The 66,563-nt window shown below is 38.4% G+C and overlaps 4 protein-coding genes across 4 annotated transcripts; all 4 read left to right on the top strand.

Moving 5' to 3' along the window:
• Positions 1–5,929: 5,929 nt before the first annotated feature.
• On the top strand, positions 5,930–6,874 carry LOC119254569 (olfactory receptor 10A3-like). The gene has a single exon (XM_037521679.1). The coding sequence runs from the start codon at positions 5,930–5,932 to the stop codon at positions 6,872–6,874; it is 945 nt and encodes a 314-aa protein (XP_037377576.1).
• A 15,903-nt stretch (positions 6,875–22,777) lies between these two features.
• Positions 22,778–23,722, top strand: LOC119254568 (olfactory receptor 10A3-like). Its single transcript, XM_037521678.1, has one exon. It carries the CDS (start codon positions 22,778–22,780, stop codon positions 23,720–23,722), a length of 945 nt encoding a protein of 314 aa, XP_037377575.1.
• Positions 23,723–28,827: 5,105 nt separating this feature from the next.
• Positions 28,828–29,772, top strand: LOC119254567 (olfactory receptor 10A3). Its single transcript, XM_037521677.1, has one exon. The coding sequence runs from the start codon at positions 28,828–28,830 to the stop codon at positions 29,770–29,772; it is 945 nt and encodes a 314-aa protein (XP_037377574.1).
• Positions 29,773–37,444: 7,672 nt separating this feature from the next.
• Positions 37,445–38,389, top strand: LOC119254566 (olfactory receptor 10A6). The gene has a single exon (XM_037521676.1). The coding sequence runs from the start codon at positions 37,445–37,447 to the stop codon at positions 38,387–38,389; it is 945 nt and encodes a 314-aa protein (XP_037377573.1).
• Positions 38,390–66,563: the final 28,174 nt, after the last annotated feature.

Raw genomic sequence — 66,563 nt, 5'->3', positions numbered from 1 at the left:
GTTCAGAAACAAGACAATGTTGCACACTCTCATCATTTCTATTTAACTTAGTATTATAGGTCTGAGACAGAATAATCAGACAAGAAGAAGAAATAAAAGGAATCCTGATTGGAAAAGAAGTAACACTTACATCGCTATTTGCAGATGACATGATAATACATGATAAACCTAGAGATTCCATTAAAAAACTATTCATAACCATAAATGAGTACAGTAAAATTGTAGGCTACAAAATCAATAAACAGGGGCTCCCTGGTGGCGCAGCGGTTGAGCACTGGGTTGCGAAGCTGCCCGCAGCCTCTGAGGCGCCGTTTCGATCCCCAGCTGCTCCCCAGCCACCGGAGGAGGGTCCCACATGGCGCGCAGACCTCTCCTGCCACCTGCTGCTCCCCTCAGCAGTGTACTTCGGTCCTTCTGCCTGCTCTGCTCCCCGCTCTGGCTCTGGTGAATTCTCTCACCCTCCTGCGCTTCTGACTGTACCCAGTGCATGTATAAACAAACAAACAAATAAATAAATAAAACATGCCTCTATTTAAAAAAAAATCAATACACAAAAATTATTTGTATTTCTATATATAAACAATGAGCTAGAAGAAAAGAAATTAAGAAAATAATAATAATTAAATCTTAGCAATAAACTTAACAGAGGACGCCAAAGTCTTGTACAATGAAAACATTGTTAAAAGAAATACAAATAGAGGACACAAGACACAAAGAAATGGAAAGATATTCTGTCTTCAGGGATGGGGAGAATTAATATTACCAAAATGGTCATCTTACCAAAAATAACATATAGGTTTAATATAATCACTATTAAAATTTCAATGACATTTTAAAGGAAAGGGAACAAAAAAATACTAAAATTTATATGGAACCACAAAAGACCCTAAATAGCAAAGTAATATTGAGAAAAAAGAAGAAAAATGGTGGCATCACATTTCTTGACCTCAAACTATATTAAAGGTGACAGTAATTTAAATAGTGTGATATTGAATGAGAAAACAAGTGGAATGGAATAGAATCAATAGTCCCAAAATTACCCTACACATATATCAACGGTTACTCTACAATAAAGGAGTCTGACCATACAGTGGAGAAAGGAAAATATTTTCAACAAATGGTATTGGGAAAATTGGACAGACAATGCAAAAAAATGAAACTGGACCACTCTGTAAGTCCACACACACACACACACACACACACACACACACAAATTCAAGGTGTGTTAAAGACTTGGACACAAGACCTAATACCATAATATACAGAACAAATCAAATGATACATTCCATGATATTAGCCTTAGAGATGTCTTTTGGGAGTCAATCCCAATGGCAAAGGAAATGGAAGCAGACAAAACAAATGTAACTACATCAAGTGAAAAACTTCTGCACAGCAGGAGAAAATATCAGCAGAACAAAAAGACATGTTACTGAGTGGAAGAAGATATTTGCACATAGTACATGCAATATGAGGTTAATATCCACAGTTTATAAAGAACTCATACAGATCAACAACAAAAAACTAGACAACTCAATAAAAAATGGGCAGATCTGAGTAGAAACATCTCCAAAGAAGCTATACAGATGACCAATGTAAACACAAAAAAAAGATGATCTTCACTTATTAGGGAAATGAGAATCAAAGCTACAAGTATTACCTCATACCTGGTAGAATGGATTACCTAAAAAAGGCAGTAATAATAAGTGTTGGTGAGGATATGGAGAAAGAAGGAGTCCATGTACACTGTTGGTGGGAATGTAAATTGAACCACCATTTTGGAAAAACAGTATGGAACTTCCTCAAAAAACTGAAAATAAAACTACCATATGATCTAGCAATACCCACTTCTGGATATATATATATCTGAATAAATATCTATGAAATCATGGCATAAGTTTGAGGGACTAGGACTTTGGTGGTGGGTGAATGAAGCCTGTGAACATGTCAGATTGTGAAGTTGTCCCCACCCAAAATACATAGACTTCTAAACAAATAGTTAATTAATGACTTTAAATTTAAAAAGAATAGAAAGTCATAATTCAAAGAACTTTATGCACCCCTATATTCATTGTAGCACTGTGTTTCACTGTGTTTATTGCGGCACTATTCACAGTAGTCCAGATATAAAAACAACTAAATGTCAGTTGATACATCTATTGTGTAAAGAAGATGTGTCTAAAAACAACTAAATGTCAATTGATACATCTATTGTGTAAAGAAGATGTGTCGATAGTACAATATATAAATACAATGGAATACTATACAGCCATAAAAAGATGAAATTTTGTGATCTGCAGAAAAATGGAAGGAACTTGAGGAAATTATGTTAAGTGAAATGAGTCAGAAGGAAAAACACAAATATAGGATGATTTTGCCTACATAAAGACTATAAGTAAACAAAGTAGATGAACTAATAAGACAAAATAAAAATAAATTAGTAGACTTTTACAAGAGAACTGAGGTTACCAGAGAAGAAGGTGAGAGGTGGAATAAAGCTGGGGGTGTTCTAATGGACACTTTTTTTTTTTAGTATTTAATAAAAATTTAAAAATTACTTGAGAATTCCAAAAATTCTATGAAACCAATTGTAATGGCACTTTTCTCAAAAATATTCAGTGGCTCTATATTTTAGAAATGATAAGTTCCTGCAAGGGTGTGTATGTATGTGTGTGTGTGTCCAGGCTTTCCACCAAGAGAGTTCAATCTACTTGCTTTAACTTGTTTCCCACCATATTACAAACTACTCTGCCCAAATATTCCTCAGCTCTAGCTCACCTGCATCTGCCTTTTCTCATGCTCTGACCATACTGTTGTATTCTTTCTCCATTTATAACCTTGTTTAATTTTTGCTTGTACCTCCTATTGGGAGAAGTAATGGGTAGAACTGAGTCTGTCATCTGAAGAGGTGTTAATTCCCTATAGGAATTTGAAGAAGTGAGGCACCAGATTTGTGCTCTTGAGCTTTCTCGCCTGAGGCCAGTTCAGGGCTCTTTAGCTATCATGGGAAAATACTAGAACATGTTTGTGAAGTGATTCCAAATTCTCCAGGGATGGATGCTCCAGGGCATATAATTCATGTGATTCGATGTTGTATGATACTCTAGAATCATTGCATTTAATTTTAGCTGTATTTATGAGAAGGTGGCTTTTGGTTAGAGGTGAAACTGATAAAGTCGTGTGACATTTAAGAGACAGTTGATAGGTAAGAAAGTGCAGTTTCTGTTGTGTGACCATTTGTGGGATCTTATTTACAGTTCTCCTCATTCATGGTTGGAGTTGCTGTTGCGGTGATGTCTGAGTGCTTAGGAATCATCAGACAAAGCTGAAACTCTTGAATTGGTAGGTTATTTAGTTTTGATGTTAGTGAATTTTTCACTGTAATTTTCAAAACAAGTTTGGGCAATTATGAGAGTTAGAAACACTTTGTATGCAGTAATCATAAAATCTTAGAAGTTTGCACCTGGAAGGGAAGTTGGGAAGTAAGTCTCATGCCTTACTTTTTTTTTTTTTTTAAATCTTAAATTTTATTTTTATATTCCCCCATACAATTGCAAACGCCCCATTCTGACCCCAATCCTTCCCCTCCCGCCCCCCACCCCCCAAAAAGTGTCTCTGGTTCATAGTTTTTTGTTGATTTTGATTTTCACTTTCTTATATTCATTTTCCTGGTCCCTTATTTAAGTTTTCTAGATTCCTGCTATGAGTGAGACCATCCGGTATTTTTCTTTTTCTTTTTGGCTTATTTCGCTGAGCATGATCCCTTCCAGCGCCATCCATGTTGCTGCAAATTGCATGTGTTTATCTTTTTTGAATGCTGAGTAATATTCCATGGTATATATGTACCATATCTTCTTGATCCAGACATCTACTTTTGGGCATTTGGGTTGTTTCCAAAGCTTAGCTATTGTAAACAGTTCATGCCTTACTTTTAAAATTAGAAAGAAAATACTAATAAAGGGAGTGACTGCCTAATTGTTTCATGTCAAGTGAGTCAAGACTGCATCAGGGGCTTCTAAGTGGTAAAAAAATTGTTTGCATTGCTATTTAGTTACTCTCGGTACAAGAATGCTTTTTTCCATAACATGCTTTTAATCAGTTCTTTAAAGATTTCCCATTGTGTTTATTATATGAAACATGCAATATTCTACTTTTGAAACCAATCCACTTTAAAACTTTTGTAATTGAATATATGTTGTTCAAAATTTTCCCTTTAGAAGTGAGTTTAAATATTTGATCCGGTAGTCTGTTGCTATTAATTTAGGGGATTTTTGATAACCAAAATACAATTATTATGGTCAAACGTAGACATTGATTTTAATAAATGGTTTCGGTCAAATATAGAAATGTGACGATTTACCTTCTACTGTCTGCTACTGTTCTACTGACTACACTTTGCAGATAGCAAGTGTTCCTTTTCCCGACTCAATTCACACACTGAGGTTTCACTGGTTTTCAAAACATCCCACAAAGACCAGAGGGCCTCATTTAGTGCTAAGTTGTCCCTAGTACCTTTGATGTGAGCAGGTCAGCCTTCCTCCTGTCTTCCTGTTGTTGTCTGGGACCTTTTACCCATGACTTTGTACCTCTAGTTTTTTGCCAACTCTCCCTACTCAGAAATAATTTTTCCTTCCTTAAAACTGTCATTTGTTATTTATTGCCCTTGCTTCCCAACAGTGTTGGTTTTCCTTTTTATTTAGAAAAGTTTTATTTCTTAAAGGTAGAGTCTACATTTTCCTAATTGTTTTCATTTACTTAAGAAACATTGGTCGAACATTTGCTGTGGGCCTGAGACTATTTATTGCAGGCCTTGTAAATGTAAGAAGGAAACATGGGACATTTTGTTATCCTGGACTTTATGTTTAATGAAGAAGTTAGTTAGGTATGGAAATTTAATTTCAGTTGGAGATAATGGAAAAATAAAATGAAGCAAGGTATTAAGAGTGAGATCCTCTTCCTTTTGTAGATAGCATGTAACTGCTGAGTTTTGGGGTCAATGTATGACTGATCTTGCAGAGACCAAAATATGGTAGGTGCTACAGCAAGTGTTTGTTGGATAATTGATGATTAAATAAACAACTTGATGAGAAATTTAATGATGGGAAAGAGAAAATGAGAGAGGGGAAGAACTTCTAAAATACAGGTTTATAATGACTTTCTTATTTTCATCATCCTATCAGAAAGATTGCCAAGAGAATTGGCCCCTAGAACTTCCCATCCATAATCTCAATAGATTAGGCCAAGTAGAGTTTGGGCAATAATCAATAAGTCTAAAGTCAACTCACATTATTTACAGATCACTTAAGATAGGAACATCTAAAATACAAACCCTTCTGTTTGTTTCATCTGAGCTCTATATTACTTAACCTGGTTACATACAGTTATTTTGAACTAGTGAATACTCATAATAGACATATATCATCTTTGTTGCACTTTTAATTATTAGATTTTGATCAATTTTTTGTGGGTGACTTATTCGATTTGTCACTTTTTGACATTTTATTTTTTGTGCTCCTAGGTTTGATATTATAAAACTGGGGAAATAGATGAAAATAGAGGAATAGAAAATAGATGCCTTTAACAAATACGTGTATAGCTCCTAAGCGATAAAATTTTTCTATTTCTTTACAGCTATGTTAATTCTCAAACGACATGGTGTATCAGTTGCAATAGAATTTTGACATAATTTTGTACTTTTCATATAAGATTTCCAAGCCAGAATTCTTCACTTCTCATTTTTTATATGAAAGATTAATCAAGAAATTGGCCATTTTCCAAATTTTCCAAGTAAATTTCTATGGGGATGGGCTTTTCTCTCACACTTCTGCCAAGACATTCTGGGGTGAATACTGAGGCTTTCTCTGAGTTATTGGATTGTGACTTCACATTTTTGTTACTATGTTCATAAAAACTACACATACTCAAAGCTGAAATGAAAAGGCAGAATCAGAGCTCTGTGGTTGAATTCATCCTCTTGGGCTTTTCTAACTATCCTGAACTTCAAGGGCAGATCTTCGGGGTTTTCTTGGTGATTTACCTGGTCACTCTGATGGGAAATGCCATCATTATAATTGTCATCTCTCTGGAAAAGAGTCTCCATGTCCCCTTGTACCTATTTCTCTTGAACTTATCTGTGTTAGAAGTGGGTTTCAGTGCAAGCACAGTACCTGAGATGCTGGTGGTCCTCTCCAGGGAAAGAACTACAATTACTTTTGCAGGCTGCTTTGCCCAGATGTATTTCCTTCTTCTTTTTGGTGGGACTGAATGTTTTCTCCTGGGGGCAATGGCTTATGACAGATATGCTGCCATCTGCCATCCTCTGAGCTACCCAGTGATTATGAACAAAAGTGTTTTCACAAAATTAGTAACATTCTCATGGGTTTCCTGGATCATGTTGGATACCGTGCACACCTCATGGGTTTTCAGTTTTCCCTTTTGTGGCCCCAATGAAATTAATCATCTCTTCTGTGAGACTCCCCCAGTGCTGGAGCTTGCATGTGCAGACACTTTCATTTTTGAAATCTATGCGTTCACTGGCACCGTTTTGGTTGTTATGGTTCCTTTTCTATTGATACTCTTGTCTTATACTCGAATTCTCTTCGCCATCCTGAAGATGCCATCTAACACTGGGAGGCAGAAGGCCTTTTCCACCTGTGCCTCCCATCTGACTTCTGTTACCCTTTTCTATGGCACGGCCATTATGACTTATTCACAGCCCAAGTCTGACTACTCCCCAGACACCAAGAAACTGATGTCATTGGCTTACACACTTCTTACTCCTCTGCTGAATCCGCTTATCTACAGCTTGCGTAACAGTGAGATGAAACGAGCTTTCATGAAATTGTGGCGAAGAAAATTTAATTTACAAACATTCTGACTATTCTAATAAGCCATGTGTTTGTTCACTATCTGACTGAAGGCTAATTTATTAAATGGCCTAATATTTTGCATTTCTTAATTTGTTTAGTTTTCCAAGTTTAATAATATCCCAGGGATCTTTTATTTTGCAGTGTTGTCTTCTTTTTTATTGACAAATGCTTTCATGATATACATTACAACAATTTATTCATTCCTTCCTATGTTCATTCATGTTATTGATTAACTATTGTTATTTTAACATATGAAGCTTTAATAAATACCTATGTTTAAGTGTACTGATGTTTCATTTTTTTTAAGAAGTATGTTATTTTGTTTTTTATTTTATTTTATTTTTTTTAAGATTTATTTATTTATTTATACAAGCACTGGGTACAGTCAGAAGCACGGGAGGGTGAGAGAATTCACCAGAGCCAGAGCGGGGAGCAGAGCAGGCAGAAGGACCGAAGTACACTGCTGAGGGGAGCAGCGGGCCTGGCAGGAGAGGTCTGCACGCCATATGGGACCCTCGCCAGGCCGCTGGGGATGGAACCGGCGCTTCGCAGCCCAGCGCTCAACCGCTGCGCTACCGGGGAGGCCCTGATGTTTCATTTTTATTATTGCTCAAGGCAAGGACGGGGCCAAAAATATTTGTTCTTATCAATTTTACTAGCTTCTGCAGCATTACATTTCAGAATCATTGGAATAATAACGGGATAAGTAGGGACCTTCAAGAGACCAGAGAGGATTTTAATAGGGGAAGTGAAAATCTGTGCCATGAATGGTGAAACAAAGTGCAATTATTTTGTGACAACCAACTAACTGGTGCAACTTCCTAGACTCCACAAACTATTTTTCTAACAGGATTTCTGCTGGTATTTCCCTAAGTTATTCACACAGTGCTGAGAATGGAGAGCTCCATGGGATCTTTGCTGACCTTGCTTGTAGTTTAGTATCTATTCCATTATTTTTATAGACCAATATTTTTATAGACTTTTGTTAAATTTCCCTCTGTTGGCGTAAAATGACCTAAGACATGTTCTTTATAAACATAAGATGATTAAACATAAAGGAGTTATTGGGAGCTAGCGGAGCAACATGGTGGCAAGGAGACGCTGCGAGTAAGATCTCCCATTAAAAAAAGTTAATAGGAGGAAAAGCGGCAGGTCCCAGTGAGAACCGGGACACGGAAGATAAACGGGTGACGCCAGCAAACTGCCCGAAGAAGAAAGTGGCCATAAAAGAGGACCAGAAGGGAGGGAAGCGCAGAACCCTGCTCCCCTCCCCCGCCCACAGAGGCGGCACTCTCCGACCGGCAGAGAGGAGGAAAACAACAAACTAAAACGACCAACAAGAACAAAGGACGCAGCAAGCGGGACTGTGAGTGGAAAGGAACTATTGCAGCCACCACACCCCGTGAACGGGAGCTGTAGAGAACCCTGCAGGATCCGCCGCAGAGGTGAGCTCCGGGCGCCATTGAAGAGAGACCCCGCCCAGGAGGAGACCAGCACCAGCACACAGCCCCGGCCGCCCGGTAAGCCTGCGCGGAAAGCGGCGCGCTGGAAAAACAGACGGATCGGGATTGCGCGGGAAAGCGGCGCGGATCGCGCTGAAAAGCAGTGCGGTTGAAAAGCAAACGCGGGTCTGGATCGGATCGCAGCTGCCCAGGTCCCTGCGCCTGCGACCTAGGCTTGCGGGGAGACGCGCGGAGGCCCTCCCGGAGTGAGCAGGAACCAGGCGCCCAGGCAGGGGAGCGGGATTCAAAAGGTGCCATTCCCGCGCCACTGATCTGGGCTACAGCCCGCGTCCTGGAACTGAGGGCTTTGGAACTGAGACCCGGGGCAAGAAATTAGGGGCGTGGGTTCCCCACGACGGTGGGGCACAAGGCAGACACAGCACCCCAAAGCCGTTGAGGTGTACCCTACCATCCCTGCTCTGCTCCCTGTCCCACGGGGTGGAAAATCAGCTCCCCAAGGGCTCTAGGAGAGATCTCTGGCGCCACCTAGCGACTTGAAGCCAGCACAGGCTCCTGAAGGAGCTAGTGGCCAGCTGGGGAGTTAGCCCACCCCACGCCGGGCCCCTTCCGAACAAGTAGTCTGAGCCCACAGGGAGAGCGAGCACCCACAGCTGGGGCAGACCAAGCGCGCAGAAGAGTGTGCCTGAGACCGGACGCGCAGGGAGTGTGTCCCACATCACCATTATAGAATAGGGACATTTCTTCAGTAAAGACTACCTGCAGAAGGCTTCCTCAGGAGCCAGAGGTGAGCGGGGGAAGTTCGCCCACGCCAGACCCCCTCTGGCCTGCAGTCCAAGCCCAGAGGGGGAGCAGGAACCCACCGCCGGGGCAGACCAGGCGCACAGGGGAGTGTGTCCCACATCGGCATTTTAGAACAGGGACCTTTCTCCAGTAAAGACTGCTTGAAACTGACAGATGACTCCTGGAGGAACCAGAGGAGAGCAGAGAAGCCCACCCAAGATGCCGGCCAGTCCCAACTACACAGTGTCCCAACGCATACGGCAAATTAGAAAACAGACAGTAGGGAGGAGAAGAACCACACGCAACCTAGCAACTCTCCAGAGAAAAAGCACACCACAAAAAGAAAACCAGCCCCCAGATGGCAACGACAGTAACTTGGAAGAACTTCTGAGCCTTCCAGAAAGAGAATTTAAAATTGCCGTGATTAAAAAACTGACAGAAGTCATAAAGGAAAACAATGATAAGGGAAAAATAATCAACGATCAGAAGAATGAAATTGAGTCCCTAAAGAGGGAAGTAAAACAAATGCAGGAGATCAAAGAATTAATGGAAGAACTAAAGAATTCTGGGAAAAGCAATGAAAGCAGAATTGATGAAATGGAAGAACGAATAAGTAATCTTGAAGACACAGAAATAAAAAGAACCAAAACAGAAAAGGAAAGAGAAGTACGAAGGAAAAAGAATGAAGAAAGACTTCGGGAACTATCTGACTCCATGAGGAAAGGAATATAAGAGTTATAGGAATACCAGAAGGAGAGGAGAGAGAAGTAGGAACAGAGAAAATATTCAAAGAGATAATTGAAGAGAACTTCCCAAATGTGAAGGAGGAGCTGAAAATTGATATACAAGAAGCAAGAAGAACACCAAACTTCCACGACGAAAGGAAAAATACAGCAAGACACATAATAGTAAAGCTCCCAAGAATCCAGGACAAGGAAAAATAATGAAGCTGGCAAGAGGGAAGAAACAGATAACATTCAAAGGAAAGCCAATCAGGCTGACATCAGACTTCTCCGAAGAAACACTACGGGCAAGGAGAGAGTGGAGGGACATAGTCAACAGACTCCAAGAAAACAGATGCCAACCAAGAATACTCTATCCCGCAAAGCTCTCCTTCCTCTTTGAAGAAAGAATATGGACTTTCCCAGACAAACAGAAACTCCGGAATTTCATTGCAACTAAACCCCCACTCCAAAAAATACTACAAGGAGTCCTAAAGCCAGAACCTCAGAGGGACGAATAACAATGAAAGAAGGCCAAAAAAAAAAAGTTATTAAAGAATAAATAAATAAAATCCAAGGAAAGACAAACACAATGGCAAATACAGATGTTAACATATCAATATTAACTCTAAATGTAAATGGACTAAACTCTTCAATAAAAAGACACAGAGTTGCAGCCTGGATTAAGAAACAAAACCCAACCTTTTGCTGTCTCCAGGAAACACATTTAGCTACAAAAGATAAAAATAGGCTCAAAGTTAAAGGATGGAAAACAATCCTACAAGCAAATGGACCAAAAAAGAAAGCAGGAACAGCTATACTTATATCAGATAAAACAGATTTCAAACTCAAAAAGATAAAAAGAGACCCCAATGGTCACTACATTATGATCAAGGGGACAATACTTCAAGAAGAAATAACACTCATTAACATATACTCACCAAACGAAGGAGCACCAAAATATATCAGACAACTGTTGTCCTCTCTGAAAACAGACATCAGAGAAAACACATACGTAGTGGGAGACTTCAACACACCACTATCAACAATGGATAGATCAACAAGACAAAAAATAAGTAAAGAAACCAAAGCTCTAAATAAGGACCTAGAGCAATTGGGCTTAACAGATATCTATAGAACACTAAACCCCAAAAAAACGGAGTACACTTTTTTCTCAAGCGCACACGGATCATTCTCCAGGATCGATCCCATACTGGGGCACAAGACACACATCAACAGATACACCAAGATTGAAATCATATCAACCATCTTTTCTGACCATGAAGGCATCAAACTAGAAATAAACCATAAAAAGAAGGCAAGGAACTTTCCTACCTCATGGAGATTAAAAACCACACTACTGGAAGACCACTGGACTAATGAGGAGATCAAAGAAGAAATTAAAACATTCTTTGAATTGAATGACAAGGAGGACACCAATATCCTAAATGTATGGGATGCAGCAAAAGCAGTAATTAGAGGAAAATATATAGCAATAGAAGCTCACATCAAGAAACAAGAAAGAACTCAAAGAAACAACCAAATCTCGAAGCTCAAAGATCTAGAAAAAGAACAACAAAAAAACCCCAAAACCAGTAGAAGAAAAGAAATAATAAAAACCAAAGCAGAAATAAATGAAATTGAAACTAAAAAAACAATCCAAAAGATCAATGAAACCAAGAGCTGGTTCTTTGAAAAAATCAATAAAATAGACAAACCCCTAGCCAGGCTCACAAAGGAAAAAAGGGAGAAAGCACAAATAAACAGGATCATCAATGAAAGAGGAGAAATCACAACGGACACAGCAGAAATCAAAAGAATAATCAGTAACTACTATGAACAGTTATATGGAAACAAGTTTAACAATCTAGAGGAGATTGTAGGACAAATTCCTACAACTCTGCAATCACCCAAAGCTAGATAAAGAAGAAATAGAACACCTAAACAGACCAATTACAATTAGCGAAATTGAAATGGTAATCAAAAACCTCCCCAAAAACAAAAGCCCAGGACCTGATGGATTTACAAATGAATTCTACCAAACATTCAGAGACGAATTAGTGCCTATCCTTCACAAACTCTTCCAAAAAATTGAGAAGGAAGGGACAATACCAAACACCTTCTATGAAGCCAACATTACACTAATACCAAAACCGAACAAGGACAACACAAAAAAGGAAAACTACAGGCCAATCTCCCTAATGAACACTGATGCAAAAATCCTCAATAAAATTTTAGCCATCAGAATCCAACAATGTATCCATAAGATAATTCACCACGACCAAGTAGGATTCATTCCAGGGACACAAGGATGGTTTAACATCCGAAAATCAATCAACGTTATCCAACACATCAACAAAAAGAAATATAAAAACCATATGATAATATCAATAGATGCTGAGAAAGCTTTCGACAAAGTGCAACACCCATTCATGATAAAAGCCCTTGAAATTCTTGGGATACAAGGAACATACCTTAACATCATAAAGGCCATCTATGACAAGCCAACAGCCAGTATCATTCTCAATGGTGAAAAGCTGAAAGCAATTCCATTAAGATCTGGAACAAGACAAGGATGTCCACTCTCACCACTGCTTTTCAATATAATACTGGAAGTCCTAGCCAGGGCAATAAGACAAGAGAAAGACATCCAAGGAATCCAAATAGGAAAAGAAGAAGTCAAACTATCACTATTTGCAGACGATATGATATTATACATAGAGAACCCCAAAAACTCCACAGAAAAGCTAATTCAACTCATCAATCAGTTCAGTAAAGTGGCAGGATACAAAATCAACATGCAAAAAGTCAGTAGCCTTCCTATACACAAACAATAAATCTGAAGAAGAAGAAATCAAAAAAACCATCCCTTTCGTTATTGAAACAAAAAAAATCAAATATTTGGGAATAAATCTAACAAAAGAGGTAAAGGACCTATACAAAGAAAACTATAAAACACTGTTAAAAGAAATAGAAGACACAAAGAAATGGAGAGATATCCCCTGCTCATGGATTGGAAGAATAAACATTATTAAAATGGCCATCCTTCCGAAAGCAATATACAGATTCAATGCTATTCCAATCAAAATTTCAATGTCATTCTTCAAAGAAATAGAACAATTATTGATGAAATTCATATGGAATCACAAAAAACCCGAATAGCCAAAGCTCTCCTGAAAAAAAAAGAAGGGAATGGAGGCATCACACTCCCAGACTTCAAACTATACTACAAAGCCATAATCATCAAAACTGCATGGTATTGGAACAAGAACAGACATACAGACCAATGGAATCGAATAGAAAATCCAGAAATAAACCCACAGATTTATGGTCAACTAATCTTTGACAAAGGAGCAAAGACTATGCATTGGAGAAAGAAAGTTTGTTCAATAAATGGTGCTGGGAAAACTGGGTCGCTACATGCAAAAGAATGAAGCTTGACCACTACCTCACACTATACACAAAAATCAACTCAAAATGGATTAAAGAATTAGACATAAGACCTGAAACCATAAAATATATAGAAGGAAATGTAGGCGAAACACTACGTGATTTGCACATCAAAGACATCTTTACAGACACATCACCCAAAGCAGTGATAGTGAAGGCAAAGATAAACAGCTGGGACTACATCAAATTAAAGAGCTTCTGCACAGCAAAAGAGACAATAACAAAAACAAAGAGAAACCCCACCAACTGGGAGAACATTTTTGCACCCAACACTAATGATAAAGGACTGATCACAAAAATCTGCAAAGAGCGGATGAGACTCAACAACAACAAAGAAAATAATCCAGTCAAAAAATGGGCAGAAGAGCTAAAAAGAAACTTCTCTGAAGAGGAAATGCAAATGGCCAACAGGCATATGAAAAAATGTTCAACATCACTTGTCATCAGGGAAATGCAAATCAAAACTACCATGAGATACCATCTTACACCAGTGAGAATGGCACATATTAAAAAAACTAGCAACAACAAATGTTGGCGAGGGTGTGGAGAAAAAGGAACTCTTCTGCACTGTTGGTGGGAGTGCAAACTGGTCCAACCACTGTGGAAAGCTGTGTGGAGATTTCTGGACCTACTAAACATAGAGCTTCCATATGATCCAGCAATTCCACTCCTAGGTATTTACCCAAAGGGCACAGAAACATCAATTCCAAAGAACACCTGCACCCCTATGTTTATAGCAGCACTGTTTACAATAGCTAAGCTTTGGAAACAACCCAAATGCCCAAAAATCGATGACTGGATCAAGAAGATGTGGTACATATATACCATGGAATATTACTCAGCATTCAAAAAAGATAAACACATGCAATTTGCAGCAACATGGTTGGCGCTGGAAAGGATCATGCTCAGCGAAATAAGCCAAAAAGAAAAAGAAAAATACCGGATGGTCTCACTCATAGCAGGAATCTAGAAAACTTAAATAAGGGACCAGGAAAATGAATAACTATAAGAAAGTGAAAATCAAAATCAACAAAAAACTATGAACCAGAGACACTTTTAGGGGGGCAGGGGCGGGAGGGGGGGGATTGGGGTTAGAATGGGGGCGCTGCAATTGTATGGGGAATATAACAATAAAATTTATTATCTAATAAAAAAAATTAAAAAAAAAGAATTAAAAAAAATAAATAAACATAAGATGATTCATTTTTTTAATCTAAGAGATTTATTATTTGTGTATATTTTCTAGTGTCCTAGACTCATGATCTTTCCTAGAATAATTTATCATTTTACCAAATTTAGAGCATTTAGCCCTTGCTCCCCATTTGATTCTTTGTTATTAGTGAATGTTGCTGGTAGTAAATAGAAAGGGTCTCCTTAATTTTTTTCCTTTTACCAATTTGTAATTTTTTTAAAAAATTGTTCACTTTGGTACAGTATTTGATTTCTCCCCGCAGGTGTAGTCCTCATAAATATCCCACCACCATGGTCCCTTGTGCTCTTCCTTCCCGTGTTTTGATTCCCCCTCCCCCCCTTTAAGTCTCAGGTTCTATAGTTTCCTACAAGTTTTATCTTTTGAATAGGCTCTCAGTAAAATGAACATTTTACAGCATTTATTTTCTGATTCAAGAATGGTAATAAAAGAGGGCCTCCCCTGGTGGCGCAGGCATTTGAGCGCAGCTCTGTGAAGCTGTCCACAGCCTCTGCAGCGCCGGTTCGATGCCTGGCTGCCGGCGAGGGTCCCACATGGCGCGACAGAGACAGACCTCTCCTGTCTCGCCTGCTGCTCCTCTCAGCAGTGTGCTTCGTCAGTCTGCCTGTTCTGCTCCCCGCTCTGTCTCTGGTGAATCCTCTCACCCTCCCGCACCTCTGGCCTGTACCCTGGTTCTTGTATAAATAAATAAATAAATCTTAAAAAAAAAAAAGAATGGTAATAAAAGAAAAAAAAAGCTACTACTGACATAATGAGAATTAGAAATATGAAAATGATTCCATTTTGACAAAAAGAAGTTTTGTCATCAAATGATTGAAACCAGTGTGAGTAATATGAATATGGCAAAAGCAACTTTTCGGTAGGGTATTTAACAGGCATTTGGAAATCCTTTCTCAGATCCTGGAGTCCTGGTGTTCTGCAATTTCCTTCTTATAGCCCTCAAAGTGACCATTATATAAACTCATTTAGGGGGGAGGAAATCTCTGAAAGCCTGAATTCCAATCCAAATAGTAAACTCCATTTTTCTTTTTTGTTCTTTGTTTTGCTTGTTCATTATTCATTGATTCAACAGGTTTTGTTGGGGGCGACCGCTAATGTGATTGTCCCTAGGGAATGCTGTCCCCACCAGTGAAGAATTCAGTTTATTGGAAGATCACTGACTTGGAGAGATCACAGAAACGATGCTGTGACTTCTTTTTTTTAATTGGGTAACATTGGTTTACGTTGTTGTTTGTGTATTAAAGGTGTACTGTTGTTACCACACCGTACCTACCAGCAAGACACCCATAATGCCCCACCATCGTCCATTGTGCTCTCTTCCCACTTTGCTCTGGCCTGCCACCTACTGCCCTTCACCCCACCTCTCTGGTAGCCTCAGTTCTAGTCTGCTTTCTAGGGTTATTTCCTGCCTTATCCTGGGAGGAACAGAAGATGAACAAGCAAGGTGCAAGGTTTGATTGCATACGTGATGGTTTCAGAGTCATACTGATTCTCCATTAAGTTAAAACCAACAAAACCATCCAGTCCAAAAGGACCCTGGTAACACCAACTTAATTTTACATTGGCTAGTAGGATGGATCGTTGAAGTCACGCTTTCCTGACATTGGAGGGTGACATTAGGATTTCCAACACAATCACTGTGGATAGAAAATAAAGTGAACTTTTAAAATGTGATCCTTATGCTGATTCTCTGTGCTTAAAATATTTCAATATTCTCTGTATTTAAGAAAAATGTTGTGTTTGTCCCTGAGGGAATGCTGTGCCCATCCTTGAAGAATTCACAGTTTATTGGAGGATCACTGGCTTGGCATGACCTGTGGAACCCTGTGTTATAAGTTCCTGTCTATACTTCCTCCTGCTTCATGCTACATCTGCCCACCCACTCACCTGTTCTCTGCCTTCAGATCTCCTAAAAATGTCATTTTTAAAAAGACGGCCTTCCTGATACTCCCTGGCCCAACATCCCTTCCCAAATGATTCTTCCTGGAAACACTCCCTCCTCTCTTTATTATTTAAAGTTTATTTTGTGCAGTGGTTTTTTTCCCTACTGGCAATTTGCATCCAGTTGTTAAGATAGCACAGGTGTTTGTAAAGTGATGCAGGTGGGGAAGTACAGAGATTCCTAGGATGTAGGAGAAAGTGGAAGAACATGCTTCTAAGAAGTTAATCTTGGGCCTCCCCGGTTGCGCAGCGGTTGAGCACTGGGCTGTGAAGCTGCCCGCAGCCTCTGCAGCACCGGTTTGATTCCTGGCCACATGTGGGTGAGGGTCCCACATGGCACGTAGACCTCTCCTGTCTCGCCTGCTGCTCCCCTCAGCAGTGTATTTTGTCAATCTGCCTGTTCCGTTCCCTGCTCTGGCTCTGGTGAATTCTCTTACCCTCCCGCACTTCTGACTGTACCCAGAGCTTGTATAAATAAATAAATAAATAAATAAATAAATAAATAAATAAATAAATAAATAAATCTTTAAAAAAAAAAAGAAGTTAATATTCACAGCATGAAATCTGATGCTCTTTTTTTTTTTTCATAATTCATTCTGAGACCATGCCCTCTTTCCTACACTTCACAATTCCACCTGCCCTATTGCCCTAAGAGTACCATCCAGAAGAGAACAGGGGAGAACAAAGAACAGCAGCCACACTGAGGCCACACCTTGCGAGAGACATTCCAGTGGGTCTCTGAGGCCAAAACAGAGTTGGTGATGAGGTCTCACCCAAGATTCTCAGCCCAACTCCACACACATGACTTAGAGATGTGAGAGGAGTTGCTGTTGAATCTTTCTCACGTGTTGCTTGTACATACTGAGATGTATAATATCATCCTGTAATATCAAACTGCTTTATATTCTTTCGAAACTGCATTTGTAGTTGCCTAGTTGACACTGAGTATATTTCGTAGATCACACAGTCTCTTGTTTCCATTATAAGTATCTTATTAAGTTGAACCCCTCATCTGTTTAAAAGTGTGATCTCTTTGTCACTCTTGATAATAAGGCTGATGAGGACAGGGAGTGCATGAATTTCTTCACCATTTTTTCTTAGATCAAGTCAACAAAGTGTTGATTGTCCAGTCTGATGTACAAGCCTCCTAATAACACCCCCAGAACCAGTGGAATGTCATGGTCTCTCTTGGTACAGCCCAGATAGATCTTGCAGTTGCTTCATGATACAGCCCCTTTTCCTCTTGCCCAGGGTCCATCTTTCTTCTTTCTTTTGACTCTCATGAGGCATGCCTCTGGATCTTGGGGTGATAATATCCTTTACACCCTATTTACCTCCCCTTCATTTATGAATGTTTCAAGCTTGATATCTAGAAATTTTGATGAGTACACTCCGAACTCAGTCATGGGTATTACAGGGTGCTACAATCAATAACCATTATTTTTATTTGTTTCCATATAAATGTCTCTTATTTTATATACCTGACTGCTTGGGCCAAAGATTTAAGCTCCCCTGTCTCATTAACTCCCGGAATAAGACAATTTATTGGGCATGAGGATGATTTTTGAACTAAGGTCTCTCTAGGCCCTGCAGTCTCACAAGAAATTTTACCACTCGTTTAACTACTTTAAAGAATGGAATTTGGGGGTGTTGCCCAGAATCATAGTTTTTTACTAAATAACCTTTTTATCAGAGAAACTTATCTGATGACAGAGCAAATATCTAACTATAGACACTAGGTCTTTGTCATGTTGTTAGGGGGAAAAGGATGTCCTAAAGCTAATTCCATACAGGCTTTGTGGACTCCACCCCCACCCCAGGCCAAAGCCAAAGATGCTGGGAACCCCAAATCCCATCACCACCAAAGGGAAGGTGGCTGGGACCTGAGGGTGGGGTTAAGCAGCCAAGTTGGTATAAAGCCAGACATGTGGGCTTTGGAGGGGTCCCCCATTTTGACTCTCCACCAGCCCGCAGCGTCCGGCCAGCTCGGAGAGTGCTTTTTGGGTTTCCAGGTCGGCAGATTGGGTAGGATGCATTAAAGACTTTATTTCCCTATTTTCTCCCTGAGTTGTACATTTTCCTTATTTCCTTTTCCCTTGTAAATAAACCTTTTATTAACCTTTTGTGTGTGCCTGTAGTGGAGTATTAATAAGTCCCTTGTAAGCCCGCGTGTGAGGACCCACAGTCAGGCAACCCGTTCAATATCGGGGCTGCCCTATAACAATATGAGTTATCTTCTCCATGTCCTGTGAGTCCCTGTAGACTCTTGTTGAAACCCCAGGTCTTATCCCATTACTTAGTATAGGGTATAAATCCCATTTTTCCTAACTGACCTTGGATCCATTTCTGGTGGATTCTCTGTATATACATAACAAAATCAGCTCTTTTCTCCTATTAATGTGTTTGTAGATTATTTGTCTAGCCTGAGAAAAACTGAGGAAAAGTGGGACTTTCCTTCCCTCCCCAACATGGCACACTTTTCATTGGAGTTCAAATGTATATAAGAAAGAAAACAACTTGTTATTGTGTCTTGATGACTTCCACAAAGAACACTTCACAGGTATTAGCATCACTGACATCACAAATCAGAGCACTACTACTGTATGACACAGCTCCTGTGGATTTTATGGGGCATGAATAAGAGAAAGTACCTACTGGCAGCATATCTCTTACCTTATATACTCAACTGGTTTATGCATGGGTGTTATCCCTTGATGGTGAATGATATGGGAGGGATCCTTGCATTGGATTCTGTGATGAAAATCCTTCTAAGGATAACTGAAATATTTTCCCGTGAACCTGGATTAGATGGAATGAGTCCCTATGTACTGTTGGCAGCCTTAATGCTGACAGGAGTGGGCAGCTTCTTTGAGAATGGAAACTTCTCTAGGATAGCAGTGGTAAGAAGCAGACAGGGTAACAAGCATTTGACCAAATCACCCAGTTCTGGAGAAAATCAAACTAGCATTTCATTCATTTCTTCACTTTGTTGAGACTGAGCCAATGGTTTTATTAACTGTTCAAGTCAGTTTAGATTGATCCCAGGCTCACTTGATTTTCTCATATACTTGATGGGATTAAAATGTTAATTTCATTTTCACAGTGAAAGTAATAGAATGAGGAAGCTCAGTGATTTGTTCAATTTACACTAGCTAGTTCAGAACTATTGATTCTTAGTTTAGAACTATCTCTATGAAAATGTTATCCAAAATTAGTCAGAAGGAAAAAGATAAATACCGGATGGTCTCACTTACATGTGGAGTATAAAGAAACCAAACGAAAGGTCAAGAAAAAGTCAAAACTAGCAGCTGACCTTAGAACTGAGGCAAATAGCAAAGGCAGACCTGGGAGGAGGGGGCAAAATAGGGGAGGGATGAACATAAGGGAATAAGGTGATGGTTCAAGGTGATATGGAGACTACAGCGATGTAAGAAAAAAAGTTTAATAAAAACTACTAGCAAAAAAAAGAAAAAAATTGCATTTATGAAATGTATCATGAAAAACTATTTTCAAACATATCAGGGGTTCTATTAAACTTCAACTCAAAAAATTCTTGAGAGTGGGCATCCAGGTTTTCTACATAGAGACTTCCATCTACTTGCCTGGGCTTGTTTGTTATGATGCATGAACTGGGCATTGCAGCCAGTCATCCTCACCTCTAGCTCACCTTCCTTTGCCCCCACCCTCACCCTCCAGCTCTCTTCTTTGCCCACTGACAGTCTCTAGACAGCCCCTGCTCATACCTCATACTGGGAGATGTCATGGTGAAATCAGGTTTTATGCAAAGAGACATTTATTCCATATGGGAATATGAAGAACTGGGGCCTTAGGTTTATTCTCTGGAGAATTTTCACCTAAGGGGTTGAGTTCTAATCTCTTTAGTTACCACAGAAAAATACTGGAAAGTATTCATGGAATGGTTCTGAGTACTCCAGGGAATGGAGTCTCTAGAGCATATGGAAGTTTCAAAGCTATATAATGTTCTAGATTAATTGAATGGACTCATTAAATTGTATTTGTGAACAGGTAACTTTTGGCTAAAAGTTAGATTTATGATAAAGTAGAGGGACACACAAGGGACAGAGCCAATAGGTAAGAATGTGCAGATTATGCTTGTGTGACTGTTCGTTGGAGATACTGTTGAAATGATGTCTCTGTTCTCAGATCACTAAATACAGCTGAAATATTTTTATCAGTAGAACACTTTCTTTATGCTAGTCAATTTCCTTTTCATTCCTTGCAGAAAAATGTTTAGGCAGTATAAAATGTATAAGAGCTTTGCATGCACCAATCACAAAATCTAGGAAGTTGTCATTTGGAAAGGAACTTGGTAAATAATTCCAGTTGTTATCTTTTTAATTGGAAGGTTGAAACTTGGAGAAAGGAGTGACCTATCTATGCTTCCAAGTCAGTGAGGTATCCACGATGATATTAGGATGGTCTAAGTTGCAAAAAGAGGGGTAGTATTTATGATCATACAATGCCTTTTGGTCATTCCATGACATGTTTCCAGTTGTGTTATATAGGGAACAATAAATTTTCTATTTTGAAATCTATCCAATTTTGAATATTTGTGCCTGACTACAAGTTTTTCTTTTGTTCCATTAGAAGTGAGTTTAAATATTTCATCTTGAAATATTTATTATTATTAATATGTGAGATTTTTGTCAACCAGAATATAAATATAGCTTATACAGATGTTCGATTTTGATAGGTGGCTATGGTCAAAATCAGACTTAAGTCAAGTTGCCTCTACAATATGATATTCTGCTGGTTTTCCTCCCACAACATTGTATTCCCTCAGTTTTGCTGTGTCTTTTTGTCTTCCTGGCTTTCTCATTTGCCACATAAACTTCCCTGATTTTGAAAACATTACTCAAAGATCGGTAGGCCTTCATTCTACTCCAGAGTTGTCATTAAATCCCTTTTGAATCGAACAAGTCAGCCTGCCTTCTTTATTCCCCTTCCTGTTTGCTAAAGACCCAAAACCCATGGCTTCTGGTGACTGTAGCGCTTCACCCCTCCTTGTCCCACATTCAGAAGTATCTTTCATTAAAATTTCTAAAGCATTTGCTATTATCTTGCTTCTCACCAGTGTGGTGGTTTTTCTTTTTGTTTAGACACTTCATTCCTTAAAGGTAGAGTTTGTGTTCTTCTAACTTGTGAGCATTTAAGAAGAAATAATTGTTTAGCATCTGTTATGGGTCAGAGACTACAGCATTGTGAATATAGCAAAGAACAAAGAAAATCTTTGTTGTGCTGAGTTTATGTGCTAGTGAAGCAGTTTGTTTAATTGCATCCAGGTATAAGAGCTGGGAGTTAGAAACACCATGTTAAGGAGTGAGGTCTTACTTCCCCTTTTAGGTAGCATGGTCAGCTATATGTTGAGCTGCGGAATGAAAGATGTGTGATCTTGCAGAGACTAAATGTGCGACAAGAAGTATTTGCTGAATAATTAATGATTAAATGAACATCTTGATGAAAAATTTCACAGAAATAAGTGCAGAGAAAAAAGGTTGAACTTTTGAATACAGGTTTACTATGATTTTAAAAAGTTTTTTTTTCTTCTTCCCACCATCATTATGGCCATGAAGAACTGCCATGAAGAATTGGTTCCTGGAATTTCTCAATTAGGTAATGCCAATATACTTGGCCAGGTATAGTCTGGCTGAAAATCTGTGAACCGAAAGTGAATTCACACAGTTTACAGATCACCAATATGGATACATCTAAAATATAAGCCCTTTGTTTCTGCAGAGTGCTGTCATATTAGCCAGTCATTTTTACTTAAAAAATATTTATAAGAGGTATGAATCATTTTGTTGCACTTCTAATTATCAGATCATCAGCCCTTTGGTGGTTGTCTTTTCCTTTTTGTCACTTTTTGACACTTTAATTTTTGTATTTCTTAGCTTGATATTTATACAAAAGTGGAAAGTAGATTACCACTTTGACAATGTAATCTGAATGAGACCTATAAAATATGGTTATAAAATGGGACCTATAAAATGAGGCTATAAAATATCATTTGCTTTAAGGCTAGGTTTAACTTTTAAGCTACGGAGCATATGAGTTGCAATTGAATTTTGATACTGTGATGTGATTTGTGGATAGAATTCTGAGACAGAAACCTTCTTTTCTCCCTTTTTATTTGAAAGATTCAATAATTCGAATAACTGGCAACTCTTCAAAATTGCCAGGTAAATTTCCATGTGGATAGGGTCTTATTTCACTCTTCTACCAAAACTGTTTGGGGTAAATGCAGAGGCTGGGTCTAAGTTACTGGATTGTGACTTCACACTTCTGTTACTATGTCCATAAAAACTACACACACTCAAAACTGAAATGAAAAGGCAGAATCAGAGCTCTGTGGTTGAATTCATCCTCTTGGGCTTTTCTAACTATCCTGAACTGCAAGGGCAGCTCTTTGGGGTTTTCTTGGTGATTTACCTGGCTACTTTCACTGGAAATGTCATCATTATAGTTGTCATCTCCCTGGAACAGAGCCTCCATGTCCCCTTGTACCTGTTTCTCCTGAACTTGTCTGTGTTAGAAGTGAGTTACACTGCAGCTATTGTACCTGAAATGCTGGTGACCCTTTCCACTGAAAGAGCGACGATTACTTTTGCAGGCTGTTATTCACAGATGTACTGTATTCTCTTCTTTGGTGGGACTGAATGTTTTCTCCTGGGGGCAATGGCTTATGACCGCTACTCTGCCATCTGCCATCCTCTGAACTACCCAGTGATTATGAACAAAAGTGTTTTCAAGAAATTATTGATTTTCTCATGGGTTTCCTGGATAGTGGTGGCTACTGTACAGACCACATGGGTATTTAGTTTTCCCTTTTGTGGGCCCAATGAAATTGATCATATCTCTTGTGAAACCCCAGCAGTGCTGGAGCTTGCATGTGCAGACACTTATTTTTTTGAAATCTATGCATTCACTGGCACCATTTTGATTGTCTTAGTTCCTTTCCTGTTGATACTCTTGTCTTATGTTCGAATTCTCTTTGCCATCCTGAAGATTCCATCCAACACTGGGAGGCAGAAGGCATTTTCCACCTGTGCCTCCCATCTGACTTCTGTTACCCTCTTCTATGGCACGGCCATTATGACTTACTTACAGCCTAAATCTGGCTACTCTCCAGACACCAAGAAATTGATGTCATTGTCTTACTCCCTTCTTACTCCTCTGCTGAATCCACTGATTTACAGTTTGAGAAACAGTGAGATGAAACGAGCTTTCCTGAAATTATGGCGAAGAAAAGTGAATTTACACACATTCTGAGTGAGCAATGCGATATTTGGTTATTGTTTGCCTGAAGCCTATTGGAATTAGATTATGCTTAAATTAGCTTGCATTTTTTGAGATGAGTGTATTTAATTTGGAAGTTCCCCTCTTTGGGTACCCTCCCTCATTGTGCATCATCATTCATTTGTTATAGGACATACGAAGTAATAATGTATTGATTGGTTGTGAATGTCCAGGTTTTTACTGTATTGTTGCCATTAACATGAATCATCAACAAACTTCTTGCTCTGTATGTTCAAGTGTTCTAATGTTAATTTCTCTGTCGTGGTTTGAAGTGATTTGATTCAAGCCAAATTGCATCTGGTGGAATAAAAATTATGTTTATGTATAATTTTAGTGACAACAGCATAATTGCTTTTCAAAATGGTTGCGGCTCCTAAAGACTGACCTGAGCTCCAGCATGCTGCACTAAGCTAGACTCTCACAGACCAACATGAGATTTTATTTTCTGGAATGAAAATCCATTCCATGAATAAAAACATAATAAAACTATTTTGGAAGATCAAATTGTCTCTGCAACATGGGCTTTCATGGATTATAGTATTCACAACAGTATTTCCTTATATTTTCCCAGCTATTTATCTATTGTTGGTGGCTGTGAACTCCTTGGGAACTTCACTGAAGTTGCACTCAATATTTAGGACATTTTGCATTGTTTTTAAGAAAATTTTACATATCATTACAGTATGTCAGTTTCTAGTTTAGCATTTCAGAGTACATTTTTCCATTTTTAAGTTTTCTATATCGTTATTATTCTGATGTGTTATGCTGAGGAATGCTGCGGAGAAATCTGAGTCAGGATAGTAGGGTTGGGGTTGATATTACCAGACTAAGAGCATAGGCAGTGAGCATTTTCAAGAGCTATAATTCCTGTTCAGGGAAAAGTGCAGGCAACAACTGTGAGATCTAAGTATAGCAAGTGGGTTTGAGAAACAACAAGGAGGCTCATGACTGCGTGAGAATGAAAAATGGGTTTATGGAGATGAGCTCAGAGAGTAATAGGAGAAAAGAAATCCGACTATATTTGTGAGTGTCAATTGTGTATTGAATGGGATTGGGTATAAATACAGTGATAAATGTGACACAACTATTACTGTCTCCATAAGCCCTTTGGCCTGTGTCTAGAATGTTTCTATGCACTTTTCACTGAGGTCAATATACATATAGAATGTGTATAAATCATGATTCTACATGTTGATGATACCTCAAATTGAATCACCCTGTTACTGTTACTTACATGAAGAAATATTTAAAATCAATGCCCTTGGGATTTCAGGGCCACGATCATGGCAAGTACATACAGGCAGCATTTCCTACATCTGGTGTACATGCCTGCTTCTTACATGGGGTGAGATGTCCCGTGGTGAACAGTGTGGAAGGGGTCATGGATTGGGTTCTGTGGATGAAAACCCTTCTCTTTGCGACGACTGGCATATTTTACAGTGGACATAGATCAGATAAAATAAATTCCTCAGTGTTGTTGGTAGCCTTCTTGCTTCCAGAAGGAATGAACTTTCTTAAGAATGGAACTACTCTAAGAGAGCAGCTTAGGAAGAAGCTAAGGTAGCCTGACATCCAGTTCCGGACAAAGTCAGGCCAATAGATTCATTCATTTCTTCACTCTGATCTCAATTAATTGTTAAGTCAGTTTCAACTCACCCCAGACTCTCTTCATTACTCAGTAAGATGAAAAATGTTGTGTTTATAATGGAGTATTACTCGGCAATCAAAACAGATAAACTCATGCCATTCACAGCAACATGGATGGAGCTAGAAGGGATCATGCTCAGTGAAATAAGCCAGAAAAAAAAATACTGGATGGTTTCACTTACAGGAGGAATGTAGAGGATCCAAATAAGGGATCAGGGAACAAAAAAAAGTAATAATAATGAAGTGAAAATCAAAATAAACAAGCAACTATAAGTCAGAGACATTCTGCAGGGGAGGAGGAGAGAGAAGGATCAAAACAGGTGTGGGAAGAACACGAGGGACTATGGTGATGGTGCGCGGGTGATGGTGCACAGGTGATTGGTGCACGGGTGAAAATGAAGAACAATGTAAAAAATATATGAAATAAAAATATAATAAAAAAGAAAAATCTTGTGTTTATTTTGAAGAGACAATAATAGGAGATAAATGATTCTTTTCAAGTCACACTAGCTAGTCCAGATCTATTGAGTCTTGTTTAAAAGCTCTATATGTGGAATGAATCATGAAGACTTTTCCCCTTTAAACATGTCAGGGGCTAGAAATTTCATCTCAAAAGTCTCAAAGTTCTCAAATGAGGAAGGGGTAGCATCCAGGCTTTTACACAGAGGCTTCAATCCACACACTTTAACTTGTGTCCCACCTTTGCACTAACCAAGCATTTGATCTAAATCATTCTTCTCTCTCTAGCTCACCTGCCTTTGCTTATCCCCCACACGCTAGCTCTTTCTTCTCCATTTACAACCTCTATCCAGCCACTGCTTTCCCCTCCTATTGGGAGATGGCCTGGCGAATTGAGTCTCTCTTCTGAAGCAGTGATTATTCCCTACAGGAGTATGAAAGACTGGTTTGTGCCAAGCTTGTTCTCTTGAGCTTTTTCACTCGAGAGTTTGAGTTCAAGCCTCTTTGGTTAGCACAGAAAAATACTGAAAAGTGTTTATGAAATTATTCCAAGTTCTCCTGGGATGTATTCTCCGAGGCCTATGATTCAATGTTATAAATGTTCTAGAATTAGTGCTCTGAATCGCTGAATTGTATTTATGAAAAGGTAGCTTCTGACTAGAAGTATGACGTCTGATAAAGCAGAGGGACATTTAAAGAGACAGAGTCAATCGGTAAGAAAGTGTCTGTGTGACTGTTATTGGCTTCTCCTGTGCAGATCTCCTCAGTGATGGTCGGAGAGGCTAGAAGGGATGTCTCTGTGCTGGATAATCTCTGAACACAGCTTTGAAACATTTGAATTAGTAGCCTCTGTTTTTGATACTAGGCAATTTCTTTTTCTCTTCTTTTCCTCAAAAGGCTTAGGAAATAATTGGAGGTATAAAATTTTGATAGGCACTAATCAATAATTAGAAGTTTGCTTCTGGAAGTTTTCTTGATTAGTAAGTCCAACTTCTAATGTTTTCAATTTAAAGGCTGAACCTAGAATTGAATTTATGACTCAGTGTTTCACCTCAGGGAGGTGGCGTGACAGCATAAGGGTCTAAGTTATAGAGAAAGCATGTAGCATCTCTGGTTATTTATTCTTTCCATCATGAATGTCTTGTTTCATGACATTCTCTTAATCAGCCTTTACATGTTTCCTATTTTTGTTACATGTTACTCTAAATTTCAAAATTCTGCTATCCACTTTCAAACATTTGGAACTGGATGTACTTTCTTTTTTATTAAAATACTTTTAAGTTTTTGATCCTGCACAATCCATTTTACTAAATTCAGCAGGATTTTTGACAACCAAAATATAAGTATTACGATTTATGAATTATCTATAATATATTAATATATAGCTAATGAATTGATTTTAATACATGATTATGGTAATATTCAGAATTAGGTCAACTTGTCTTCTACTGCCTGCAAATGTCCAACTTATTTGAATTCAAGATACTACTACATGTCTACAGAGCACTGTGTCCTTCTGGGTTTTCATCTCTTCGTGAATTTGATTCATTTTAAAAATATTACACAATGGTCAGTGGGCTTGGATTCCAGTGCTAACTTGTCTTCAAAGACCTTTGAACTTGGGCATGACAGACTTCCTCCTTGTCTTTGTTGTCCCAGTGTATCTTCCCCTCGTGACATTTTGTAATTATGTTTGTTCACCTTCCCTCCCCATTCGGAAGTTACCTTAACCTTACGGAATATGTAAATGACTTGTCATTACTCTTGCTTCCCAATAACATTGTGTACTGATGTTACTTTTCTTCTTGACACTATTTCTTTAAGATATAGTCTGGGTTTTCCTAGTTGTTTTATTTATGCATTGCTTAAATGTTGAGTTAGCATCATTTTGGGCCAGGGACTATGGTGGGCATTGTAGATATGGCAAAGAACAGAACAAAATCTTGCCCTCTTGGAGCTTACACTTGGGGAAGGAATTAGATTACATATAATGAGGTAATGGGTGGAATGTTATTTGCTATTTTATGTGTTTTTTTTCAGTTCTCTGTTTAGCTGTGTGGTGTCAAATGTTTGCCTAAAATTGCTGTGCCAACAAAATGAAGGATGGCCTATCTGTGCTTTTTGAATAAGTAATGATTAAAAAAACTTATTAATAAAAGACAGTGGGGAGTGTGGAGAAAGAGTAGAGAGCAAAGGGGAGACAGAGTAAGAAAGAGAAAAAGAGAGAGAGAGAGATAGAGATAGAGAAACTTTTAAGTTACATTTTCACAATAATCAAAAATTGGGCTTTTTCTTAAGTCATCATGCTCACAGGAAGAATAGGCCATGGAGAAGCCAATCTCAATATAAAGCTTGGGCAGTTATCAGTAGACTGCAGTCAAGTCTCATAATTTACAAATAACCTAAGAGAGGTACTAATAAAATATGGCCCTCTTTTTGTGTTTCTGTAGTGTGGTCACATTTAATCAACTCACACACAACCATTTTGAACCTAATAAACATTTATAATAAATATACATCAAGTAGACTGAATTTTGGGGTTGTTATACGATTTTTTTTGTGAATACCATTTACTTTAGTCACTCTTTGACACTTTGTAATTGTGATATTGGATTTCATAGCTATATAAAATTGGGAAAATAAATGATACTTATAGCCATGTATAGAAATGGAACATAAATTACAACACACATTTGTTTTCAGCATTATGTTAAATTTTTCAAAGTATATAGTGTATGAGTTGCACCATAAGTACAAGAACTTAGATACTGTTTTGTGTTATTCAGATCAACTTGTAAGCCAAAATCATTCATTATCCTTTTATATCACCACACTATTCTGTAGGAATAGATTCCTGTTTATAGATGTTGCCATTGTTATTTGGGGTAAATGCAAACTAAAACTCTCAGCTATCAGTCTGTGACTTTATGCTTTTATATTATGTCATAAAAACGATACATGCTCCAACAGAAATGAAAAAGCAAAATCAGAGCTCGGTGGTTGAATTTATCCTTTTGGGCTTTTCTAACTTTCCTGAACTCCAAAAACAACTTTTTGGTGTTTTCTTGATTATTTACCTAGTAACTGTGATGGGAAATGCCATTATTATAGTCATCATCTCTCTGGCACAGAGTCTCCATGTCCCCATGTACCAATTTCTCCTGAACTTGTCTGTGGTGGAAGTGAGTTTCAGCGCAGCCATTATGCCTGAGATGCTGGTGGTCCTCTCCACTGAAAAAACGACAATTACTTTTGCAGGTTGTTTTGCACAAATGTATTTCATTCTTCTTTTTGGTGGGACTGAATGTTTTCTCCTGGGGGCAATGGCTTATGACAGATTTGCTGCAATTTGCCATCCTCTGAACTACCCAGTGATTATGAACAAAAATGTTTTCATGAAATTAGTAATGTTCTCATGGGCCTCAGGGATCATGGTGGCTACTGTGCAGACCACATGGGTATTTAGTTTTCCCTTTTGTGGCCCCAATGAAATTAATCATCTCTCCTGTGAAACCCCAGCAGTGCTGGAGCTTGCATGTGCAGACACCTTTTTTTTTGAAATCTATGCATTCACTGGCACCATTTTGATTATCTTAGTTCCATTCTTGTTGATACTATTGTCTTATGTTCGTATTCTCTTTGCCATCCTGAAGATGCCATCCAACACTGGGAGGCAGAAGGCCTTTTCTACCTGTGCCTCCCATCTGACGTCTGTTACCCTCTTCTATGGCACAGCCAATATGACTTATTTACAGCCCAAGTCTGGCTACTCTCCAGACAGCAAGAAACTGATATCTCTGTCCTACTCACTTCTTACCCCTCTGCTGAATCCACTGATCTACAGTTTTCGAAACAGTGAGATGAAAAGAGCTTTGATGAAATTATGGCAGAGAAGAATTGACTTACACACATTTTGACTGTTTCGAGAGCCATGTGATACTCGGTCACTGCCTGACTGAACTGTATTAAATTCACTAATGTTAAAAATAGTTTTCATCTTGATGTGATTATATTTAGTTTATTGAATTCTCTAAATTTCAAAATATATCAGTGATACCAGCCTTTCAAAATTGTATCATCATTTTTAATATATTTATAAATTTTGATGACATATGATGTAATAATTTATTCTCCCATACTTCTATTATGATTGTCCAGGTCATTCTGTATTGTCATTAAGACAAAGCTTCAATAAATACCTCGTTTCATATGTTCATATGTAGTGGTGTTTTATTTCTCTGGCAGATTCTTCAAAGTAGACAAATAAGATGAAGAGTAACTCTGTGCTTTAGATTTTAGTAGCTCTTGCAGAATTCCCTTTCAAAATGACTGCAAGTTCTGCAGACATACCTGAGAGTTCACTGTACTACACTATCAGGGGGAGAGCCAACAAATAAGTTAGATTTTAAAAATTTGTTGTGAAAACTGAGGAAACAATGTGCTTTTGGGAGCCCAAACTGGCTTCACTTCATGAGCTCACACAGATTACAATATCAAAATGGATTTCTCTTGGTATTTTTTCCACACATTACCTAATGTTGGTGATCAAAAAAGTGAAGGAGAACTTTCCAAAAAGTTGATATTATTCATTTAGATACCACTGTTTTCTGAAGCTTTGTTAAATTTCCTGTTGTACACCAAAATTGCCCTCCAGAGACTTTATTTATAAACAATGGATGAATTTATTTTTTTGTTGTGGGAAAACAGTGTGAATAATTGTGCATATTTTCTATGGTCCTTGATTCCCATCACTAGCTATAGTCTTTTTTAGTATGAATGGCCTCTCATTTGCAACATTTGAGGCATTTCATGTTTGCATGTTTCTGTTATTGAATAGAGAGAACCCTTTTACATGAGCTCCTATAACTCCTAGAATTTCTACTCTGTGGTTATTAATAAAAGAGTAATAGCTATTCTCCCATTGGTAGTTGTTATTCAGCTGTGGAAAAATTAATTTTACTGCTTCTGTGAAAATTAGAAGGGCAGGTACAAAATGGATTGGATTTTTACAGAAGGAAATTTATTTATTTATTTATTTATTTATTTTTAAAGATTCATTTATTTACACATACAAGAACTGGGGTACAGGCCAGAGGTGCAGGGGTGGGTGAGAGAATTCACCAGAGACAGAGTGGGGAACAGAACAGGCAGATTAACAGAAAAACACTGCTGAGGGGAGCAGCGGGCAAGTCAGGAAGGGTCTGCTGTGCCATGTGGGTATCTCCCTGTCTGGGGATTGAACTTGTGCTGCAGTGACTGCAGTGAGCTTCATAAGTTGCATTTTAACCCCTTGTGCCACCAAGGAGGCCCCCAAAAGGAAATTTAAAGATCAAAGAGTAAAACCAGTTTGAGTAAATTTTGAATATTATATTATTTTTCAGTGACTCATTAGACAGGCACATATTGATCCTCTTAATAGATTCTGTCTCTTAACTGTCCCGAAATTTCATTCAGGAGACTACTATATGAAAAAACATACACATTTTGGGGATCACAGAGGAGGAAGAGAGAGAGAAATTGGCAAAACAAAACTTGAAATAATAGCTAAAGTCATCTCAAACTTAAGGAGAGAAATGGATATACAGAATCAAGATGATCAAATGTCCCTAATATGTTGAATCCAAAAAGAACTATGCCAATATATAGTATTCTTAAATTGTCAATAGAAAAAGACAGAGAACTTTGAAAGCGACAAGAGAAAAGTGACTCATCATATACATGGTTGCCCCCATGAAACCATGAGTGAATTTCTGAACAGTAAATTTGTATGCTAGAAAAGAGTGGGATAATAAATCCAAAATATCAAAATAACAACACAAAAACAACAACAAACTCCTATCAAGTAAGAATACCTAGCAAACTGTCTTTCAGAAATGAAGGCAAGATAAAAATTCCCCAAACAAACAAAAGTTGAGGACATGCATTACCACTAAATATTCCATAAAATTCATCTAAAGGATGTTCTTAAAGATGAAATGAAAGGATAGTAATTAATAATATCTTTAAAATATCAGAATGCATAAAAATCAGCAGTAAAGCAATAAAAAGCAGAAGCAATAGAAGTAAAACCAAGTGGAACTATACCAAGCCCCATTTACAATAGCCTGCAAAACAAAATACCTGTGAATGAATTTAACTAAGGAGGTGAAATACTAATTAACAAAAGAAATTGGTAAAAGAAATTGAAAAAGACATAAATAAATGGAAAGAGTCCATACCTGTAGATTACAAGAATTAATATTGTTAAAATGTCCATATTACCCAAAACAATCTACAGATTCAATGCAATTTCTATGAAAATTCCAATGGTATTTTTCACAAAAATAGTAAAAATACCCTAAAAATCTTATAGAACCAAAAGACCCCAAATACACAAAGCATCCTGAAAAAGAATAACAAAGTTGGACATATCATACTTTCTGACTTCAAACTACATTCCAAAGCTAGAGTAATCAAAAACAGTATGATGTTGGCATAAACACAGGCCAGTGGAATAGAATTAAGAGCCCAGAAATAAACTCTTACATATAGGGTGAACTATTATTTGACAAGGGAAACATGATACTCACTTGGAAATATATAGTCTCCAATAAATAATGCTGGAAAAACTAGATATTCACATGTAAAATAAAGAAACTGGCATCTTATGTTGTACTATTCACAACAATTAACTCTATACAGATTAAAGGCTTGGACATAAGACCTAAAGTCTTAAAGTTCTAGAAGAAAACATAGGAAAAAAATGCTTTGACATTGGTGTAGGGTAAATGAGTGAAAATCAGGCTTTTTTCCTGCCTTGCCACCTCTAGTGTGGATGTCCAGGGCTGAGAGGCATCGGTGTGGAAAAAAGCTTGTTGACTTCATTTACCTTACAATTAGTCTTGGCAATGATTTTTTGGATATGATACCAAAAGCACACGTAATAGAAGAAAAATCAACAAGTGGAACTACACCAAACTAAAAAGCTTCTGCAGAGCCAATGAAAAACAAGATGAATTCCAATGTGCCTATTAAAAGATCCCCAGGTTACTCGGATGTACTTTAAAATGGGAAACATTGTTGTATAGTAGATTTATAGCTTTATAATAAAGATGAGTTATTTATTTCCTTTAGTACTCCTCTGCCATCAAATAATTTCAACTCATTACCTCATATTAATTTACTGACAGTTTCCTAAAACTGTGATGTGTTTGTGTGATTCTTGGCTCATCTATGCCTGCTTGCTTACCTTTGTGTTAAAGGGCAGTCTTTACTACTAGGTTACCTATCCAGTTCTCATTGTTTCAAATAAGAGGATCATAGGTTTTGTCCTCCAAGAAGTGATTACAGTGATTCTTGGAGTTATAATGCATCAGAATCACTTGGAAGGATGTTAAAACACAGATTGCACAGAGTGTCTGTTTCAGTAGATCTATGGGGAAGCCTGCTAATTTGTGTTTCAAATGAGTTCCCTGGTGGCTCTGAAGATGACCTGGGCACCACACATTGAGAACCACAACTCTAGAAAGCTCAGTCCTCTTACTTCTGTAGTCAGCATTTCTTATGCTTGACTGGCTGATGCATGGGTGTTATCCTACCATGGCGAATGAGGAGGAGGGATCTTTGGATTGGAATCTTTGGATTGGAACAGTGAATGAGAACACTGTTTTATCAGGATTACTTTTATATTTCCTACTCACACATATAAAATAGAAAGAACCTCTCTAAATATTGTTGGTAACCTGTTGTTGCTAGGGTCAGGTGATTTTTGGAGAATGGACTGGCTCCAGGAAAGCAGTGATGAGTAGATGAAGGTAACCTGTGTTCTGGCCAGTCGTCCAGTTCTGGACAAAGCCAAGTTGGCAGATTTATTTATCTCTTCATTCTTCTGGGACTGAGCCAAACTCAGTAATCTCCTCAAGCCAGTTTCGGTTGATCCCAATCCCTGTTTCTCATATATACTTGTGAGATTAATAATAGTGTTTCTTTTAGAGAAAGAAATAGAATCAGAGAAGATAAATGATTTACTCAAGTCATACAAAGTTGTGCAGATCTTTTGCCCTCTAGTTTAAAATCTCTGTCTGTTAAATTAATTGGGGTGACATCTTAAAAAAAATTAAGCGACTTTTTATTTCTACTAGAAATGATAGAAAGCTTATGGATGAGCCAAGGGGTAGTTCCCAGGCATTCTACAAAGATGTTTGTATTTGTCTTAATTGGTTTCCACCACTGCACAAACTGGCATTCCATCTAGTCATTTCTCTACCTCTGGTTCACCTGCCTTTGCTCCTACCCTCACCCAGCAGGTCCTCTTTCCCCACTACAACATTTATTCAGCCTCTGCTTTCCTCTCCTATTGGGAGGGGTCATGGTGAAATTGAGTCTCTTGTGTGAAGAGGAATGTATTCCCTATAGGAATTATAAAAGACTGATGCTCCAAGTTTGTCCTCTTGAGCTCTCTCACCTGAGGGGCCAAATTCAGACCTCTTTTGTAATCACAGAAAAAACTGAAACATGTTTATAAAGTGCCTCTAAATTCTCTAGAGATGGATTCTCCAGGGCATATATTTTAATGTCATATAATGTTCAAGAATCACTGCATTATATAATTGAGAAGGTAGCTATTGACTAGAGGTAAAACTTCTGATAAAGTAGAGGGACATTTAAAGAGAGTCAATAGGTAAGGAAGTGCAGATTCTGCTGTGTAGCTGTGCATGGGTTTCAATTACAGTTGTTCTCATTCGTGGTTGGAGATGTTTGAAAAAATGCCTCAGTGCTCAGAATTCACTCAACAATGTGAACATTTGAATTGCTAGACTATTTTCGGTACTAGTCAGTTTCTTTTTCTTCCCTTTCAGAGACAAGTTTGGGTAATAATTAAAGTTACAAGTACTTACGTGCACAAAATTTCAAAAGTTAGAAGTTTGCAACTGAAGGGAATTTGGTAGATAAATTTTAGCTTCTAACATTTTCGACAGAAGGTTGAAACAGAGAAGGAAGTGATTGAAGTTTGTCACTTTAGTGAGTTGCTCAAGACAACAGTGGGGTCTTCCTAGTTATGGAAAAAATGTGGAGCTATTGTTATTTGCTCTTTCCCACTCACAAATGTTTTGTTCTATAAGATACTTTTAATGAGTTCTTTAAAGTTTTTCATTTTCTTTATATAATATATAAATTTTCTAATTTTCAAAATTTTATCTACTTAAAAATTTTTGTAACTGAGTAGATGTTATTTTTTCCTTCAGAAATGGGTTTCAATGTTTGTATCTATGACCATATTTTACTAATTTGAGTTGATTTTTTGACATCAGAAATGTAAATGTTATAGTTAATACTGATATTTAATTTTAATGGGTTATTACAGACAAACAGTAATAAGTTAACTTGCCTTCTGTTATCTGCTAATGTCCTACTGATCTGTGCTCAAGGCATCTGCACATGTCTTCACTTGCTGTGTCCCTTTGTTCTCCTGGGTTCTTCACCTCTTACAGTGCTTTCCTGCTAGTTCTCAAACCGTGCAAGACTGGTAAGACTCCATCCAGGGCTAAGTGTCACTCTCCTCCTAATTCCTTTCTCCTTACACCTCATGTGTGCCCCTTAGATGGCATCCTACAATTATGGTTGTTCCCTCTTCTATCAAAGTTAATTTTTCCCTCATTGAAATGTCTGAAGCTCTTGCTATTACCTCTGCTTCCCAAAGTGTTGTGTTTTGGTTTCACTTTTCTTTAGACACACTATTATTTAAAGCATAGTGGATTTTCATCATTTTAAAAATTCTTTCATTCATCAGATAATGACAGTATCTATTTTTGGTGAGGAATTACAGGCATTATGAATATAGCAAAGAACAGAACAAAATCTTTGACCCCTGGAGTTTATATTTTAGGAAGGAAGTTATATTTTACTTGTATGTATAATCAAATCTACAGATAAATATGTATATTCTGAATGAGGAGGGAACAAGCATAAACTTAGAATGTTATGTGTTAACAACACATGAGGTATAAGGAGAAAACAATGTGGAGTGATGGCTTCTTCAGATTATATGCATACACATACATACATGTGTATATGTGCTTGTATATAATGGCAATTTGTGATAATGGAGAAAAATGAATAAGGCATATGAGAGAGAGATTAGAGAGTTCTACGGTAAGGGTGGAATACTATTTTATGTAGGATTTCCAACTCTGTACAAATGAAATTTGCTGAACCTAGAAAATGGTGGGTGCTCAGTTCTTGTTGAATAATTAATAATCAAATTAATAAACTTTCTGGTGATGGAGGGGATGTTGAAATCAGTTTCAGAATGATCAAAATTGAACTTTTCTGAAGCCATCAAGATCACAAGGATGAGCCATAAAGAAGGGACCCTTAAATTTTTCCCTGGAGGTCAACCCCATGATAACTGGCTATCACCAGTCTGCACAGACATCAGTCAGCTCAATCAATTCACATTATTTACATGTCACCTAAGATGGTACAGCTCAAATACAACCTCTGTGTGTTTTTGCAGTTTTCATGTCTAATTGGGTCAATTATAGGCATTTTGAACATGATGAATATTTATAATAAATATAAATCAACTGTGTGAAAATTTTGAATTGTTAGGTTATTCTCAAAATATTTATATTTTGAAAAATATAAATATATATTATTGTCTACCTTTTAACACTTTATTTTTTTGTTTTAAACTATATATATATATATATATATAAAATTGGGAAAATAGATGATGGTGATAGTAAAGTCATTGAATGGAACCTAAGTTATGAAACATTATTTTTCAAATTAATTTTTTATAACTAATTTTTTTATTTACATCTTTTACATCATTGTGTATTCCCTGTAAAATTCCCACCACCAATTCACCTGTGAACCTTCACCATAGTGTCTTGTGCTCTTCCCTCTCCTGTTTTGATCCCTCTGCCTCCCCATTCCTTGCAGAATGTCTTTTATTTATGGTTGCCTGCTGGTTTTGTTTTCATTATTATTGTTATTATTATTGTTCCCCCAATCCCTTATTTGGATCTCCCTATATACCTCCTATAAGTGAAACCATTTGACATTTTTCTTTTTCCTTCTGGCTTATTTCACTGAACATGATACCTTCTAGCTCTGTCCATGTTGTTGAGGTTGCTGCGAATGGCATGAGTTTATCATTTTAGATTGTTGAATAGTATTCCATTGTGTATATATACCACATCTTCTTGATCCAGGCATCTATTTTGGGGCATTTGGGTGGTGAAACTTTATTCTTTTTTAAATATAGGTAACCTTGGTTTACAACACTATGTGATTTGAGGTATAGGTATAAAACATTTTTGTTTCTTTTAAGAATGTGTTTAATTTTCAAACTCTACAATGAATACATTGAAAAAATTTTTGGGTATTATTTTGTCCTTTTCAGACAAGATTTCTGAACCAGGATGTGAAAGATTCACAAACCATTCTCCAAAATCATCAAACTGAATTTCTTCCAATATGAGCTCATTTTTACATCATCTGCCAAGACTGTCTGGGGTGAATGCAAAGGCTGCTTCTGAGCTGTTTGACTATGACCTCATACTTTACATACTTTGTCCATGAATACAAGACTTCTCTATTGAAATGAAAAGGCAAAATCAAAGCTCTGTAATTGAGTTCATTCTTCTGGGCTTTTCAAACTTTCCTGAACTCCAACAGCAGCTCTTTGTGGTTTTCTTGATTATTTATCTGGTGACCCTCATTGGAAATGCCATCATTATAGCCATCATCTCACTAGACCAGAGACTCCACGTCCCCATGTACCTGTTCCTCCAGAATTTGTCTGTAGTGGACATGAGTATCAGTGCAGTCATTATACCTGAGATGCTGGTGGTCTTCTCCACTGAGAAAACACCCATTTCATTCATGAGTTGTTTTGCACAGATGTATTTCATACTTTTTTTTGGTGGGACTGAATGTTTTCTCCTGGGGGCAATGGCTTATGACCGCTATGCTGCCATCTGCCATCCTCTGAGCTACCCAGTGATCATGAACAAAAGCACTTTCATGAAATTCGTTTTATTCTCATGGGGCCTGGGTTTCATGTTGGGTACTGTGCAAACGTCATGGGTGTCCAGTTTTCCCTTCTGTGGCCCCAACGAGATCAATCACATCTCCTGTGAAACCCCAGCAGTGCTGGAGCTTGCATGTTCAGACACCTTTTTGTTTGAAATCTATGCGTTTACTGGTACTGTTTTAATTATCTTAGTTCCATTCCTGTTGATACTCTTGTCTTATGTTCGAATTCTCTTTGCCATCCTGAAGATGCCATCCAACACTGGGAGGCAGAAGGCCTTTTCTACCTGTGCCTCCCATCTTACTTCTGTTACCCTCTTCTATGGCACAGCTAATATGACCTATTTACAGCCCAAAAATAGCTACTCCCCAGACACCAAGAAACTGATATCTCTGTCCTACTCACTTCTTACCCCTATGCTGAATCCACTGATCTACAGTTTTCGAAACAGTGAGATGAAAAGAGCTTTGATGAAATTATGGCGAAGAAAAGTCGACTTACACACTTTCTGACTGTTTTGAGAGCCATGTGAAAGTTGGTCATTACATGATTGAACTGTATTTAAATTTAATAAATAGTTGAAACAGTTTGCAACTCTTGATATGAGTTTCTTTAACATTTTGAGTTATGAAAATTTGATGTAATATTAGGGGCATCTTTTAAATAAATTTTGATCAAGGCAACATTGGTTTACAACATTATATAAGTTTCAAGTATACCATATTATAATTGATATATGTACATACTATATTGTGATCACCACCTAAATTCTAGTTTCTCCATCACCATATAATGCATCTAGGAGAAACTTCACAAATTAATGTTTTGGTTTTTTTTCCTAGAGGCATAATCTATGAACACTTTCGTATTAGAGTTTCTTCAAAAGTTTGTTGATGGTCATGCAGTACTTTTTCTCTTTAGAAAATATGTAATAAATTATTTTGTACATTAATACATTATGGTACTTCAATTTCTGTAGAGCACATTTCACAAAGTGATTGGGTCAAAGCAACTATGAATTTGTAAACTTTTATAAATATTGCTACTTACTTTTTAAAATAATAGAAATAACTCCAGGTTGACTTTGCTGTTTTTTTCATTATCTTTGTACCTATCCCTGCCAAAAATTGAGGGTGGAAGTGCAAACTGATATGACTTTCAGAAAAAGAATTTTCATCAGCAGATTGCTGAAAACTTGTGGGTGATATTTTAATATTGTATAATACTATTTTCATTTGCACATAGAAAAATATAAGCAAAAATTTTGATGGAATCCCATCCCTTGGAATCCTGAAATTTTCTTCTCTTAGCATATAAAAGAATCAATTAATTTAGGTTTACTTAAAAGAAACGAACAATCAAACAAAGAAAAGCCAAATGCAGTTTCCTTTTCATCATTTTTTAGTTCATTCTTTTATTCATTGATTGTATTAAATAATTTTAAAATGTCTAGGTTTTGATGTCTTTTTACTGAACTTGCCAGGGATGTCAGTTCTTTTAGTTGGAATACTTTACTTCAAATATGTCTGCTATTGGGGTATTCTGGTGGCCCAAAGTGTTAAGTCTCAGCACTATGAAGCTATCAGCAGACACTGCAGCACAACGAGTTCAATTCCTGGCCAGAGAGCTACCCACATGGTGCAGCAGACCTCTCCTGTCTCCCCCGCTGCTCCCCTCAGCAGTGTATTTCAGTAAATCCACCTGTTCCGCTCCCCACTCTGTGTCTGGTGAATCCTCTCACCTCTCCTCCTCCCTTGCACCTCTGGCCTACACCCCAGCTCTTGCATTCATAAATAAATAAAACAATATATTTAAACAACAACAACAACAAAAAAAAATGTGTTTGTTATTATTGTTTCCATTTCAATTATTCTGATATTGAGTCCTAGGTCAAGTTAAGGTTAAGTAGACAGCTTCAGGGACAATACAGGCAGGGGCATCAGGAGCATTAAAGAGGCTTCTGAGATAAGGGGAGTAAAGTCTTGGAGGTGCTACCCAAAACATACTCCAGAGATGAGGTCAGAAATCCAGGAAGGCTAATGAGAACAGTAAAGTTTGAGAGACTTTGGCCAGGATAGGTACAAGAGAAATAAGATAAGAGCTGGGAAAGTGGGCACATCTGCCAGGAGAAGTATAGCCACTGGGAGGAAGAGCTGATCACAAAATAGGATGATGAGATGTTTGGAATAGAGAAAAAAGGGTTTAAATATACCCTATACACGTGCCCATATGGCCTCTTCACCCCTCACAGGTACAGCAGACCTGGGAATCCTTTCTTTCTTCCTTTAAATAAACTGTTTTTTTCTTTCTTGAATAAAGTTTTCTTCTCTCTGCTTACTTATCTAAGAAGTCTGTGAATTCCTTTTTATGGCTTTGTGGGACAAAAAACTGTGGTGGTTTAAGGGCTAAATTAACAGCGCACAGTGGTTTCAGTAGCCTGGGATACCTGTAATTCTCAAGTTGTAGTTGCTCCCCATATCACCATTGTCCCTCTTTGGAAAAACCCCAATATACACGAGTGGATTTTGTGACCTATATATTCCCTACCTCACCTTCACTACCCCTTATGGTTCATTGACCCATAAGTAGACCTGCAGCAATTACATTCTGCAACATCCTGGACAGAACATCCACAAGCTCTTATCACTAAAGTTATTTCTCTAGATTTCCCTGTTATTTATTTATTTAGGTTTTTTTTTTTTTTTTTTGGTCCTCAGTGGGCTTAACAGATAAATCTATAATCTAACAGGGTGTACTTATCTCTATGAAGGGAATATATCAAAAGAATATCCAGGTAGATGGAGTCTGGCAAGATGGCAGAAGAGTGAAGATGCTAGGCCACTGCCTCCACCAATTTACAACCAAATTACATAAAAATGGAGACAACTGTACCTGGTGGCTGAACAAACAGCTATGTTTGCATCAAGGGGGATAACATAGTAAAAAGGTGAGAAAAAACTGCAATTTAATTGTGTTGGAAGCATTGCCAGGGTAGTGCAACCCAAAAAAGGGAGGTGGTAGCTCAATACAAAGCCCTTCTGCTGTTGTTAACTGACACTGGGATTTTAGAAGCTGGGGGGTGTCCTGGAAAGCAAGGGAACACACAGTCACCATGTATGATGGAGGTTCTGTCTCTGGAAAACTGTAGGAGTAGGGTTGTAGGGACCCCAGTGGTAGAATGTCAGGGTAGTAAACTGGTTCCTGCAGATGCAGATGATACACTGATCCACTACCACATGACAACTAGGTACCACGGCCAGGGAGTATAACATCCTAACCCCCTAAATAAGGGGGTTTGAGGACAGTGGACAGTATTGGTAACTGCCAGTGGAGAGTCTGAGGTAGTGATTGTCAGCTTGAACTTGAAGAGACCCGTAGAGACACTTGAAAGAGACACATGCATGAGAGACATATGGGTGAAAGAAACGTGGGATTACTGTCCTTGGTAAAGACAACAGCAGCCATTATCTTGATTTGTACTTTTCTTTTTCTCCCTTTGTCCCAGTTTTCAGGGGCCTGTCTTACCCTTTTCTTGCTGTTCTCCTCCAGAAGTTTCTTTAGAGTTATGGAAAGTTTTCAAGCCTTAGTAGTCCCCCTTTGGGCTGACCCTGTTTGGCTGGTTATTTACTCAAGAATGGATGGGTAATTTGGGCGGGGGGTAGTTATGGTGAAACCATTAGGAATATCTTCTCTTCTCTGCTATGCACACTAACTCTAGGAAAGATCTATCACACTAAGAGTCAGCCTTTGTGCATACTGCTGGCTGAATCCCCTGAGAAAGTGTAAGTTTGGGGTCCTTGTATGCCCATTGGTTGTGTGCTAACATAGTGCATTGTATATTTGAAAGTTAAATTTTATAGAAGTAAAAAAGAAGAATCACATGTGGTGATGAACATTAAACTTATTGTGGTAAACATTTAGCAATGTAGCCATATACCAGATCATTATGTTGTATACCTAAAACTAGCATGATGATATATGCCAGTTATATTACAATTAAAAATAGGGTATTCTTCAGTGATGGTGGCACTTGCCTTCAGTTGCAAGTATGTGGTGGCTACTAGTAATTTGGTCTCTCTACCTTGACCTCAATTTGGGCCCCATTGCTTTTGCATGACAGCGCAAATGTAGGCACAGTGAACATGTTACATGATGTATTAGAATTATCACAAATGCAGATTAAACTCTATGAATCCTCTGCCAGTGACTCACAGAACACACTTTGAAAAGCACTGCAATACACTGAAATGTCAAAGCTGATTCTGTCAATCTGCTGTTTTGGGGGCATTTTGTAATTTCTAGAACTGTAAAGATTTTCCTGGAATATGTTTCTAGAAGTGGAATTGCTGTATTAAAACAAGTATATACTTTAAAAAACCATTGAGGCATATTACCAAATCTTTAGAGAAAGAAGTGTCAAGATAGCCCTGCCTTCACTGTCTAAGGGCCTTGCTCCCAGTACTCCCTGTTGCTTTCGCTATCTGCTTAAGACAAAGAGCCTCCAGAACTGGTCAGAATTCAGTGACGGTATGAAGATAGTTCTTCAATTGGCCAAAAATTTACATCTATTTCCCAGCTCAAATTGTATCTAGTCACATTAATCTGTTAGTGTGCGATCTGTGGGGCACCCCAGAATATCCTAACTTGCACACTCTAAAGAGGGTCTGCCATTCACTGCATTAAGACAAAGTATACTCTTAGTGTGAAAGAATTTTAATTAACAGTGTTCATGGAGAGAGAAGAGAAGAAAGGATAATAATTTCCCAAGAAAATACCCGAAGATAGCCAACCCTTGAAGGGTGAATGTCCAGCCAAACAGGGTTTGCCCAAAGCAGGACCACTGAGTTCCCAAAGCTTGCCACAGTCTAAAGCATCTTCAGGCAGAGAACCACAGGAAAGGGGCAGAAGGGGCCAGACACAACTAAACAAAAGGAGCAAAATGTAAGTACAAATCAAGATAAGCTGCCATTGTCAGCTTCCCCACTAGTCTGACCCATGTGTCTCTTTCGGTGTCTCCATACACCTTAACTCCACATGTCTCCTCCAGGTTCCCCAAGTCCTTGGTGCGAGTCCAGAGCTGAAAAGTAAGTAGGACTTCTTCACACACCTCTCTGCTCCCTGTGCCTTCTCCAATACTTCTCTCCAAGTCTCCTTCAGCGGCCCCTCTTCTGCTCAGCTCCACCTTTCATTAAGTGGGGCAGAGAACACGGAACCTCCTCTTTTTATGGAAATTATACTGTATTAAACTTTGTATCAGCAGAATTTGAGCTCAATCTCTCCCTCCTATTGCAAGAGTCTTATAGTCTCTTTTACTTCCTTGACTCTGGCCACTGCAATTTTTACATCAACAGATCTTTTAATACAAATTTCATGTAGAATGAGAATTAAAAGAGCACAAATTTCCAATGCTTCTTCCCTATCCTCTAGGCAGTCTATAATTTACAGGGTTTTATGTTTGATATTTTACTGTATTCATTAGCATACCCATAAGGTTCCTGGAGACCCCTGATAGGGCCCCAGGCAAACAATCTGATTGTTCTTGGGGGGTGACTCAGGCCTGATCCCATCAGCTGGCACAGTGTCATTTACACAGCATTCTGTTTGTCGCACACAGAGCTCCTTTTAAATCCTTTATAATTTTTCTGAAGTTAACCCAAAGGGTTTTACAACCACACACTGGATTTGACCTTTGCCCTGAAATGATGCCATTTTTGAAAATGGTTTGCTGTGCAAGTTTTATGTTTGGTTCCAGTAAGTCCTGGTTCCTTTATATTTTCTCTAAATTCTGCTAAAAACTTAATAGTTTTGTTTGTCGTTTTTGGAGTCTGTAGGTTTGGAGTGCGGGGTCCTTGGGTTCACTCTGGGAAAGGTTTTGTAACAGGGTGGTCCCCAGGAAAGGAGTAGGTTCCAGGTTTCCCGCGCCACCGAAAAGGAGGGTGGAGCGGGGAAGGGAGAAGAAGAAGCTGCAGAGACTGAGGAAGGAAGGAAGCAGGATGGAGCCAGGAGCCCTGGAGGAGGCACATGGAGCGGAGAGACATGTGAAGAAACTACACTTGCCTTTTGGTCATGGACTGGGTGACACAGATGTGGGTGAGACCCGCGGGGAGGTGACAATGGCAGTTTTTATCTTGATTTTGATTTTGCTTTTTCCCTTCCAGACTTGTCTAGTTGTTTCTTATCCTTTTTTGTGGGTCCCCACTGGAAGATGCTTTAGACTTGTGGCAGGCTTAGGGGCCTTGTTCTGGGCCAGTCCTGCTTCGTTGGACTTTTACCCACAAGGGGAAGCGTAACTTTGGGTGCTTAATTTAGAAACTATGTTCTTTGCCTTTCCTGTATTGTTTCCTAATTGTATTAAAGTTCCTTTTCATTAAAGTCTCATATGTTTTGTGTTGATGCAGTGGATGACAGAACTTGTTTAGAGCAGGCAGGTTTGCAGGATCTGGGCTGCCCCTCTCCCTGCTCTGTAACAGTTTCACCAGAGCTCCCGTTTCAGCGACACGCAGCAAGTTCCCCTGCAAGTTTCTCCACGAGACAGAGAAGTTAGTTATATTTAAAGGGCAGGTTTATTAGGGAAAAGTGTTATAAGACAGGGAGAGGACAAAAAAGACACTTGCATAGACACAAGCGGGCAGGAAGAGCTGCCTCAGAAGGGATAGGTTTGCTGAGAGAGGCCTACATGGTTGGGGGCGGGTGGCCTTGATAGGTCATGGGCAGGCAGGAAGCTGCTGCCCTGCAGAGGGAGAGTTGGTAAAAAGAGGCACCTGCATAGTCACAGGTGGGCAATGGGATTGCTGCCCCAGCCAGTGCAGAGACTGCACTGAGATAGTCTTCTGTTTGGGAGGGGCTCACTCCTTGTGAGTCCTCAGTTGGTTGCTAATTTTGGATAACTGTAGAATTTGCAAGGGACTGGAGATTCTACAATGGGCTCAATCTCCATATCTTTACCCTGCGCCTAAGGATACTAGTGTCCTCAGTGCCTCTGGATACTAGTTTGTGCAACTGTGTTGGTGGTTATGCTAATCTCTTCTGCCCCCACTACTCTTGTCCTCCTTCAGTTTGGTCTTCAGTTCAGTTTTCCGCTTCTAGTATTTTATTATAGGTGCCTTTAAAAAAACAGTTACTGCTTCTGACAACCTGCCTGGAATTTCCTTACTCACTGTCTACTTCGTAGGTATATTTTTTATACTGTACATTGTGGTGAGTGATAGTTTTGCTAACTATTATGCCAGTACATCATTTGGGTACCCTTTAATACAGCAGCAATAACAATTTCTTCTTTGTCTGCAAGGCCCAGATCAAACTTCTTTTTTTTAAAGGTTTTATTTTATTTATTTATACAAGCACTGGGTACAGTCAGAAGCGCGGGAGGGTAAGAGAATTCACCAGAGGCAGAGTGGAGAGCAGAGCAGGCAGACTGACGAAATACACTGCTGAGGGGAGCAGCAGGCGGCAGGAGAGGTCTGCATGCCAAGTGGGACCCTCACCCGGTGGCTGGGGATCGAACCGGCGTTGCAGAAGCTGTGGGCAGCTTTGCAACCCAGCACTCAACCGCTGCGCCACCAGGGAGGCCCCAGATCAATCTTCTTAAAACCCTTTGAGATTTCATCAGCACTGTCCTCAAGACTTCCTGCTTCTGCCCTTTGCTCCCATCCTAAAGCCAGTGTCAACTGGTAGTGTTTTACAAAGTTTGCATTGGTGTAGTGATATTTGCATTAAGAACGGAATGAATTATATTACATAATAAATTACATAATGAATTGCATTAAGAAATGAATGTTATAGATGCAGATTCAGTACTTGAGGGTGTGTGTGTGTGTGTGTGTGTGTGTGTGTGTGTATGACTTTCTAGCAACTTTTGCAAAAACACTGGTGGGAGAATAACTAACTTGAGAAAGGGAAGAAAATCAACCGTAGAATGACTTCTACGTAGCAGGCACTGTGCCAGGTGCTGGGGACTGCAGAGATAAGCAGAGATAGTCAAAGGAGAGAGACAATTATAAACAAATGAACACAAAATAAAAATGTAGTTACAATTGTGACAAGTGTTATAGAGGAAAAGCACCAGACATTGTGGGATTATAACAGGAAGAGTTTTTCTAGCCTGGCGAGGTGGTGGGAGAGGAATAACTCTGGGAAGGATAGTGAAGGTCTCCCTGGGAAAGTGACATTTAAACTGAGCCTTAAGAGCTGATGGCATTAACCAGGTCCAAATATGGACGGTGGAACAGCCCAGGTGGAAGGAATGGAGTGTTGAAGGTCAGATTGTGAAGGAACTTGTTGTTATTCCAGGAAAGGGAGAAGACTGGAGAGAGAGAGAGAGGGAGGGATAAATAGGCAGGCAGAAGCCAAACCATACAACCTCTTGCAGGTACAATAAGAACTCTGAACTTCACCTGTAACAATGGGTGGCGAGTGAATGGTGTAAAGCAAAGCAGTAACATGGAAATATTTGTACCTTTAAAATAAGTGAATGAGGGCCTCCCCGGTGGTGCAGCGGTTGAGCGCTGGGTTGCGAAGCTGCCCGTGGCCTCTGTGGCGCCGGTTCGATCCCCGGCTGCTCCCCGGCCACCGGAGGAGGGTCCCACATGGCGCGCAGACCTCTCCTGCCGCCCGCTGCTCCCCTCAGCAGTGTACTTCGGTCCTTCTGCCTGCTCTGCTCCCCGCTCTGGCTCTGGTGAATTCTCTCACCCTCCTGCGCTTCTGACTGTACCCAGTGCTTTTATAAATAAATAATCTTTAAAAAGATGAAATAAAATAAAATCAGACACTTCTATAAAAAAAATAAGTGAATGAAAGCTCCTTGAGGGATTTATTTTTCCAAAAACAGAATAAATTCTTACTGCCATCTAGTGGCCAAGCATGTAATTGCTATACTGTCACTGCTGAAAGTTTGGGGACCTAAATGTTCTCAGCAAACCAATTATCATCACTGAGGAACTCACAGAAAATATTAGAATCAGTCCCATGAGCTCTAGATACAACAAATTTGGGCAAATGGAAAATGCAGTGGTGTTTCATATCCTTAATGTAGGTGCATCTTTTTGTTAGGTTTAGGAGCACAAGGGCTGAGGTGAATTCTCTGTTCACCCCCCTTTTCCATCTCCTGTCTGGCTCTTAGTTTTTACCACAGGCAACACCACCACCATCATATATCAGCATCATCACCATAATCACCACCTCAGACCCCGTACATCACACATTGGCAGGCATGGATTATGTCTATTGCCTCATTTGAGTATTCATAAAATCTGGATATCTACTATGTGCTGGGTACCTACTATGTGCTGGTTATGGTGTCAGATACTAGACAGAGACTCACTCATTTCCAAGAATTCACAACAGAATGACAAGCATATAAAGAAACTTACAGCACTGTGTCGTGAGTGTTGCCATTGTGGTTAATGCGCTTGCAGTGACTAGTCCCTGGATGTCTCTTTAAGTCTAGGAATCAGAGAGGGTTTCCTGGAGAGGGTGATTGAGGTCATAGTTTGTAAGATTAGGAAGGGTTAGTTAGATGGCAAGAACAAGACAAAGGATTCTACATCTAGAGATGAGCTAGTGTCTAATAACCATGATATGGATTTTTAAGATCTCAAGTATGCAGGGTAAGTAAAGTATCAGGCTTCTTTGCCCTCACACCATTAGGATTGATGGTGGAACCCTGCAGTCCTGAATGCATGCCTGATGGTGGGTACCTGGAGTAGGGTGTGGGCATATGTAGGTGGGTACCCCTGGGCTGAGAGACTGGGCTTATAAGGGAGGCATCATGGGGACGCCAGCAGAGCAGAACAGCAGAACCATCATGAGAAGAGAGAGAACAAGGCCACAAGAGAAGGCCGGAGAGCCCAGAAAGAGTGAAGACTTGCTGGGGGCTCGGGGACCTGACAGCCTCCTGGTCCCCCGGCACTCATGCCTGCCATGTACCTGGTAAATCCCAATAAAAGTCTGCAAAAGCCACCAAGGGCTCCTAGGACTCTCCTTCTTTACCCGTCTGCTCGATTCCTAGAGATCCTACCTTGGCCCTTCCTGTGTCTACAAAATAAAACTGTGTGACAGCTGCAAAATATTTTGGGTGGTGGAGTGATAGGAAATGAGACCAGATGGTGAAAGATTTTATGACTTAAACGAAGGATTATGAACCCAATTTTTTAAGGTATAGAGAGTCACTTTAGGATGTTACATAGAAGGGAAAAAGATTTGCTTTTTAATAATAACTAGTATTTAATGGATACTTACCATATATATACTTGGCTATGCCCCTTACACATATGAGCTCATTTTGCCCCTCACAATGTTTTGGAACAACCCCAATATAAAATGGGTTGACTGGCTGTGGGTCCTTACCCGTGCACTTAAAAGGGACTTATTAATACTCCACTATAGGCACACACAAAAGGTTAATAAAAGATTTATTTACAAGGGAAAGGGAAATGAGGAAATGTACAACTCAGGGAGAAAATAGGGGAATAAAGTCTTTACTGCGTCCTACCCGATCCGCTGACCTGGAAACCCAAAGGCACTCTCAGAGCTGGCCATGAGCTGTGAGCTGGCGGAGAGCCAAAAAGGGAACCCCCCCCCCCAAAGCCCACGTGTCTGGTTTTATACCAAACCTGGCTGCTTAACCCCACCCTCAGGTCCCAGCCACCTTCCCTTTGATGGTGATGGGATTTGGAGTTCCCAGTGTCTTTGGCTTTGGCCTGGAGTGGGGGTGGAGTCCACAAAGCCTGTATGGGATTAGCTTTAGGACATCCTTTTCCCCCTAACAACAACACTACTGGTTTACAGCAATGCTGAGTGATGCTAAATAATTTGTCCAAATATTCAAAATTCTTTTGTGACCAGGTGGTATTACAGGATATCAGGGCATGTGATCTAGGGGTACACAGGTTATCACAAGTTGTTTGTACTCCAGAATTCATACTTGTAGCCAATATACTTGCTCTATTGCCTCTAGCGTGATAGAAGCACAAAAGCTTGACATTCTCTCCAGTTGGGCTTACGTGTCCCAGGCATTGCTCAGAAGCTGTGCTGTGGCTGTGTTCTCCATGGTACATCTTAGGCTGGAGCACCCCTGGAAGTGGGCACAGCAGGTTGAACTGCGGGTCTGGAATAGGTCTTAAGCAAGCTCCTGGGCAGAATTTTTCAGATCAATATCAGAGGGTTTTGCAGGGAAGACACATCACCTGAGCTCATCCTGTGTCCTCCTATGGTTCTTCTGGGATCAAAAGGACCCCACTTACCAACTACAATTTGGGCAAAAGATATCATTGTCTGGGAGAAGTAAAAGAGCTTTCTTTAGGGCCTCCCCTAAAGACACTCGGTTGAGCGCTGCGCAGCTTCTGCAGCGCCGGTTCGATCCCTGGCCGCTGGCGAAGGTCCCTCGAGGTGTGACAAATCTCTCCTGCCGCCTGCTGCTCCCCTCAGCAGTGTATTTTGTTGTTCTGCCTATTCTGTTCCCTGCTCTGGCTCTGGTGAATTCTCTCACCCTCCTGTGCTTCTGACTGCACCCACTGCTTGTATAAATAAATAATTTTTTTAAGAGCTTTTTTTTTTTAAAGATTTATTTATTTATATACAGGAATTGGGGTACAGGCCAGAGATGCGGGGGTGAGAGGATTCACCAAAGACAGAGTGGAAACAGAACAGGCAGACGGACTGAAGTACACTGCTGAGGGGAGCAGCGGGTGAGACAGGAGAGGTCTGTCCCGCCATGTGGGTTTCTCTCTGGCCGGCTGGGAATCGAACTTGTGCTGCAGTGGCTGCGGATTGCTTCATAGGTTGCGTCTTAATCCCTGCGCCACCAGGGAGGCCCTAAGAGCTTTCTTTAGATGTTCACGTTCCCCCTATCCTTTGTCTTCTCATCAGGCCCTTAGGAGGGGAAGGCCAGGCATTCATTGCATGCACAAATTCCTTCAGTCTCTGTCATTACTGCTTCTAACTATTACTTGCTTGTTTCTAACATTATAACCTTCACAAATAAACTCTGTGAGCTTGTGTTATTTGGCTAATTTACAGAACACCAAGTTACTGTTTTTTGGTTTTTTTTTTTTTAAAGACAGCAAAGCTGGTTTTAGTGTCAGGGCTTCTAGGTGGACCATTGCTGATTTCCTGATTGTCATTCAGAAACTGGGGCAGCTGTCCCAGAAGTCAGTACTAGGATGCCTCAGCAGGAAGCCAGAATTCTTTACAGGCAGAGATGGCCTAGGGCTGTGGAAATACCAAGAATGGGCCTCACCCACATCCATCTTATAGCCGAAACCTTTCTTCTTGGTCTATTGCTTTGCTTTATGATTCATTAAGAAATAAAGCTATTCAGTAACCATCTTTTATCACAGTTTTGTTTAGAGTAATGTTTCTCAAAGCTTAGAGCCCCTGGGTGATATTGAGGCTTCTTTAAGTTTTCTGTGAGGTCAAAATTATTTTCATAATGACATTTAAATTATTTTTACCTTTTGTTCCTCATTCTGTCCAAAATGTAGACTTTTCCAGAAACTACATAATTCATTATGTTACAACAAATTGAATGCAGGAGATATGAGAATGCAGCTGTGTTTCTTTAAGAAGACACTAAAACTATTTGTAAAAGTGTAAAACAGCACCACTCCTAAATATTTTTGAAAATATAACTATTTCCCATCAAAATATGTTATTTCTGATACTATTGTTACATGGTACAAAGGAAAGTTAGACACCAGGGCTAACAAGAAGCAGGTGTATTGCACAGGTGCTGACTCAGCAGATTTGCATCTAAAGGCTGAGCCCCATTTGTTGGATATTGGGGTTTATATACACTTTAAGTTTCTACAAGGTTCCAGGTGGGTTTGCATTGGCAGCTGTACATGGTCAGGTATGACGTGGCTATGTACCAATAAGTGAGTTATATAGTTGCACACCAAGGAGTAAAGGGTCAGTAGTTATGGGCCCTCCGGGTCCATTCTGCTTTGTGGCTAACATCTCACAAGATTCCTACCAGGAACCAGGTTGCATACCAGGACCTGAGCAAAAGGTCGTTACTAAGCCCCCCAGGCTGCTTATCTCAGGTCACCACACTTCACTATATGAAGGGTTATTAACATCATTTTAAAATGTGATAATAAATAAAGATGTATTCATTTTTTCCCTCCCATTCCCCCCAAAGTGTTCATCTTAACTTGTAATAGAGCAAATATCAGGGACTATAATCTGTATAAACAAAAGCTCTTTGATGCTCTCTATAAACTGTCAGATTGTACAGGGGTCCTGGAAGTAAATAGTTGGAGGATGGTGGTTGAAAGGAGCCACTGAAGGCAATTTCTCAATGATTTTAAGAGGGAGCATGTCCTGATTTACTTGGAATTCCCCTTTCCAAAAAGAAAACAGGAGTCAGCAGAAATGCGTTCACAGGTCAGGTCCCTGTTCTCTTGGTGTCGAACATTCCTCTCTGCACAGTTCACCTGTTTCCTTGGTAACAAAACTGTAGCTGCCACCTGTGGCTTATTAACAACCGCCCCTGGCCGGCTGGATTCCACAGGGCTATTGCTGTCTGGGAATAATTAGGGAACTTGGTCAGGAAGTTTCCTCAAGTAGGAAATTGGTTCCTCTGGAACTTGTTATACGTTAACTCCACAGCCAAGATCACGAAAACATTTACTGAAATTAGTCATAAGGTTCGTGTCCTCTGGGAGCACTTATCAAGGGTGAGCGGTGTCAGGAATCCGGGAATATGACTTTATTCTTAAAGGGCTGGATGTCAGTTTTAAGTTGTGATGAGGGAGCAATTAGTTTAAAATGACTCCTAAGTTTCTAATGAAGCTACACTTTTAAGCCTCTCTCTGGGGTTGGTGGAGAGCAGGGGTGTGAGATATAATTAAAATCTACTTTAAATCCACACGTTCACCTTCACTCACTGCCTTTTGCCACGATCAACTTTATTATGAGGCTTGTCCAACTGGGAGAAGTTGGCCAAATTCAGCATAGTCTCAGCTGATGGTGAATTTTTGACAACTTGATCTATCTGAATCTTGAGTAAAAATTAATAGTTTTCCCTAGCTAGTGTTTTGAGGCTTTAGGACTTGTCTGCTGGAAGCAAACCAAGAACCCAAGGTCAAAACAACACAAAACATATCTATAAGCAAAATGCAGCTGTATTTTCCCTGAAAAATAAAAATAAAAACAAAAACAAAAACAAACCAACAACAACAACAAAAAAAAAAACCCAAAACCCAAACTGCTGAGAGCTCAACAGAAGTGAAAGTTCAAAGGAAAGCACTGAGGTCTCTGCCTTAATAGTCATTAAGGTGCCATCCTGTCACCCCACCAGACATTCCCTGCTTGGGGAGTGACCCTGTAAAACCACCAGGCTAAGTCCAGCTCCTTCCCAAGAGAGGCCAGGGTGACAGAATGGCGGTGTCATCACTTCACTTTCCTGAGGCATCCCGGTGCTGCATGGACATCTGTAAGTGGAAGACAGTTTCAGTAGCACTGAAAACATCGATAAATTACATTCAGAAGACAATGAGCAGAGACAGAGAACCTTTCAATATGAAGATTTTTGCAACAATAGAAGAAAAATAAAGATGTATGAAAATATAATAATGATGAAAGTTCTTGAGTAGCTGCTATGAACTGGGTGGGCACCATGTTGCATGCTCTCTGCTGTGTGAGTTAATGCTGTGCGCATCCCAGCGTGGGTGCTACCAGCCAAGATCATGAAAACATTTACTGAAATTAGTCATAGTGTTCACTTTACCCAGAAGGACACGCCTACACACATTGTTCAAGGTTAAGTGGCATATATGGATATAGAATATCTTTTCCTTTAACTCCAAGTTTTTGAACATAGTTTATATTCATCATGTCTCATTTACTTCTTCATTCATCAAATGTTTACTGAGGGGTCTCTCCAAGGCACACCCTAAAATAAGTAACGAGAGCAAACATTGCTTCTGCTCGCATGGGGTTGACAGTAAATCGCAAAAGCTATACATCAAATAATCACATAGCTCAGCATATCATTACAAGTCAAGATAGGTTTTGAAGTGAAGATATATATATATATATATATATATATATATATATATATATATATATATCTCCACAATGCAAACCAGTTACATAAACTTGACCTGGGTTTGAGAAGCCAAGAGAGTGATTTTGCTTTGAAGTCTGAAATTTGAATAGAAACTTACCTGGCATTTTGTGAAGGGTAAGTGGCAGAGAAAGTGTTGTGGGCAGAAACACCAGACTCAGTGGCAGCAAGAGGCAATTCCAGGCAAAGAACCCAAAATGTTCTGTGTGTGATATTTGACTAGAGAGATAGTGGGGACAGGCGGGGGGGACCTTAACACTGTGTTAATGAAACTTTTGAAAAGACTTGCTGTGTTTTGATTTTGAGTTTTTGTTTGCTTTGAAACATTTTTGACTGTTTTTCTTTTGTGTGAGAAATACTTTATATATGGAGTGCAAGAGAAGATCATAAAGGGTATTCATTTAACCACTACCAAAGTAGAGCATTATAATTGAATAATGCTTTTTGGATAAAAAGCACTTCAATCATAATGGAAGTCTCTAGAATACTAATAATGACATTGAAAAACTGAATCCAAGGGCAAGCATGAAAACATTTGTCAAATGATCTTTGAGGTTAGCTGACTACTGAAGCTGACCAAGTGAGAGATGTAGTGACTGGATGGGGTGAAGGCAGCAACGAAGGGGAAAATAGGCAGATTGGGGGGTTAATGTGATGAAACTGGCATGACTTTGAGCCATGTGTCGGGAAGGGGATTGTTGATGAGGAATGGGTTGAGATAACTTCTGACATACTTTCTCAGAAAATGAAGCAATATTTCAAGGAAGGAAATCTTATTGATTTCTCCAGAATTAAGAAAAAAGTAAAACCAAATTAAAAATGTAATGGAACAAATAAGGCAATTAATGACAGCAGTACAGTCAGATTATGTATAGTTTTGATTTTTCACAATAATGCTAAAGTGTATTCCAAAATGGCTGTACCGATTTACATTCCAATGTGAATTTTGCACTGTTTTGAAAGTTAAATTCTTAAAAATTTTAACTTGTATTTTAGATTGGTGTGTATAATTAATTAGTAGCTATCTACCATGTCTTTCTCCTCCAATAGCATTAAAACTTACTTACTTTCACCCCAAACTCACTCCTTAAATCTACATTAGTATTTCTCATGTTGAGATTGTTGGAATTTCATTACAAAGTCATATTTTTGCAGCATGTAGCAATAATTATTTGCATTATAAGATTTCCTTTTTCTTATTTTATCACTTTGTGTATATATATATGTGTTTGTGTAATTTTTTTCTTTAACTTGAATTTCTTGTTTGTTTTGCTTGATATATCCTTGAGTAGTTCTTTCAGGAAGATTAAACTCTAAGACTGTTTATATTTGGAGACTTCTTTGTTTTATACTTGCTTTTACTATTAGTTTAACTGGATGGAAGAGTTTACGTTCAAAATCAATTTCCCTGAGATATTTTTAGCTTTATTACTTTGATGTATTAGAGCAAAGCTTAAGAGAAATGTGGGATTAATTTTTAAAAATTTCTTTAGAATTAAACTGTATTTTCTCTCAGGAAATATTTGGAGCATTACCCTTATGCTTGATGGTCTGAAATTTACCTTGAGGTCTGAACTTCACCTTTATTATATTCACCATGATTATCCCTCATCAGGGCATAAACTTTTTTTTTTAAGATTTATTCATTTATACAAGAGCTGGGGTACAGTTCAGAAGCACAAGAGGGTGAGAAAATTCACCAGAGACAGAGGAGGGAGCAGAACAGGCAGACGAACCGAAGACACTGCTGAGGGGAGCAGCGGGCAGGGCAGGAGAGGTCTGCCGTGCCATATGGGTTTCTCCCTGGCCGGCTGGGATCGAACCCGTGCTGCAGAGGCTGAGGACAGCTTCACAGTGTGGCGCTCAACTGCCTGCACCACTGGGGAGGCCCAGAACATAAACTTTTAACCTGAAGATTTTGCATTTCTTCAGCTAGGTGAAATTTTCTTCAAATTATCTCCATCTCCTCTCCTCATTTTCTTTCTTTACTTTCTTTGGGGGCTTCTCTTAAATAGAGATTGAGTTTCTCGATATGTATTTCATATATCAACTTTTCTCTTATATTTTTCAAATATCTTCTCTCTGTATTACTTTTAGGGAAGAAAATTGAACTCAAGTAAGTCCATCAATGCTTTCTTCAACTATCTTTATTCTCCTGGTCTTCCCATCCTCTTAACTAACACGTTTTCAAATATTTTTTCAATGTTCACAATTGAAAGGTTATTATTTTTTGTTTAATGAAAGTATCATCTTCCCCCCAAAATGTGTGACTATATTAATTGAAGTAATTTTAGCATCTTTTTTTTGTGATCTTTTTTATTGAGGATTATTTCTTTCATTTATGAAATTGGTTTCTAGTTTTCATAAAATAGATTTTCCTCAAATAGATTTTTTCAAAGAATAGACTTTTTTTTTTTAAAGAATGGCTTTTAGTGGTTCCTGATTGTCATCTCGAATCTTTGGATTGAAAATACCTATTTATTTTTCTATGGCTGTAGTGTCTGATAATCTCTCTTTCATTGTTTAAGGCATAAAACAGATTGCAAGCAGCAATGTATCAATTGTTTTCGATTTTTTTTCAATTGTTGGTGCAATTCATCAATCTTGGTTTTCCCACTCTACCTGGAAAACTATCCCTAATCTCTGTTGCCAGGGTCCACAGTGTTTGCTTTCGTCACACAGGAAATGACATTGTGACCTACCTCTAAGCATAAGCAGAAAGAAGGGGATTGGCTGACCACCAGTAATTCCTTATTTGTTTTTATAATTACCTCCAGTGCCTCATCCTGCTGCTTGTATACTCTGATTCTAAACTTAAAATTCCCTTGAACCACTCCTAACTCTGCCTATGTTTTTATTTTGGGGTGTTTTCTCTCCATCAACTTCATTAGATAATAACACATATACACATGATGATTTGATCATTTAGTTTTGCCCTGTTTGCATTTTCTTCCTCATTGTCTCCAAGTAGCCTTGGCATGTCTCATAGACTAGGACTTATAGAACATAGTCTCAATCAGTCTGCTGTAAATGGCTTAGAGATGTCCTGGGTTGGTCAGAGTTTTGATGCCTCTGGCACAAATTTAAACAATTTACGTCATTATGACATAAAAATTATCATTTTCCAAATATGCTATATGTGAAAAATTTGTGAACTATTGCTCTAGGAAACTATTGCTCTAGAAAAGCATTGACAATAAGCCCTTCATTTGTAATTTAAAAATTTTACTTGTTACAAAATGGCACATAATGTTGTATTGAACCAAGCAAATTATTTTCATCTGTGGTTATATATCTTTTTTCTTGTTCTAATTTTGTGTTTTCTCCTCTTTATTCCTCCCTGTCTTTTCTTTAAAACAAACAAAAAAAAATTTTCCTTGGTGGTGGGTGTGCTGGGGTATCTTCAAATATACATTTGAAAAGGTGTGAACCTATAGCCCTAAGTCATAGACGGTATTGCCAACCAATGTCACTGCAATAAAAATAACATAATTAAAGAAATAATAATAGTAAATTTACCTCTCCCCCTAAAAAATATCTTTCTTGGACAGACTTGCCTAGGAAGTGCCAATTATGGATTTTTTCCCGTTCAAATAAATTTTAACAAATTTTCATAATTCATCTCATTCATACCACCTTTATGAGCATTACTTCATTCTATTTCATTTTGCAACATTATTAGTGGTATTCTTATAGTCCTTTAATATTTTACAGCTCTCTTTGTAGAACATTTCATTTTATAACTCATTAACATTTTTAAATGAACAGTATTAAGGCTACACATTTTCTTCAGTTTACCACATTGACAAATAGTGACATGTGATGCTTCCAGTTGATGACAACAGCTCATTCCAAATTATGTTGTAAAATGGAGGTTATTTTTAAAACCTCAAGAAATTGTTGAGAGATATTTATTTCTAAGCACTTAGAACCTTTCTTTTTCTATTTTCTTAACGGTTTCTAGTTTCAATTTATTTTAGTAAAACATTGTACTCTACATGATTTCTAATTTTTGAAATTCATTGAGATCTTCTTTGTAGTCTCTATGTGATCGATGTATGACAGTGTGTCTTAGGGATGTGAAACTGTATGTTGTTCTGTTAGGGTCTTAAGCGAACTCCCCCCCCACACACACACACACTTACAGGTGCACACACACACTCACCACACACACCCACACACCCTCGTATTTCTCGCATCGTTACAGTATCCCCGGGTCAAATCGCTAAGTCATTCGCTTGCTGCCACCTGCTGGCTCGGCAGGATTTCAGGCGCTTTTGTGTGCTTTTGTGTGCTTTGACCTACGCACAGCCCCTGTGTCTCCATGGCTTACTGCAGTGTGTCCTGAAGCACTTGCAGAGAGCCCTTGATTGCTGCTGGAGCCTGGCCAGTCTGGACAGTTCGAAACAAAAGTGGAGTCAGGTAGAGAGATTCTAGAAATGTTAACTAGAGTTGCTAAAACGAAGTAGTAGAGAGGTCAGGGAACATTAAGTAGAGGGAAGAATCAAGAAAAATACATGATATAGACTAGCGTGGGACCGCTCATCTTCGAGAAAAAAAGGATTTCTATCTATACACATATTTTTTTCAATGATTGTCTTGGACTTCGCAGGTATCCATCATCAGCAAATAATTTTATCTGTTTCTTTTCAATATTTATAGTCTCAAATCTGTTGGTGGCTAAAATTTAAGCAATATCTTTCCTAGGTCTGAAGGAGTAAGGAAAGTCCAGCTGGGATTAGCAAGCCCCCTCTGACACCCAGTTCTTCCGATGTGCAAGCATCACAGGAATATCATCCAGAAATGACCTAGCTCAACGACTCACTTCCTCTGAATTCACCTGAAGATTGTGTGTTTGGGCGAGATAAGTCACCTTTAATAAAGCTTATTCTGATCAGGCAGAATTTCTCACAAAGCCAGCTCAGAGAAGGTTGAACTCCTTATATCTTGCCAATTTTCAATTATAACCTTGGATTCATCTATTTTCATAGGATTTGCAGGAAACAGAAGGCATATTCATGGGGATTTTGTGAAGAATTTAGTAAAGGGGTTACTTACTGAGGTTTACCAAGATTTAGGCAGGGCTAAGGGGACCCATAAGGGATGTTGGGACACTCAGACACTAGTAAAAACATTAGCTCAAAATAAAGCCATAAAGGCACCAGGCTGGAAATAGCAAAGAGAAAAGGGTGTTGCCAGAACCCAGTAATGGGGGGAGCTGAGGAGCTGTGCAGGGGATTGCCTGATGGGAGTGCTAGTTGTCCTGATACCAGGTACTTGCAGAGTCACACTATTTTTTGCTACTAGACTGTCAAAACTTAAAGTTTAAGAATAGAGGCCTTCAGTGTTGAAGAGACTATAGAGGAAAGAACATTATTCACAGAGAGGAGGAGTAAACTTTTCTGGAGAGTAATTGGCATTATTTATCACAGTTAAAATTACAGTTTCTTTTGAAATGATAATTTCACTTCCAAGAATTTATTTTAAGGGAAAAGTTTGCTTAATTAGGTGATGATTAATTTTATTTGTTTATTTTTTATATCATTGTTCATTTTTAAACAATATTTGCTTCCCCCTTCCTCAGGTGTAGTCCCTGTAGAATTTCTTTTGTCAATACACCCATGCACCATCACCTCAGTCCCCTGTGCTCCTCCCTCCCTCCCTCTGATCCCTTTTCCTCCTCCTCCCCTGCAGGATGTCTCTGATTTATAATTGTCTGCTTTTGTTTTGTTGTGTTTTGTATTGTTATTATTTTTTTACACTGATATCTTATTTGGTTCCCCTATATTCCTGCTATAAGTGAAACGATCTGATATTTTTCTTTTTCCTTCTGACTTATTTCACTGAGCATAATTCTTTCTAGCTCCATCCATGTTGCTGCAAATGGCATGAGTTTATCCTTTTTGATTGCTGAATAGTATTCCATTGTGTATATATACCACATCTTCTTGATCCAGTCATCTATTTTTGGGCATTTGGGTTGTTTCCAGGTTTTACCTATTATAAAGAGTGCTGCAATAAGCATAGGGGTACAGGTGTTCTTTTGAATCAATGTTTTTGTGTCCTTTGGGTAGATTGCTAGGAGTGGAATTGCTGGGTCATATGGTAGCTCCATTTTTAGTAGATTGAGGAAACTCCACACAGCTTTCCATAGTGGTTGGACCAGTTTGCACACCCACCAGCAATGCAGGAGAGTTCTTTTTTCACCACATCCTTGCCAACATTTGTTGTTTCTAGTTTTCTTGCGATGTGCCATTCTTACTGGTGTAAGGTGGTATGATGATTAATTATGTATGACAAATTGAGTGGGTCACAGGATGCTCATATATTTGGTCAAACATTCTGGTGTTTCTGGATGAGATTAACATTTGAATAGGTAGATTGAATAAGGCAGCCAGTCCCCAATGAGATGGGCCTCATCCAATCAGTTGAAGGCTTTAATATCTCACTATTATTTTGTTTTATTTATGAATAAGAGGGCTTCTTACCCTATCTGTATTTTGTTTCCTTATATCATTTCTTTATGTATTTATAAATATATATCTATTCATCATATATATATTTATATACATATATACAAATATTTAATCTGAAATATGTAATAAATTTTTATATTTATATAAAACATATGATATATTTTATCTATTTAAATATAATAAAACTTACTGAGATATATGTTGCATTGAATTGGTTAGAAGTTAAACATTTTTCACAAATTGTTGCCTTATGTCATATAAATATGTATGACATGTATATGTTTCAAATATGTCATATTTTTCCTTTATGAATTATAGTTCTGGTGTCATATTAGGAAAAAATATATTTCAAACCTAAAGTTTATAAAACATACTTCCTAATCTTTCCCAGATATATTTACATTTTGGCTATGGACATACTACATATCTTTTTTTTCCCAAAATATATGGTGAGTTGTAAATATGCAACCTCTATATAACTCTGTTCCTTTTCTTGATTAACTTTTTGTGATGTTTATTTTTAATTTAAAAAATATTCTATAGTTATATGTGACATTATTGTTACTCCTATTTATTTATGAATGTTACAAATCCAATAGTATATATTTGCAGTTATTTTACTCATGTAAGTGCTTGCTGTTTAGTAGAATTTAATCAAATGTTTAGTAGAATAAAGGAAAGCAATGAAAATTTACAGTTTTTGTTAGATTAATTTTCTTATCAGTTCTTTTTTCCAGCTTTATTGAGATGAAGTTAATGTAAAATATTGCACTTGTTTAAGTATTAAAAAGTTAAAATAAACAATTTGATACATCCATATATTGAAAAATGATAACCACCATAGCATTAGTTAACACCTCTCTCATCACATAATTACTAATTTTTTTTTGTGGTGAGAGCATTTAAGATCTGTTCTCTCAGTAACTCTAAATTACATGAAACAGTATTATTATGAGCTGTCCATTAGATTCCCAGAACTCATCAATCTTATCACTAGAAGCTTGTACCCTATAACCAATATTTTCCTGATATCTTCACTTATTCTTCTAGATTTGAGTTTTTATTTAGAGTCATTTCTTTCTTTTTTATATCTAAAAGGACATGTTTATTATAAAAGGGAGAGAAAAGGACACTCACACAGACACAAGCGGGCAGGAAGAACTGTCTCTGAAAGGGACAGGTTTGCTAAAAGAGAGGTCTTTTAGCATAGTTGTAGGCAGCAGCCTTGGGAGGAGAGTGGCCTCTGCTGCTTTGCAAAGGGAGAAGGTTGGTGAAAAGAAACATGGCATGGTCAGAAGTGAGCAGGAGAGCTGCTGCCTAGGGTCATTTCTTAAGTCCAGTACATGTTTGCTTCCACATACTTCCTTTGTGCTTATTGGAAACAACATAAATGTTGAATTTTATGTCAAGAAAATGAAAAACATAACAGAAACCACATGCTTTTCATTCTCAGATATTCAGATCATATACTAAATGAAATGTATTCCTTGTACATAAATGAATGGATAAATTTTTCCTGCACTTCCCAAACAAAATATGTACTTATCCCTATCTCAGTGTCTCCTTCTGGGGTAACCCAGCCTTTAGTTTATATGGGCTAATGATAAAGTATAGACTGAAGATGTTAAAATCATATATATTATTTTATTTTTATTAAGGAAAAGTTCACAAAAATCCGAAAGTAAAGAATTTCTATGTACCCAACACCCAGCTTCAACAAATATCAAGTCAATAAGCATAGATGTGTGGGTCAAAATATGTAGAGTCAAAATAGATAAACCAAATGTTAAAAATGGGAAAGATGTCAGAATAATGGTGGGAGATTTTAATAAAATTTGTGAACATTGGACTTATACATTAGCCAAAACCTATTAAAGGCTTCCCCTGCTATCTGAAAGTAGAGTATCCTTTGTAAACTTGCATAAGCTGAAATAGCTTAACGTGAAGAAATACTTATCTTTAATTTACATGGAAAATTTTTTGAGCCTTTCAAGACCAAAACAATGACCTACCAAGTCATATCGAGTACCAAATACCATGAAACGTAAAATAACACTAACATAGTAAATACAGGAATGATATAATTTAGTGCCTGTGGAAAGCATTTTACCACAATCAGGAAGGCAGGGGACACACTGGAAGAGTTGGAGGTGGTGAGGACGGTGTGTTGCTGAATTGCTAGAAGGTTGGGGTGGTAGAAAGTCCAGGAAACTGGGATGTAGGGGACAAAGTAAGTTATTTATTAACGTCCCAGCATTTTCTGAATCCAGGGCAGGCAATTCATTAATGACTACACCTTCTTTTGTATCTGCCTGTCAAAGGTTGAAGATCGAGGTTTGTAGTCTGATGTGACTGATAGGGGAATACACAATGACGTAAAAGACATAAATAAAAAAAATTATAAAAATAATAAAGAAAAGACAAAGACTATAGTTTCCAAATTAAAAAAAAAGAAATATGTTTGATTGCTTAGCTTCACCATTTTTCTATCATACAATTCTTTGTTAGCATTTAATATATCCTGCCAACTTGCCCTAAACCTAGATGCCCTTTTAAAGGTTAAAGTTAAAAGCTTTTCTGCAATCATTATAGCACTGCCAGTCATCGTGAAACTCTCATACAAGTGCTTCACTTTTAGTTCGTGGATGACTTCACTTGCTAGCGGTTTGCTACTGAGTTCCACTGATATCTTATAATTGCATCAGTTCTTTGTCGTGGGATGACAAAACCTCTTCAATGGCACCTTCATCAGCTTCTGCTTACTGCTGAGTTACAGAGTATATCCAGGGGAAGGAATTTGCAGCGCCATTGCTGCTGCTGGAGGTGCACGCTGCCTCACTAACAGTTGCCACAAAGCAAATCCTGAAACAGTATTTTTGCTTTTTTTTTTTAACTACTATCTTAAAAGTGAAAAATCCTCTTTGGATTTCTTTCTGTTAGTGAACACAGGTGCTACTGTAGCTCTTTCATAAAAGCAAAGTGGCCTATAGGGAACTTTTGAAAAATGGGAGACAGCTGTATATTGGAATAATTTGACATTTATTCTCTAAATAGGTTTATAAAAATATTTTCCCATTAAAATATTTGATATGATACTCCTTTTTATGTATTTTTTTTAATTGGTAATAGTCTTATAGAATATTTATTTGTTCCAAGTAATGGAAGTGACACATATTCATTTCATGTCATAATTGAATAACTGAATTTATTAGTATAATATTAGTTAATAACAGTCTAGCCACTTAGAAATTGAAAAATTGTTTCAATGTATTCTTTGGTCAAAATAGAAATAAAGATTCTGATAAATTATAATGAAATTATCATCAATGACAGGAATGCAGATAAAAACTTAAGGGGTAAGGCCAAAGATAAACTCAGAAAAAAAAAGTTTGTAGTATATTTAATTATCTTTGGCCTTTTAGCATCTACATCCTTTCATTTTTTTGTTTTTTTTTTTTTTTAGATTTTATCTTTTTTATTTTATATATTTTTTTTACATCATTCTTCGCTTTTGTACAATGTATGCTGACCTCTTGCTATTTCTCCACCTCACTTCCTTTTTCTCTTGTTTTTTACCCAAATTATATTTATCAAGAAAAAGTAGGTTTGCATCTTTATACCTGCTTTATACTTTCACATCCTGCCCACCATCTGCACCCCAACAGCCATCCACCATGTCCCATCGGATTCCTCTTTTCCCCCAACCCCAACCCGCTTCTAGTTGTCTCAGTTTTGCAGTCAGATGCTAAGAGTTTATTATTGACTTTGACTTCCTTTCTTTCTTTTTTTTTTTTTTTTAAAGAGGCATGTATTTCTATTTATTTATTTATTTATTTTGTTTGTTTGTTTATACATGCACTGGGTACAGTCAGAAGCGCGGGAGGGTGAGAGAATTCACCAGAGCCAGAGCGGGGAGCAGAGCAGGCAGAAGGACCGAAGTACACTGCTGAGGGGAGCAGCGGGCGGCAGGAGAGGTCTGCGCGCCATGTGGGACCCTCCTCCGGTGGCCGGGGAGCAGCCGGGGATCGAACTGGCGCCGCAGAGGCCGCGGGCAGCTTCGCAACCCAGCGCTCAACCGCTGCGCCACCGGGGAGGCCCTGACTTCCTTTCTTTCTAACTCCAACATTTTCCTCCAATGTGCCAAGCACATTTCTGCTCTCTGCCTGTGCGCTTTCTGTCCCGCTACGGCAGAGCTCCTTTTTTTTTTCTTCTTCTTTTTTTTAATACCAGAATATGATTATATTTCAATATACAACTTCAGTACAAAAAAAAATAAATAAAACACAGAAGAATAAGGGAAAAAAACCATGGTATTCATTATGACTCACTTCAGATTTTTCTTCAAATGCCTCCTTTTCACAGAGGCCACCTAACCATTTTTTCCACCATGCCTGCTCCATTCCCATCACTTTTTGTTCCCTTGTCCTCCTGTATTTTTCTTCTTTGTACCTATAACCACTTATTTATTTTTGTTTGTTTAGTGTTTGCTGTTCTCATTACGATAAAATCTCCATAAGATCTTTGTTGCTGTTTTGTGTGTGTGTGTGTGTGTGTGTGTGTGTGTGGTGGGGGGTGGGATGGTTGCTAAACAGTGCTGTGCCTGGAATATAATAGGTAGTAAATAAATACTTGTCAAAGGAACAAATGAACTGAAATGGATTTTTTCTTCGCTTTTTATAGGTGTTTTCTTTTACCCCCTCCCATCTCTCATTTACAGAATTTTAATTAACAAGGCTTCTAGCTCCCAGATAAAATGCTGAGAAATATTTAATTATTATTAAAGCTTAACAAAAATCATTTTTATTCTGATGGTGTTTCAATAGAAAGGGCTGGCTTTGCACAGGTCACCCTATAGCAAAGTGAGTGAGTTGAAAGTCTTAATTATATATACAGAGTTCTTAAACAGCACTTTAGTGTGGACCAAAAAGCAGCATCAGATATCTGAGAAAATGCTTTATGAAAGACAGGTCAAGATTAATAAATGGGGGCCTCCCCTGGTGGCGCAGCGGTTGAGCGCTGGGCTGCGAAGCTGCCTGCAGCCTCTGCAGCGCCGGTTCAATCCTAGGCCACCGGCGAGGGTCCCACATGGTGCGCAGACCTCTCCTGCCACCCGCTGCTCCCCTCAGCAGTGTATTTCTCAGTCTGCCTGTTCTGTTCCCCGCTCTGGCTCTGGTGAGTTCTCTCACCCTCCTGCACTTCTGACTGTACCCAGTGCTTGTATAAATAAATAAATAAATCTTTAAAAAAAAAAAAAGATTAATAAATGGGAAGAAAGTGTTTGGAGGGAATGGGTATAACACAAGTAACAGAAGAAAGCTGAGAATCTATTATATCTGTTAAATAAGAGCATGAAGCTATTAAAAAGTAATAATTGGAGAATAGAGTAAATGTCTATAAATTAGTAATCATTGGAAATGATACTAGTAGCAAGACTGGAAGGGAACGATAAGTAGATCTTTTAGAAAAAGAGCGAAAATACAAAAAAAAAAAGAGAATATCATGCACCATTGCACCAATTGAAGAAAAAAGAACAATTAAGGGATAATAATTGAGTTGCAACTTTTTCAATACCAATTTAAGACACAGAGAAAACCAAAGAGAGAAATAATTACAGAATTACACCGGAAAATTCCAATGGTAAGAATGAATTTTCAGATGGAAATTTTAACTTTGGCTAAAAAAACCTAAGCTTCAGGAGAAAATTGGAAAATTTCAGCACACAAAAGATAAAAATAACCCTAAGAGCCTACAGACAGGGAACAAACAAACAAAACTCCAAAGCCTACCGCATTACCCTGGGTTCTCCAGAAAAATAGAATACATACATATAATATGGATTTGGCTAATGTGCTTATAGAGACTGAGAAGATCCAGGATCTACTGTAGGCAAGCTGGAACCAGGAGAACCGATGGCAAAATTCCAGTCCAAATCTGAAGGCCTGAGAATTGGGAGTGAGTGAATTCACTTGAGTGAATCAGCTTGAGCATTGTCAGGCAGAGAAAGAAAACAGTCTCTATGCCACCTTTTGTTCTATTCAAGTGTTCAGTGAATTAAATGAGGACCATCACGTTGGAAAGGGTGATCTGTTTTATTGGGTCTACTGATTCAAATGCTATTTTCATCCAGAGACATTCCTCACAGAAACATCCAGAATAACCTTTAAGCCAACCTAACTGTGGCCAACTCAAGCTGACTCATAAAATTAACCTTCACATGTATCTCTTAAAAAAAGGGTAAGTATCAGAATGGAACACTATTTGTTAGAAGATCAAGGGAGAAGTCTTCTGTGTTTCTGAGGGAAAAAGATATTCAGTCAAGAATTGTATTCTCAAACCATTAATCAAGAGTAAAACAAAGTAATTTTAAGACATATAAGAACTCAGAAAACTTATTTCTGATTACATTTAAGGGAGCTGCTTGAGGAAGTCACTATAGCTAACTGAGGCAGAATACCAAGAAAGAAGGAGAAATGGGATCCAAAAAAATAATGGATCCAAACCGCAAATTCAGTGAAGTTCGAGGATGACTACTGGTCTGGGTAGGAGGAAGGGGGACCTTTGAGAAGGCACCCAGAATAAAGAAAGACTCATAAAAAATGTGATTGGATGGATAAAGTAGAAAAAATTAGACTGTTACAAAGGTAAACGGTGTGAGATAGAAATACAGGCAATTACAAATGCTTTGAAATGAGTACAGGAATGGAAATGTTATTACACGGATGAGCATATATCTACGCAAATATTCATATGATTGTCTAATACAACACTATTGATTTTCAACTTTAGAATTGTAGAAGCATAAGTAACAATTATGGTTTTGGAAAAGAATGTTAACTTTGAAAATGCAAGAATAAATTTGGAGGTGATAGGTTAGGGGAGGCGGCGAGTGAAAAAACTGGAGAATAACACAAGTATACTAATATCCTTAAAAAAATGAAACATCAGAGCACAAAGTAAAGATTTTAGTAGATGACTCAATAGCATACAAATATCAATGGAGTATAGAGGAAAAGGCAATGAGAACACTGTAAGTGAACAACATATCTTGGCATAGTAGATTGTTAATAGAGAATGTTTACATTGATTAAGGAAGGGTAGCAGGAGTGTATTATTCAGAAATATGACACTTTCCTTTTTGGAAAA

Source organism: Talpa occidentalis, unplaced genomic scaffold (genome assembly GCF_014898055.3).
Source record: "Talpa occidentalis isolate TD23 unplaced genomic scaffold, MPIMG_talOcc4v2.1 talOcc4.3, whole genome shotgun sequence".
Classification (NCBI taxonomy): domain Eukaryota; kingdom Metazoa; phylum Chordata; class Mammalia; order Eulipotyphla; family Talpidae; genus Talpa; species Talpa occidentalis.
Note: the sequence above shows the minus strand (reverse complement) of the source record. Positions and strands in the feature narration are given on the sequence as shown.

Bases quoted from the DNA above. Each gene is read 5' to 3' on its own strand.
- LOC119254569 (XM_037521679.1), top strand. From the start codon at position 5,930: ATGAAAAGGCAGAATCAGAGCTCTGTGGTTGAATTCATCCTCTTGGGC.
- LOC119254568 (XM_037521678.1), top strand. From the start codon at position 22,778: ATGAAAAGGCAGAATCAGAGCTCTGTGGTTGAATTCATCCTCTTGGGC.
- LOC119254567 (XM_037521677.1), top strand. From the start codon at position 28,828: ATGAAAAAGCAAAATCAGAGCTCGGTGGTTGAATTTATCCTTTTGGGC.
- LOC119254566 (XM_037521676.1), top strand. From the start codon at position 37,445: ATGAAAAGGCAAAATCAAAGCTCTGTAATTGAGTTCATTCTTCTGGGC.